At 44.9% G+C, this 69226-nt stretch overlaps 2 protein-coding genes across 2 annotated transcripts; one reads left to right on the forward strand and one right to left on the reverse strand.

The window, feature by feature from the left end:
• Positions 1–46712: 46712 nt before the first annotated feature.
• LOC103179728 (melanocortin receptor 4-like) lies at positions 46713–47606 on the forward strand. Its single transcript, XM_007895124.2, has one exon. The coding sequence runs from the start codon at positions 46713–46715 to the stop codon at positions 47604–47606; it is 894 nt and encodes a 297-aa protein (XP_007893315.1).
• A 6523-nt stretch (positions 47607–54129) lies between these two features.
• LOC103179727 (melanocortin receptor 5-like) lies at positions 54130–55114 on the reverse strand. The gene has a single exon (XM_007895123.2). It carries the CDS (start codon positions 55112–55114, stop codon positions 54134–54136), a length of 981 nt encoding a protein of 326 aa, XP_007893314.1. The 3' UTR covers positions 54130–54133.
• Between the last annotated feature and the right edge of the window lie 14112 nt (positions 55115–69226).

Genomic DNA, 69226 nt, shown 5'->3' on the forward strand with positions numbered 1-69226 from the left:
TCATTGTTCAATCCAATTGCAGATACCGAAATTCTCATTTAATTTTCCCTCGTTCAAAATGAAAGATAACAGATTGTTTTATTTTCACTCTCTCTTGTTCTAATTTACCGTACCTGCAAATTTGATCATTTGTTTTCTGACGGGCGGTGGGGGCGGGCGGAGAGAGAGAGAGAGAGAGAGAGAGAGAGAGCGAGAGAGCGTTGATGCTGTGATGGGGATTGATCGGGTGGGTGTTCTGACAGGATGTGTCTTCATCCAGACCAATCTTGTGATCTTGTCAGCCCTCTGCAGCAGTTGGAGTCCAAGGTTAACTGTGCGCACATTGAGTCAGACCGCAATTCACTTTGTACTGTAAATCGGAGCAGTTTTTAAGGCTTCAAGCGTGAATCAGAGTCCCGAAGCACAATGGTTAGAGCGCTCGCCTCGCAAGCAAGAGGATTTGGTTCGATTCCCGGGCAGGAAGAAATTTAGGCGAGTGATTATAATCCTTCCCCTGCAAAAAAATAATCATCCCTCCAAAACAAATTGGGTCACTCAATCCGCAATTGTTTGTGGGACGCCGCCGTGCGCAATTTCACCAACACCAGGACAAAATATACAGTCAATCCACTTTACAATATATTCTCTGAAGCGCTTTGAGACGTCTCAACGATGTCAGGCGTGAGGATTATTTTTATTATTTGGTGGTCTTTCAGCACAAGCATTTGTCTCCTCATTGAAATCAAAAGGCAAGGGTTCAGCCTGGCTCAGTTTGTAACCCTTTTAAGTCGCCTCTAAGCCAGAAAGTTGTGGGTTCAAGCCCCACGTGTCACGTCCGGACTTTGAGCTCATAATATAGACTAACAGGACAATGCAGTGCTATTCTGATGACGCCTCTGAGATCAATCTGTATTCTCTCAGTTCACAGGACCAAACAATTGCCCTAACTATGTCTTGCTTGTACACAGGCTGTAAATGGCACCCGATAGTATCTGTTACACAAACCGCAACCCATGGGAGTAGATTATCTCCGGTCTCTCACCTGCACAAGCATCTCATCTTAATTAAACCCCAATACTTCACAAGATAATAACAATAATAATCCTTGCATTTGGTGTAACGCCTTATCACTTAGGAAGGACGTCTCAAATCACTTCGCAGGATTTACTGTGACAGCAATAACAACTTGGATTTATATAGCGCCCTCCACGCCGGACACGTCTCAGAGCGCTTCACAGTAACAGATCCCGGGGCCGAGCCAGGGGGAGGGGGAGGAAGGTGACCAAAGGCGCGGTCGAAAGAAAGGTCTTCAGCCGAGACCTGAAAATAGGAAGAGAAGGGGCGAGGTGAAGGGAGTGAGGAAGGCAGTTCCAGAGCCTCGGGGCATAGTGGCTGAAGGCACGGCCACCGAGGGTGGAGCGGAAGATTCGGGGGACAAGGAGGAGGCCAGACCCGGAGGAATGAAGGCAACGGGCACTGTTGTGAGGGGGGAAGAGATCAGAGAGGTCGGGGGGTCCAGAGGAGTGGAGGGATTTGAAGACAAGGGTGAGGATCTTGAAATCAATCCTCTCTGGGACAGGCAGCCGGTGCAGTCTGGCCAGGACTGGGGGGATTGGGGAGCGGAGTTTCATGTGGGTGAGAATGTGAGCGGCAGAGTTTTGAATGATTTGGATTTTATGGATGGTAGTGGATGGGAGACTGGCGAGGAGGGCGCTATAATCCAGCTGAGAGGTGACAAAGGCATGGACCAGGGTTTCAGCGGCTTTTGGGGAGAGTTATTGGCGGAGACAACAACAACAACAAGATTCCATTTATAGAGCGCCTTTCACGTCAGGAGGACGTCCCAAGGCGCTGTACGGTTGGGTCAGGACCCGAGCATTGGGGGGAAATGGTCAGGGTGAGGGGAGGGAAGGGAGGGAGCGAGGAGGGGGTAGAGAGTCGAGAGGGCAGCCGAAGAGAGTCGAGATGGGTGATGCGTTGGAGGTGGAAGAAAGCGGTGCTGGTGAGGGACCGGATGTGGGGAAGGAAGAATAATTGAGGGTCGAACCTGACGTCCACGTTGCATACGGGTTCGGAGAGTTTTAAGGGGGAGGTCAGGTAGGTGGAGGAGGTGAGAGCCGTGAGATTTTAGACGTTGACGAGGGCCATGGAGCGACTGTGTATTTGTAGGCGAACGCGGCAGCCCAATTGCGCACAGCAATCTCCCACAAACAGAGTGGCCAGAGTTGGCCAGGACTCCGGGAAAGAGAAAGTCTGTATGCCATGAGATCTTTAAAGGACGGCACCTCTGACAATGCAGCGTATCCCTAGCATTGCATTGCCTCCCCCACCCCTTCCTTGTAACCTGTTGCCCCTTGGTAGCATGTACCCATCTTGTAAAGTACGGGGTTTTGACCTTGAGCTCACAGTCTAAGCTGACACTGCAATGCAGAGCTGATGGGTGTGTTACATTGTCGGAGGTGCTGTCCTTCGGATGAGATGTTAAACTGAGGGCCAGTCTGCCCGTTCAGGTGGATGTTAAAGATCCATAACATTATTCGAAAGGAGTTTCTCTATCCCGGTGTCCTGGCCAACAATCCCTCAGATAAACTCACTCCACGGCTGTTTGGGCAAAATTAGCTGTAGTGTTCAGATAACTTGCGAACGAACATTGATTGTCAGAGCTCACGGATAAACAAAGACCACTTGGGTGAGACGGTGGGTATCAACGCTTGGAAAACTTTACGCTTTTAATATTTTGGGCACACACAACAATAATCAGCACTCACAGGAAATTTATGGCACACGGCAAAGTAAAGTGCCATCTATTTTAACCCAACAATCCCGCAGCAAAATATAAACTAAAGCCAGAAATTGCCCACCCTGAGAGGGTAAATATCAAATTCTTCCTTCAACTATTCTCTTTAGCTCAGTATTTTAATCCATTCTTTGCTTGCTGTGTGTCCACACATCTGTCATAAATAAATCGTAGGATTTGTGCGCTTGTGTGTGTGTGTATGTGTGTTAAATCCTTAAATTGGCTCCCACAATTCAGCAACAACAACTTGGATTTATATAGCGCCCTCCACGCCAGACAGCGTCCTAGAGCGCTTTACAGTAACGGATCCTGGGGCCAAGCCGGGGGGGGGGGGGGGCGGAGGTGACCAAAGGTGCGGTCGAAAAGAAAGGTCTTCAGCAGAGACCTGAAAGTAGGAAGAGAGAGGACGAGGCGAAGGGAGTGAGGAAGGGAGTTCCAGAGCCTCGGGGCGTAGTGGCTGAAGGCACGGCCGCCGAGGGTGGAGCGGAGGACTCGAGGGACGAGGAGGAGGCCAGACCCGGAGGAACGAAGGCAACGGGTCCTGTGCTGAGGAGAGAGGAGATCAGAGAGGTCGGGGGGTGCAGAGGAGTGCAGGGACTTGAATACAAGGGTGAGGGTCTTTAAATCGATCCTCTCTGGGACAGGCAGTCAGTGCAGTCTGGCCAGGACTGGGGGGATCGGGGAACGACACCCACAGAATGCACAGTATTCACTTTACAATTCACTTTACAATAATATTATGTGAAGCGTTTGAGACGTCTCAATGATGTGATCAGGCACTGTATCAAATGCAAAGGTTATTCTTATTATTATCCTGTGCCAATGCCTCAATACATTTTGTTTGGTATTTTCAGGCAATCTGACCTCTGCGTATTTTTTCCCACAGGCACTGTGTTCTGTATCATTTGACACATCCATCAACCTTTCTATTTGATTTATTTAAATCAAGCTTCATCCAGCTTCAGTTGAATATCCTCATTGCATACTGTGCTGACATTTCAGGTTCTGTTGTCTGAAATAAGATTATAAGGAGTCCTGCAGCAAACAACAACAACAACAACAACAACAACAAGATTCCATTTATAGAGCGCCTTTCACGTCGGGAGGACGTCCCAAGGCACTGGACAGTTGGGTCAGGACCCGAGCATTGGGGGGAAATGGTCAGGGTGAGGGGAGGGAAGGGAGGGAGCGAGGAGGGGGTAGAGAGTCGAGAGGGGAGCTGAAGGCTGAAGGTCAAAGGGAAAGGTCTTGAGACCGGCCTTGAAGGAGGAAAGGGAGGAGGCGGCGAAGGCACTGGGGATGGAGTTCCAGAGCCTCGGGGCTGAGGGCCCGGCCACCGATGGTAGGGCGGTTGGGGCGGGGGATGTGGAGCAGACCGGAGCCGGAGGAACGGAGGGTACGGGCAGGTAGGTAGTGGGATAGTAGGTCAGAGAGGTAGGAGGGAGCAAGGCCGTGAATGGCCTTGTAGGTGAGGATGAGGATCTTGAATTCGATCCTCTGGGGGATGGGGAGCCAGTGGAGGCGAGCGAGGGTGGGAGTGATGTGGTCGCGGTGTCTGGTGCGGGACAGTACATGAGCTGCAGAGTTCTGAATGACCTGCAGTGTGGAGGGAGGGCGGGAAGGCCGGCGAGGAGAGAGTTCCCATAGTCCAGCCTTGAGGTGATAAATAATAAATAATAATAAATAATCCTTGCATTTGATATAGCGCTTTTCACATCGGGCGGACGTCCCAAAGCTCTTCACAGAACACACTGTAAAGTGAATTGACTGCATATTTGTGGGCGAACGCGGCAGCCAATTGCGCACAGCAATGTCCCACAAACAGTTGTAGATTGAAAATGACCAATTTATTATTGTTTTTGGTGTTTGGAGGGATTATTATTAGGCTCTGTGTGGAGTAAGGAAACTTGCCCAAGGTTTCGCCTTCTGCCTGGAATTGAACTCAGGTCTCTCGCTTGCAAAGCGAGTGCTCTAACCACTGAGCTACAGGACTCCACGAGGTGTGGACCAGAGTTTCAGCCGCGTGAGGGGTGAGGTAGTGCCGTAGTCTGGCGATGTTCCGGAGGTGATGGAAGGCGGTGCCAGTTGTGGTGCGGATATGAGGGAGAAAGGACAGCTCAGGGTCGAACAGAACCCCGAGGTTCCTGACCGGCTTTGAGAGGTGGAGAGTGCGGCCTTGGATGCTGATGCTGTCAACGCCTGAGGTGCAAAGTGGTTAGGGTACTTACTTTGCACCTGAGAGGACCTGGGTTTGATTCCCAAACTGTGCGAAACCTTAGGCAAGTTTCCTTACTCCGTACACCTCTGTTTACCTGTCAGTAAGCAGGAACTGGTTTTAGTTGATTGTTGGATCGGTTTCCGGGTGTAATAATCCATCCCCCCCACCCCGAAATGTGGTCATTCAATCCACGACTGTTTGTGGGACGCTGCTGTGTGCAATTGACTGCCAAGTTTCGCCCACGAAACACACAGACATAGAACCATAGAATATTAATAATAATAACCCTTGCATTTGGTAAAGCTCCCTATCACGTCTTCGAGACGTCTCAAAGCGCTTCACAGCATATACTGTCAAGTGAATTGACTGTATATTTTGTGGGCGAAATCTGGCAGCCAATTGCTCACAGCGACGTCCCTCAAACAGTCGTGGCTTGAGTGACCACATTATTATCATTATTTTATTATGATTTTACTACAGCACACATTGAGGCCATTCGGCCCATCGTGTCTGTGCTGGCTCTTTGGAAGAGCTACCCAATCAGTCCCACTCTTCCACTCTTTACGCATATCCCTGCAAATTTTTCCTTTTCAAGTACCTATCCAATTCCCTTTTGAAAGTTGTTATTGAATCTGTTTCCACCTCCTTCTCGGGCAGCGCATTCCAGGCCATAACAACTCTCTGTGTCAATTCATTTCTCCTCATCTCCCCTCTGGTTCTTTCGTCAATTATCTTAAATGCCAATTGCGAGGCAATGCTGGACTGCTGGACCTAAAATGTAAAGTCGAGGGAATCCGCTCATCTGCCTCTGCCACTGCATCTTCTACTCTCTCCCCATCTCTTCCTCCCACCCCGGCCCCTACCCAATCCCTCCCTTCACACCTTTGAATCTGTCTCCCCCTCCTCTCTCATCATCACCATAACCCATATGAAACCTACCACCTGCTCCCTCGACCCCATCCCTACCCCCCCTCCTTATCTCCCAGCTCCACCTCCTTGCCCCTCTATTCACTGACATTGTAAACCTCTCTCTGTCCTCTGGTACTGTTCCCACCCCATTAAAAACCACTGTCAGCACTCCTATCCTTAAAAAACCCTCCCCGGACCCTTCTCTCCTCCCTAACTACCGTCCCATCTCCAACCTCCCCTTCCTCTCCAAGGTCCTGGAACGAGTTGTTGTTTCTCAGCTTCCTCTCCCGCCATTCCTTTCTCGAACCCCTCCAATCGGGTTTCCGTGCCGCCCTCATCACAGAAACAGATCTGGTCAAAGTGACAAATGACATTCTGTCCATCTGCGACCAGGGCTCCTCTGCCTCCTCGTCCTGCTTGACCTCTCTGCTGCTTTCGATACCATCAACAACTCTATCCTGATCCACTATCTCTCCTCTCACCTCAATCTCCATGGTGTTGTCCTTGACTGGTTCAGATCGTACCTTTCACACCGCCTACACTTGATCTCCATAAATGGCTTCTCCACTAGCACCCAGACCATCTCGTGTGGCGTTCCTCAGGGCTCTGTCCTTAGTCCCCTCCTCTTCAATATCTATATACTCCCTTTTGGTGACAGCATCCACAGATATGGAGTCAACTTCCATGTGTATGCGGATGACACACAACTCTCCCTCTCTCCCTCCACCCTTGACTCCAGGACCCACTGCTGTCCTGACAGAATGTGTCAGACATCAAGTCCTGGATGAGAGCGAACTTTCTTCAGTTGAACGTCAACAAGACCGAGGCTCTCCTGATTGGTTCCCGTCAGCGCCTCCTCATCTCAGGCGCTGACAACATCACCATCCATGGCTGCTCATTCCACCTCGCTAAGCCAGTCCCGAACCTTGAGGTCTTGTTTGACCCTCAACTATCCTTTCTACCCCACATGCATCATGACCCGCTCTGCCTTCCCCCACCTCCGCAACATCACCCGGCTCCACCACTGTCTCACACCGCAGGCCCCGAGACCCTCAGATATGCCTTCATTACATTGAGGCTTGACTATGCAAACTCACTGCTTGTCGGCCCCCCAACTTCTCTACAGGTTGCAGTTCATCCAGAACTCTGCAGCCCATGTCCTCTCCCACATCAGGCTCCAAGACCCTATCACCCCCATCCTCACCCAACTCCACTGGCTTCCCATCATATAGAGGATGCAGTTCAAGATCCTGGTCCTCACCTTCAAAGCCCTCCATGGTCTTTCTCCCCCCTACCTCTGCGACCTCCTAACCCCTTACCATCCTGTTCGCTCCCTCCACTCAGCGGGCTCCAGCCTTCTTCATGTCCCCCACCTCGCTCGCCCCACTATTGGCGGGAGGGCCTTCTGCCACTCTGCCCCCATCCTCTGAAACTTCATCCCGCAGTCGCTGTGCCTCGCCCCCTCCCTTGCTACCTCCAAGATCCATCACAAGACCCTCATCTTCGACCATGCTTTCAATCTCCCTGCTTCCTCCCTGCCCTCCATCCTCCCCGACCCTGACCCCCAGCTCGGGTCCGTAACTCTATCTATCTAGCATCTTAGGACGTCATCCCGACATGAAAGGCGCTATACAAATGTAATTTTGTTGTTGTTAAATCTACGTTCCCTGATTACCGACCCATCTGTCAGTGGAAAAAGTTTCTGCCTATTTACTCTATCAAAACCCCTCAATTCACTTTACAGTATAATCTGTGAAGCGCTTTGATATAGCGCTTTTCACGTCTTCGAGAGGTCTCAAAGCGCTTTGCAAATTATACTGTAAAGTGAATTGACTGTATATTTTGTGGGCTTCACGCTAAAATACATTAACTAAACAACAACAACAAATTGTATAACGCCTTTCACATCGGGAGGGCATCCCAAGGCTCTGGACAGTCAAGGATTTGGACCCGAACTTGGGGTTGGGATAAGGAGGGGTGGACGACAGAGGACGTGGGTAAGAGGGTGACCAAAGGCATGTTCGAAGAGGACGGTCTTGAGACTTAAAAAAACAAACGGGCTGAAAAACATGCAGTTTCCCAGAGCATCTCTCATGCAGAGCAAAATGTCCCAAAGCACTTAACAAAATAGAACTGATGAGAAACCACAGAGAATATTGTGTAGGGGAAATGTGGCAGCAAAGGCACACGTCCCAAAAACAAACGAGTTGGGGGGAGGGGGAGGGGGGTTCCAATTAGGTTTAAGATTGGACATGAATTTAAGTTGTGCGATCTGTCATGGGAAAAAAACAGTAACAACAAGCTGCTTTTATATAGCGCCCCTCAAGCAGGGTAGGGTCCCAGAGTGCTTGACGGTAGCAGAGCATGAGCCAGGGAGAGAGGGGAGGTGACCATAGGCACAGTCAAAGAGGAAGGTCTTCAGGTGTGATCTGAAGACAGTGAAGGAACAACGCAGAGGGATGGAGGAAGAGTGCTCCAGAGTTTCGGGGCACAGTGGCTGAAAGCACGACCTCCGACGGTGAAACAGAGGCCACGAGGGAGGAGCAGGGAGCCGGAGCCAGTCAAGTGGAGGCAGCGGTTAGTGGGTTGAGGAGTAAGCAGGTCGGAGAGGTAGGGAGGTGCCAGGGCACAAAGGGATTCTTAGACGAGTGTGAGGATCTTGAAATCGATCCATTCAGTGTTAGGGAGCCAATGTACTGGTTACAACTGGGGTGATGGGGGTATGGAGTTCAGTGCAGCAGGGCAGAACTGGGTCTGGGTGAGAGAAATGGAAAGAGTTAAATGAAAAAAAGGAATTGTAGGTTGTAAATTGACAACCCGGAGTTTAATTCAGGTTCTAGGATAAGAAAAAGACAATAATGGATTTACATGTTTCCCCCCAAGCCCACGGGACGTAATTATAGCCTCAACATTCCTGAGCACTCCAATAATATCAAGGAAAAGAGAAATGTGAGGAGGTGAAGCTTCAGTCGGGAGATCTCTCATCAAGGGAAAAAGAATTACATTGAGGCAAAGAATGCTTAGAACAAGCATTTATCTTACCAAATCCTCTGTGTCATAAGGGCGGTGAGAGCCATCAGCCTGGGGAGAATTCATCTCTCCGCACATTGGAATTTGCAGTATGCCATTCCAGGTCCTGCCGATGAGCCAGGCTGGGATGTGCTGTCTTCAGCGGTGCCCTGGAATACCGCAGACCCCACTGCCTCAGGAACCGGATTACTGAGATTGCCACAGAGAGCGGGCTCGATTCTGACACTCCATTGCCAAACATTTCATTAAGGGTAAGGAATCCTCCAACTCAGCTCCTGTTAACCCTGCAAGCCAAGGCCCTAACAGGTAGGGTGATCCTAGCTGGACAAGCAGCGGGAAAGCTTGCCAAACCGGACTCTCAATGGCAAGCTGTGTGGTTTTAGCTGGTTAGACTCCAGCAGTTACCCCAACACTCTGGGGTCCCCAAGCCTTGGCTCTCACCTGTGCCTAATACTTTCTGGAGAGAGCGAGAGAGAGCGCATTCCATTCCAACCATCTATCTCTGGGATTTCCGTGTGTAGGTGGGAGGCGTGGAATTCTCAGTGTGGTTTGGATACTCTTAAGCACGGAGATGGGTTTCCGCACGTGTCAGACACCCGGCTTACCCGCAAAAAATTGTCAGAGGATAAGAATTGGTTCATTTGGCTCTTGAGACTCAAGATTGATTGAATGCCCCACTGTGACCCTCAAGACACAGCTATTTAAGATTGAGCAAAGACCTCCCTCTAGTGGATACGTACACACACACACACACACAGAGGCCATGGAGACATCTTTCAATTTCCTTTGGCGTTCAAGATTTTTAATTTGTTTCCAAGGTTTGTTAATCACTCATTTCGCTTCTGTTCTGAACTCATAATGTTGTCAGTGATTATACTGTTATGCTATTAGTTATGCTGCTTTGCCAATTCTCTGACATTGACCGTGACATTTATCGCGTGAGTATAAAATCGACCAGGCAGCCTAATATACCACAGGATAGGAAATCGGTCTTTGTGAAATGAGATGAAACCAAATTGCAGTACACAAATCTGCCTTTGTTAGCCATCTGACAAATGAAGTGCATAGCATCTACATATCTCGAGTCCTGCAAAAGGGCCCTCTCTTAAGATGTTATGTAAAATCACCAATTAACATCGCTTCTGGATCACAAATGGGTTCTGTTTCATTACTTGTAATAATAATAATAATAATATTAAGAATAAGAAGAATCCTTGCATTTGATATAACACCTTGTCACGTCGAAAGGACGTCTTATTACTGTGAAACGAAATGGCTGTGTACGGAACGGAACAATTGTGCACAGCAGTGTCCCAGCCATCAAGTGAGTGACCAATTTTACGTGAGCAACCAAAGGGATCTTTAACATCCACCCGAACAGGCTAATGGGAACTTAGTTTAATGTCTCATCTGAAGGACGGCACCTCCGATAATTCAACTACCACTGAGCGAGACTAACACACAAAACTTCACAGTAGACTACAGCACGCTACACTTTACAGTATATTCTGTGAAGCGCTTTGAGGTGTCTCCAGGATGTATCAAATGCAAGGATTATTATTATTGTCTTTCCTTGTCTCACTGATGGGTTTCTTCTGCCTGTGCCCTGTACCAGACCACTCGTCAGCTCTCAGGTGGAACAATAGAGGGCGACACTCCTAATGATGTCTCCATTAATTCTTGCTGCTGAAAGCTTCTCCAGATAATAATAATAAGCCTTGTATTTGATACAGCGCCTTTCAGATTAGGAGGACGTTTTAAAGTATTTCACAGGATTTACTGTAAAGTATAATGACTATGTATTTGTAGGTCACATGGCAGGGAATTTGCACATGGCAATGTTTAACAAACAGCCGTGAAGTGAGTGATCAATTTTATTTGGGGGATTGTCTGACACGTGCGGAAACCCATCACCATATTTAAGAGTATCCGAGCCAAACTGAGAATTCCATGCCTCCCACCTACACATGATGAGTGTAAAACTTCCTGCAGCTGAATATGGACAAGATGAAAGCCATACTCCTTGGCTCCCGTCAACGTCTTCACTCCTGCAGATCCGAACTCCTCAACCTCCCTGGGCTCTGCCTCACACTCACCGAATCAGTGCTCAACTTAGGCGTCCGGTTCGACCCCCAGCTGTCCTTCCTCCCCCACATCCGGTCCCTTTTCCAGGAACGCCTTCTTCCACCTCCGCCACATTGCCCGCCTCCGACCGTACCTTACCCCAAACGCAGCCAAAACTCCTCTGCATGTGTTTGTCACCTCCCGCCTGAATTACTCCAACACACTCCTCGCCGGTCTCCCCAGCTTACTGTTCAAATGATCCAGCTCATTCAAAACCCTGCCGCCCACTCACAGGCGAGATTGCTACTCAGACATCATGCTGAGACCCTGATTACCTTTCATTAGGAGGGCAGTAAGGAATTATATTCATATCAAATAAGGATTTTTCAGTGATGTTATATTTGAGGATCCACTTAATAATAATAATCCTCGCAATTGATATAGGGCCTTCTCATGTTGTCTCAAAGCGCTTCACAGAATCGAACCCAGGTGCTCTCACTTGCGAGGCGAGTGCGCTAACCGCACTCCACTTTGGAGCATTTTCCAGCAATGCCAGTTGATGGATTCCGAGCCTCGGGGTTGATCTTGAAAATCCATCTGTTCGGCAGCAGTAAACGTGGAAATCTGATCAAACCAGAGCCACTTGGCTGAGCAACTGAGTGATCCGTAAGCAGCTGAGAGCCTGAGGGAGGCCATGGGGGGGATGGGAGGGGGGTGGGCAGGAGGGAGACCCAGAAACTGTTGAGAGACATAATAAAAATAATAATAATAATGATAATAATAATAGCACCTTATCATGTCATTGAGAAGTCTCAAAGCACTTCACAGAATATACTGAATTGAGTGACCAGATTATTGATATTATTAGTATTATCTTGTAAGCAATTATTACCCCTGGAAGATCGATCCGCCAATGGACTAATAACCGGGTTCCTTATTTACCGCTAGGTAAACAGAGGCGTGTGGGGTAAACCCATGGCCCTATTTGAAAAGCGATGGGAGTTTCTTTCTCCTAATTTCCTGGCTGACAATCCCCCAAATAAAATTGGTCACTCACTTCATGGCTGTTTGTGGGACACTGCTGTGTGCAACTGGCAACCACGTTTCGCTCACAAAATTCACAGTGAACCCACTTCACTGTATATCTTGTGAAGTCCTTTGAGACGTCTCAACAACTGGATAAGGCACTGTACTAAATAATTAATGCAAAAAAACCTTAATAATAATCTTTGCATTTGATACAGTGCCTTATCACGTCCTCGAGAGTCTCAAAGCGCTTCGCAGAATATGCTGTAAAGTGAATTGACTGTATGTTTTGTGGATAAATGCAAGGATTATTATTATTATTATTGCATGTATCATTGGAAAGATGGTAAGGCCTTGCAGGGGGTGAAGGGGAGGTTTGCGAGAATGATTCCGGGGCTGAAGAACTACAGTTATAATAATAATAATCTTTGCATTTGGTACAGCGCCTTATCACGTCGCTGAGACGTCTCAAAGCGCTTCACAGGATTTACAGGATTGAAATGGAGTGACTGCGTATTTGAACGCAAATACAGCAGCACAAATGCACACAGCAGTGTCCCACAAACAGTTCTCTTTGACCGAGCCTTCAGCTCCCCTCTCGACTCTCTTCCCCCTTCTCGCTCCCTCCCATCCCTCCCCTCACCCTGACCATTTCCCCCCTCCTCGCTCCCTCCCCTCCCCTCACCCTGACCATTTCCCCCCTGTTCGGGTCATGACCCAACTGTGCAGCGCCTTGGGACGTCCTCCTGACGTGAAAGGCGCTTTATAAATGGAATCTTGTTGTTGTTGTTGTTGTTGTGATACCAATGATCAATTTTATTTGGAGGATTTATTGGCCAGGACAGCGGGAGAAAGAAACTCCCTTCTCTTTTTCAGTAGCGCCACGGGATCTTTAACGTCCACCTGAACAGGCAGAAAGGACCTCAGTTTAACGTCTCATCTGAAGGGCGGCACCTCCGACAATGCAACACCCCCCCAGCGCTGCTATGTGACTTCAGGTCCCAACGTGGGGATTTGAACCCACAACCAGAGGCAAGTGTGCTACCACTGAGCCAAGGTGACACATGAGGAGAGGCTGGAGAGGTTTTCACATCGCATCTGATCTAATAAAATAAGAATATAAGAACATAAGGAATGCTAGATAAAAAATAGCCCAAGGGTAAGGGGTGGTCCTTCCTGTTGGTCGTGTGCACATATGTCCCGAACTCCCTATGTACTGTATCCTATAATATTATTTCCTAAAAGAAAATGATCTAATCTGTGTTTGAATAATAATAATAATAATAATCCTTGCATTTGATATAGCGCTTTTCACGTCGGGAGGACGTCCCAAAGCGCTTCACAGAACACACTGTAAAGTGAATTGACTGTATATTTATGGGCGAACGCGGCAGCCAATTGCGCACAGCAATGTCCCACAAACAGTCGTAGATTGAAAATGACCAATTTATTATTGTTTTTGGTTTTTGGAGGGATTATTATTAGGCTCTGTGTGGAGTAAGGAAACTTGCCCAAGGTTTCGCCCTGACCTGCCTGGAAATGAACTCAGGTCTCTCGCTTGCAAAGCGAGTGCTTTGAAGGAATCAAGAGGAGCCTGTTCCACATTCGCTCACTGGAATGGTGTTTGCGTAGACACATTCTGAATTTACCCCCACTTCAATCGCAGGGGCTGAATGGCGGAGCAGGCTTGAGAGGCTGAATGGCCTACTCCTGTTCCTATGTCTCAAAACACTTCCCAGGTTACACTGTAAAGTGGAGCAACTTGTGCGTTTTCACGGGAGCAAATTTGAGCACAGCAATGTCCTCCAAACAGTCACGATGAATTTTATTTGGACCCATTTTGCTTCTTCCGAAGCCATAAAGTTCAGTGTCTTACTTAGCCCTCCTTCGTCCCTCAGACGGGATTCTGAGGCAGTGAGTGTAACTCATTGTGTCTTGCCTCCCACTATTAGCTGGTGGGATTTCATATAGCGCCTTATCACATCTTTGAGACGTCTCAAAGCGTTTCACAGATTATACTGTAAAGTGCATTCCTTGCGGGTGAAACGTGGCAGCCAGTGTCGCATAGCAGTGTCCCATAAGCAGTCGTGGATTGGTTTCTTTTGGTGTAGGTAGGGTGGAGGGATTATTATACCTGGAAAGCGATCCATCAATCAACTAACAACCGGGTTCCTACTCACCGCTAAGTAAACCGAGGCGTGTAGAGTAAGGAAACTCGTCGAAGGTTTCGCCCTGCCTGGGAATCAAACCTGGATCCTCTCTTGCTTGCGAGGCGAGTGCTCTAAACAATACACTACCGGACTCCACATTCTGAGGCAAGCGAGTGTAATTGATTGCGTCTTGTCTCCCACTATTAGCCGGGAGCAATATCCACCTCTTCACACGTGGACACACAATCCCTCTCACTCGTTACCCTGTTTGGATTGCTTAAGTGAAAAAAAATGCAACCTGTTTAGTTATCGCTGACAAGACATTGCTCGCGGACCGTGAAGGTTATTGGACCAAACCTGTCAAACATTCAAAACCTTATGAGTAAACTAAATCCCACATAACCTAACATAGACAGAGACCCCGAGATACTTACCCGCCGCTGATAGATTTTCTGTTAGCTGAGGAAATTGCTTTCACTTGTGAAATCTGCCGAGTTGTCACTATGTGATTGATATCAGTGGCTTCCTCAACCATCAGCAGCTGACTGCTACAACATGCCTTGTTGTCGACAGACGTGTCAAAAGCAGCCGGTAGTTTGCATGTTGTGTATTTTGCTGTTGTATAATTGTACCCCTTTCAAAATGATCTCCGTTCTCCTTGTCACAACCTTTGCTCACCTTCTGCTATTTCATTGATGATGTACAATTGCACCTTAAGAAGGATGTCAGGGCCTTAGAGAGGCTCTATGCAAAGGAGATTTGCCGGAATGGTACCAGGGATGAGGGACTTCAGTAATGTGGAGAGACGAGAAAAGCTGGGATTGTTCTCCTTAGAGCAGAGAAGGTTAAGGGGAGATTTAATTGAGGTATTCAAAATTATGAGGGGTTTTGATAGAGTAGACGGGGAGAAACTGTTTCCACTGGCGGGTGGGTCAGTAACCAGAGGACACAGATTTAGGATAATTGGCAAAAGAACCAGAGGGGGAGATGAGGAGACATTTTATTTACCAACCAGAGGGTTGTTATTATTATTATTATTATTGTTAGGATCTGGAATGCACTGCCTGAAAGGGTGGTGGAAGCAGATTCGATTGTAGTTTTCCAAAGGGAATTGAATAGGTACTTGGAAAGGAAACATTTGCAGGGCTTTGGGGTAAGAACGGGGGAGTGGGACTAGTTGGGAGCTCTTTCAATGAGCTCTTTCACATGCACGATGGGCCGAATGGCTTCCTTCTATGCTATACGATTCTATGATAATGGGGCTCCGATGTATTTAGATGTCTCATGAGCTCTGATGCACCAAAACATGTTGTTATCAAAATAATAGGCCACAGAAGCTTTGGCTACAAGTACCTACATCACTCAAGGTCAGGTTTGATGTGGTTAAACTGAGCTGTTGCTGTCTGTCTTCTCTCAGACCTACATTGGGAGAGGATCAGACCGCACTGACATTTAATGATCTCACACGTTCCGTTGTTTCTCACAACAGGAGGACCATCTGTTGGAACTGGTTTAGACTGAGGAATTAATAATAATAATAATCCTTGCATTTGATTTAGCGCCTTCTCACATCGTTGAGACGTCTCAAAGCGTTTCACAGGATAGACTGTAAAGTGACTGTCCCACAAACAGTCATGGATTGAGCGACCCGATTATTATTTACATTTTTAAATTTATTTTTTGAAGGGATTATTACCCCCGGAAAAGCGATCTGCCAATCAACTGACAACCGGGTTCCTACTTACTGCTCGGTAACCAGAGGACTGTGCAGGACGGAAACTTGCTTAAGATTTCGCCCTATCCGGGAATCGAACCCGGGTCCTCTCGCTTGCGAGGCGAGGACCTTGAACGCAGCATTGTGTAAAATATTTCAATATTGATGTATTAGTTACTTTGGATGTGATATATGACAGGATGTCATTGTAAGCACCGATGCCTTAGAGGAACTGCATTCTGCATCTGTCCCAAATCACCACACAGCGTGTTTCAAGCCTGGATCATTGACTCTGAATGCATATTGGAGGGGATCCAAAATTATTCCTCCAAATAATTCATTATGTAAAACGACAGGAGAGTTAAATAGCCAGACATAAAGAGACAGGGAGTATTCAGCTTCTGTGCGAAGGCTGCTGCATCATCGTTACCGGCTGCCATTTAGTTGGAACACTCCTGGTTTGAAGACTTATTTTCTGGGTCCCGTTCAATTTGTTCCGGCCTTTTCCTTTTATTTCTCCTGATCTGCTTGGCGACGTGGAGTCCTGTAGGGTAGTGGTTAGATTGCTCGCCTCACAGGGGTCCCGGGTCGATTCCCAGGCAGGGCAAAACCTTAGGCAAGTTTCCTTACTCCACACGCCTCTGTTTACCTAACAGGATGTAGGAACCCGGTGGTTAGTCATTCGGAGGATCACTTTCCGGGGATAATAATCCCTCCAAAAATAATAATCATTTGGTCACTCAATCCACAGCTGTTTGTGGGACACTGCTGTGCGCAATTGGCCGCTGAGTTTTGCCCACATAATACACCGTCGATCACCCTCTAGCAATACCAACACAAGGGCTTGTGAACCTTCCCCAGTGAAGGCAAGCATGAAAGTAGCTGAGATAATGATAATAATTAATAATAATAATAATAATATATGCGACAGTATAAAACAAACAGTTCCTATAATCATTGGTGCAACCGAGACTGTTAATAAGACTATTCAGAAAAGGCTTGATAAAGTACCTGGTGAACAACATATCAATCTCCGACAAAATGTTCCTATTTCAGGAACCTCAAACATCAATAAGAAAACATACATTCCTATGTAACGTGGCAGTATATTTGTCTGACTGACTCATCATTGAAACCCACTTAGAAATTACCTCTATGGAGTGATTTAAACTGTAATAACATTATCATCATTATATAATAATAATAATAATATCAATAATCATTACATTTGGTATAGTGCCTTTCACGTCAATAGGACGTCCCAAAGCGCTTCACAGGATATATTGCAACAGTGGAGTCCTGTAGCTCAGTGGTTAGATCACTCGCTTTGCAAGCGAGAGACCTGGGTTCGATTCCAGGAAGGGCGAAACCTTGGGCAAGTTTCCGTACTCCACACAGAGCCTAATAATAATCCCTCAAGAAAAAAAAAAAAAAAATTGGTCACTTCATTCCACGACTGTTTGTGGGACGCTGCTGTGTGCAATTGGCTGCCGCGTTTCGCCCACAAATATGCAGTCAATTCACTTTACAGTCTGGAAGACGTGAAAAGTGCTATATCGAATGCGAGGATTATTATTATTATTATTATACTGTGAAATGGATTGACTGTGTATTTGTGGGCGAAACGCAGCAGCCAATCTGTACATAGCAGTGCCCCACAAACAGCCCTGGAGTGAGAGACCAATTTTATTTGGGGGATTGTCGGCCAAGACACCGGGAGAGAGAAACTAGTGCTGTGGTATCTTCAACGTCCACCTGAATGGGACCTCGATTTTATGTCTCATCCAAAGGACAGCACCACTGACAATGCCGTACCCCCCAGCACTGCATTGCGGTATCAGCTTAGACTGTGTAATTTCAAGTCCTGATGCGGGGGATTGAATCCACAACCTTCTGACTCAGAGGCGAGAGCGCTGTCATTGAGCCAGGCTGACGCAAGCACGAGAGTAACTGAGATGACAGCAGGTTCTCTGGGAATGGTACTCTGTTGCCGAAACCATTGCTGTTGTCTGCATTTCTTGTAGGAGTCCTGCAGCTCAGTGGTTAGAGCACTCGCCTCGCAAGCGAGAAGATCCGGGTTCGATTCCCGGGCAGGCGAAACCTTTGGCAAGTTTTCTTCCTCCACACGCCTCTGTTTATCCAGCAGTAAGTATTCCGGAACCCGGTTGTTAGTCGATTGGCAGATTGCTTTCCGGTGGTAATAATCTCTTCAAAATATAATACAAAAAGGAAATAATAATTTGTTCCCTCAATCCACGACTGTTTATGGGACACTGTTGTGCGCAATTGGCTGCCGCCAAAATATACAGTCACTATACTTTCCAGTATATTCCGTGAAGCACTTTGAGACGTCTCGAAGACGTGATAAGGTGCTGTATCAAATGCAAGCATTATTATTAATATTCTTATTAATGCTCTGCTGTTGGGACTAATGCTGCTGTCAGCATTTCTCGTACATCGCAGTCTTATAAAGTTTTTTTCTTGCTCTGTGCTAACAACTTCAGCAAATACCAGCCCCACCGAACGCACAAATCAAAGGGAAGGGATAGAAAGAAAGGTAATTGAATGAGGCAGCCTTTTGCTCCCTGCGGTTACAGTTGCCTTGTTGAGTGTCCCAGGCGGTTGGAATGAATGATTGTTAGTTCTTCCTTGTGAGGCATCATTCCTCAGCAAGACGAGGGGAAACAGTAACAGCATCACTGCTTGTTACCTTACTTCTACATTTTTTTTCGCTCAAGGCAACAAAATAATGAACAGCCCCTGTCTCTCGGCGCCTATTACCTTCCCAGCAACGGCCAGGAGGAGGCTTTGGAGGCAGAGCACGATATATTTCGCTGGAAATTCAGAACCTGCTCACCACCTAATTATTCTGCCGGCTCCACACCTTGCTGTTGGGATGTTTATCAGATTGATTTGGTTTGATTTGATGTAACGCCTGATCTCGTTATCGAGACGTCTCAAAGCGCTTCACAGAATATACCGTAAAGGGAATTGACTGTGTATTTTGTGGGTTGTCCCACAAACAGCCAAGGACTGAGTGACCAATTTTTATTTGGAGGATTTATTGGCCAGGACACCAGGAGAGAGAAATTCCCTTCTCTTTTCGAATAGCGCCACGGGATCTTTGGGTTTAACGTCTCATCCGAAGGACAGCACCTCCGACGATGCATTGAACCCCCCCCCCAGCACTGCATTGAAGTGTCAGCTTAGACCATGTGATTCCAAGTGCTGACGTGGGCCTTGAACCCACAACCTTCTGCCTCAGAGGCGAGAGACCTACCGCTGGGCCAGGCTGACAGCCTTAATGAGATTCCTTGCATTTAATACAGCACCTTTCACATCAGCAGGAGATATTATTATTATTATTATTATTATCTCAACACACTTCACAGAATTTTACTGTGAAGTGCAGAGACTGTGCACTTTGAAAGAAAAACAGCAGTCAATTTGCAAACAGCAATGTCCCTCCCACATGAAATGGATTTTCAAGCCCAGAAGAGAAACTTATTGATCGGGGTTTATTAAGTCGTTTAAGATAAGCAAGAAGTTTTGAATAAAGAACAAATCTAATCAATAAAAGTGCCTTGCAGCATTACTTATAAATGGCTGTTCAAAGCAAAGACCATTTGTTCATACCTGATTTTCATACCGTGGAGGCCTTTAGTGTGTCGGTTAGAGGGCTCGCCTCGCAAGCGAGAGGACCTAGGTTTGATTCCAGGCAGAGGGCGAAACCTTGGGCAAGTTTCCTTACTCCACACAGAGCCTAATAATAATCCCTCCAAAACCAAAAACAATAATAAATTGGTCATTTTCAATCTACGACTGTTTGTGGGACATTGCTGTGCGCAATTGGCTGCCGCGTTCGCCCACAAATATACAGTCAATTCACTTTGCAGTATGTTCTGTGAAGCGCTTTGGGACGTCCTCCCGATGTGAAAAGCGCTATATCAAATGCAAGGATTATTATTATTATTATTATTATTTTCATACCATGGAGGCCTTTGGTGTGTTGGTTAGAGGGCTCGCCTCGCAAGCGAGAGGACCTAGGTTTGATTCCCGAGCAGCGCAAAATCTTAAGCAAGTTTCCTCACTCCATACGCCTATGTTCACCCAGTAATAAGTAGGAACCCGGTTGTTAGTCGATTGGCGGATCGCTTTTCGGGGGCTATGATCCCTGTAAAAATAAATAAATGTTTGGGTCACTCAGTCCACCACTTGTTTGTGGGACGCCGCTGTGTGAAATTGGCTGCCGCGTTTCGCCCAAAAAATATACAGTCAATTCACTTGACAGTATATCCTGTGAAGCGCTTTGAGGCGTCTCGAAAACGTGAAAAGGCGCTGTATCAAATGCGAGGATTATTATCATCTTTAAGTACAGCCTTGTAGTGTAAGCTGCAGTCTCGTTCCCAGTTCTGCAATGTTTGTCCCAAATATGATTAAATAATACTCTGTACAACCACAAGGTGTCTCCAGGTTTCTTGTCTAAGTGTTTGCTGAAGCCCACGGGAAGGTATTGGAACTTTGTCCTTTCTCACACACAACGGAGTCCTGTGGCATAGTTGCAAGCCTTGCAAGCAAGAGGACCCGGATTCCATTCCTGGGTGGGGAGACACCTTTCCAGGGGTAATAATCCCTTCAAAAAATAATAATAATTTAGTCACTCAATCCGCAACTGTTTGTGGGACACTACTGTGCGCAATTGGCTGCCGCGTTCCGTCCTCAAAATATACAGTATATTCTGTGAAGCGCTTTGAGACGTCTCAACAACGTGACAAGGCGCTATGTCAAATGCAAGGATTATTATTGTTATAGATCAGAGCATAGAAACAATTGTGGTGTTTATTTTAGCAGTGAAAGGGTTAAACACTTCTCTCCCAGTGAGGGACGTCACTTGCAATGACAGATGTTCTCCTCATACAGATGGTGCTGCTGCACTCTTTTTGGTGGATTTACGTCTAACTCTTACGTAACTCCCTCAAACTCCTTTAGGATTTTAGTTTGGAACAGTCAGTACTTTGCATATCCTGTCAGCCGGGCTCAGTCAGTAGCACTCTCTCGCCTCTCAGTCAGAAGGTTGTGGGTTCAAGCCCCACGTGATGACTGTGAGCTCACATCTTCTAAACTGCCCCATGTCAAGGGCTTAAACTGTTTTTAAGATTTATTTTGTTGAAACTCTCTCCCTCAATCCCTCCGCCTTGCCCTCTCCTTCCCCACTTTTAGATCAGGACCGAAGACCTTCCCCTTTGACTGTGCTTACGATCACCTCCTCTCTCCCCCCGGCCCGCCCTCAGGCTCCACCACCGTGAAGCACTCTGAGAAGCGCTGTTGGAAACGCCGTCCTTCGGATGAGACGTTAAGCCAAGGTCTCGTCTGTCTGTTCTGGTGAACGTTAGAGATCCCATGGCGCTACTTAAAAAAGATAGGAGTTTCTCTCTCCCAGTGTCCTGGCCAACAATCCCCAAATAAAATGAGTCTTTTGTTTCATAGGGTTACGGCACTGTCTTGCTTATCTTGGCTGCCGTGATCACCTGCAAATAAACAGTCACTAACCCCTCACTGGAAAAACCATGTGGAAGCACTTGGAGACATTTTAATGTGATCAAATGCAAATCGTAAATAACATAACTATTATTACTATGAGTTGTAATGTCAGCTCACTATTTAAGATATCAGTAAACAAAATTTAAATACGTGTTGTAAGGTTTAACAGATTTAGTACAAATTATACCATTTAGTGGGGTAAAAACGCTACATTTTTATAACAGAATCAATGTGATAATCACGTCTCACAATCCCCTCCACCTCCCGTTATCTGGTCATGTTTGCATTGAATGCCTCAATGATTGACTACAATTCCGAAGGTTGGTCTGTTTGTTGATGAATCCCCAAAAAGACGTGTCAAACCCAAACCCCCTCTTCGTCCTTGACGTTCCTGCTTCGGGAATGTTCTGTCACCCGAACCCCTAACCCTAACGCCTTTTTCCACAACCTACTGTCACAGGGCAAAAATGTCAACTCCATGGCCTTGACGAGACATCTAATGTTTTCACAGAGGTGGGACTTCTGCTAAACCTCCTTGACTTGTGCAATACACAGTATTTGTGTTTGCGCTTTACTTGGTCTAAAATCAGAAGCCCTGATAGCCTGTTCTTAAGATTGATTCTTTGGAACTTTGGAACTCTCTCCCTCTCTCCCTCTCCAGTCAACCCACTTTGAGATAATATATTCCATGAAGCGTTTTAAGACGTTCTGACGTCGTGATAAGGCACTATATCAAATGCGAGAATTATTATTATTATATTTGTATGAAAGAAAAAAGAGAAAAATTCCATCGTGGAAGGGACTGTACATTCTTTTTGTAGCGAGCTTTGTTGATTTAAATTGATTTAAGGAGCAGGACATAAAAATGTCAAGGGCTGAACAGCTCAGAGTCGAGAAGTGTTGCCATATCCTTATTATCACTTCAATCTCTTGAAGCGCATTGTATTACACAGAAGGATTCATGCCTCTCCTTGTCTGTCCTGTAAACACAGCAGTGTTTAAAGCCCACCCACACTCTGCTCCCATTGATTGCCCTAATAAGTCCACCTCTTCTGCCTTTGCAAACTTCCTGGGTTTTCACTTCCTTCGGGTTCCAACTCAGTACCGTTAAATTTGCCATCAACCGTCACCGAAAGTCCAGCAGCGTTGCAGTCGTCAACGCAGTTCGAGGTACTGAGAATAATTCATTCCTTTCTTTAAAATGTTTACTGTAAGGAACGGGGGATGTGGTGGGGTTCGTTAGGGTGACCACCAGACAAATGTTTTATGTCATTGTTGCACATTGCATATTATGGAGTCCCGTAGTGCAGTGGTTGGAGAACTCAACTCGCTCGCGAGAGGACCCGGGTTCGATTGCGTGGCAGGGGGAGACTTCAAGCAAGTTTCCTTGCTCCACACTCCTCTGTTTATCTAGCAGTAAGAAGGAACTCGGTTGTTAGTCAATTGGTGCATCACTTCCCAGGGTAATAATCCCCCAAAGGAAAAATAATGTAGTCACTCAATTCACGACTGTTTGTGAGAACGCTGCTGTGCGCAATTGTCTGCTGCGTCTCATCCACAAAATACACAGTCAATTCAACTTACAGTATATTCTGTGAAGCACTTTGAGACGTCTCAACATCGTGATAAGGAGCTATATCAAATGCAAGGATTATTATTATTATTATATTGTTTTCCTGGTTCCTTCTCTGACAGAAGGGTATATAGGTACAATGATGATCGCTGGTTGGATTATATATATTATTGCTATTACAAAAGTGAGTTTCACCTAAGGTCCTTACCTACCAGCTCCCAAATTTATAGATGGCACCTTGACACAAGTGTTCCTGGGCAGATAACATTTCTGCTTAACAGAATAATTTTACCCGGCACGTTGATAGAACATGGCATATTTTTTTCAATAATCCTTGTATTTGATGTAGAGCCTTTCACGTCAGCAGGGTACGTGATGTGTCAAACTATTCTTGGGGTGGGGGGGAAGCAGGGGGGTGGGCCTGAGAAGACAGGCAAGCCAAAATGGATATTCACAACCCTGAACTGCTTGGGTTTTTTTGGTCAGCCGAGTGTCTGATACGTGAGAAAACTCATCACCCATCACTTAAGAGTATCCAAACCAAGCTGAGGATTCCACGCATTCCATCTACGCGTGGAAATTTCCGAGATAGATTGTTGGAATGCAATGCACACTCTCTCCCTGGAGGGATGCATCGTGTTTACCTACTTCCGGAGAGCGTTAAGCGCAGGTTGCCAAGAGCCAAGGCTTGGGAACCCCAGAGTGTGCGTTGGGGTAACTGCTGGAGTCTATCCAGCTAAAAAAAACATAAGCTTGATGACCCAATTTGGGTGCCCACAACCTTCTGACTCTGAGGCTATTTCTTAGTTGAGCCTCAACCACCTGATAACCTGCTCCAGTCACTAATTACTCTCTGAATAAAGAATAACTTCCTGGTATCTGTCCTGAAATTGGCCTTTACAACTCTAAATCTGTGTCCTCTTGTTCTACCGTCTCGGTGCATCCAAAACTATTGTTCTGGATTTAATTTTTCATTGCCATTGAAAACCTTCCTTTTGTGATTGTATCGATAAAACAGTGCGACTCAAAAGAGTAATTCAAAATGTTCATCTTGCTTTGTGAACTTGTCGGAGCCTGGCTGGCTGCAATCTTTTCCTCACTCCAAAACCAACCATGTTTCAAAGGCATTATTTTTCTGACTAAGTGACCATCATCATCATCCTCTTCCTTGCATTTGATACAGCGCCTTATCACACCGTTGAGACGTCTCAAAGCGCTTCACAGAATATACTGTAAAGTGGATTGAATGTCTGTTTTGGGGGCGAAATGGGGCAGCCAATTGCACAGCAGTGTCCCACATAGAATGAGTGACCAATTTTTATTTGAAGGATTGTTGGCCAGGACACCGGGAGAGAGAAACTTCCTTTTCTTTTCGAATTGTGCCATCGGATCTTTAACATCCACCTGAACAGGCAGACGGGACCTTGATTTAACGTCTCATCTGAAGGACGGCACCTCTGACAATGCAACACCCCCCAGTACTGTATTGCAGTGTCAGCTTAGACTGTATGACTCCAAGTCCCGATGTTGGGCTTGAACCCACAACCTTCTGACTCAGAGGTGAGAGAGTGCTGCCACTGAGCCAGGTTGACACACGTGCACCGTCAAGGAAATTGCAAGCGCACTGGCCGAGACAAGACCAATAGAGCCAGAAGAATGTGTGTGGCTTTTCGGAGTAACTCTTTTCCTCTCATTCTGATTGATTAATAATAATAATAATAATAATAATCCTTGCATTTGACATAAGGCCTTACCATGTCATTAAGATGTCTCAAAGAGCATCACAGAATATACTCTAAAATGAATTGGTTGTGTCTATTTTGTAGGCGAAATGCGGTAGCCAGTTGTTCACAGCAGTGACCCACAAACAGTCGTGGAATGAGTCACCAAATTATTGTTATATTTATTTATTTTTGGAGGGATTATTATGCCCAGAAAAGCGAGGCTCCAACCGACTAACAACCGGGTTCCTACTTACTCCTGGAGGCGTGTGGAGTAAGGAAACTTGCCCAACATTTCGCCCTGACCGGGAATCAAACCCAGGTCCTCTCGCTTGTGAGACGAGTGCTCTAACCATACTTTACAGGTCTCCGACTATACCCTTTCACTAACTTGTTGCAGATTATTGGCGTAATTTCTGCCTTTCTCTCTGATTCCCTGTAAATCATCAGTTTTTAGTGTAAATTAAGCCACTTGTGGGTTTCATATTATTTTCATTTCTCCTGGCCATTGATATTCTGGACGATAATAATAGTAATAATTCTTATATTTGGTACAGCACCTATCACCTTAGTAGGACGTCTCGAAGAGCTTCACAGGATACACTCTAGAGTGTAATCGCTATATATTTTGTTGACAAATTAGCAGCTAATCTACACATAGCAATGTCCCACAAACAGCAATGAATGGATGACCCATTTAATTTGGAGATTGTTGGCCAGGACAGCGGGAGAAACTCTCTTTTCGAATAGCGCCATGGAATCTTTAACGTCCGCCTGAACAGTCAGATGGGACCTCGGATTCTTTTCAAGAGAAATTAGGTCACTCAATCCATGACTGTTTGTGGCACATTGTTCTGCTGCGTTTCGCCCACAAAATACACCGTCAATCCACTTAACAATATATTGTATGAAGCTCTTTGAGACCTCTTAACCTGATAAGGCAAGGATTATTATTATATTATTATTGCCTCTTCAATCTCATTGCTCCACTCTGCCTACAGGGATACTCCACACACCTCTGTTAGCGGTCCTGTGGTGTATTGGTTAGAGCACTCGCCTCGCAAGTAAGAGGACCTGGGTTTGATTCCTGGGCAGGGCAAAATGTTGGGTGAGTTTCCTTACTCCACAGTCGATTGGCAGATCGTTTCTACGGAGGTAATAATCTGTTCCAAAACAAAATAATATTAATAATTTGGTTACTCAATCCACAACTGTGTGTGGAACACTGCTGTGTGTAATCGGCTGCTGCATTTCACTCCCAAAATGCACAGTCACTGCACTTTACAATATATTCTAGGAAGTAATTAGAGACATCTCAATGACGTGATAAGAAGCTATTTCAAATGCAAGGATGATTATTATCAAATCCTGGGCTGCCCATTTCTGTAACCGCATCAAACCTATCGTTAAACATCAGATTATTTAACTGCAAGGCAGTTTCCGCGAAGCTTTACATACTGACCGTCTCAGAGCTGCGACCCTGTATGCCTGAAGAGAGTCTGAAAATATGTAAACAGCAGATGGTGAATTAACCATGTTAATCCGTTCTTTTTTTTGCTGACAAATAGGCTGTAACTTACACCAGGCAGCAATTTCAATGCAAAGGTCTTCAGCCATTTCAATAGGATATGCATTATGCTCAGTTAGCAGTACTCTCGCCTCTGAGTCAGAAGGTTGTGGGTTCAATTATTAACTTTCCCGGGCTAATAATCCCTTCAAATAAATAAATAAATAAATATTAAGTCACTAAATCCATGACTGATAGGACGACATTGCTGTGTGCAATTTGGCTGCCGCATTTTGCCCACAAAATACACAGTCACTCCACTTTAGGGTATGTCCTGTGAAGCGCTTTGAGATGTCTCAACGATGTGTTCACAGCAAAAACAACAAGAAGAAGATAACATTTGTATAAGGCGCCATATCAAATGCAAGGATTATTATTCTGATTCATTTGTAGACTTTGAATTGCGAGTCACAGTTAACACAGAAAGTCGGGGCTGCATTTGTATTTAACTCCAGATCTGTATTCAGGTGCTGTTCACTGCAATGTGCAGTGCCTCTCACACAGGCTATTTCCCTCAGATTTAGGCTTAAGGATTGAAGAGCAAGGCCACCATCTGCGCAGTAACATTGATGCGCTATTAGCAACTCAGTGTAAAATCTGACATTTCAGCCATTCAAATCAATGTTAGCTATTATTTCCACTAGCGTCAATTTAGCAAAAGGCTTAATCAAGGACATCAGTGTTCTGACGTGTAATCAGGAATGAAATCAATGATTTAGCAGCAGCAAGGAGAATAAAAATCAAGTGAAGGATAAAAATCAAGTGATTATTCTGCCGCTGATTTTCTGAGTGTGTTAGACTCGTGTGTACAACATCCCCTCTTTACGAGAAGGGCTCGGGTACCAACGCAGGAGAATTTTCAGCCCTCAGTGAATTAAAAATAATAATAATGATGAATCAATAATACAATAATAATCCTTGCATTTGTCATAGCGCCTTATCACGTCAGTTGTTGCTGTGGTCACTCAATCCATTTGGTCACTCAATCCCCGACTGTTTGTGGGACGCTGCTGTGCGCAATTGGTTGCCGCGTTTCGCCCACAAAATACACAGTCACTGCACTTTACGGTATGTTCTGTGAAGAGCTTTGAAACGTCTCGAAGACGTGATCAAGCTCAATACCAGATGCAAGAATTATTATTGTTGTTGTTGTCGTCGTACAACTTTTCGAGCTTAATGCAAAAAAAAGCACGAGTTGCAACCTGATTGCGGCAGATTGAAAACAAATTCTTTGGGGCCGTGGGAAACCAGTGGACAGTTGATAGACCGCAGTGGATTGAGAGAATCCCTTGAGTAACAGAATCTGCAGTCGGAGCTATATGTGCATCAGCCAGAGTGGGTGTGAGATTCAGACAGAGACTGAGAGAAGACTGAGAGACGCCCATCTCCGACCCACAGGCTTTAAGTGTCGTAAGTGGAGAAATAGACGTGGAGAAAGTGTCACATCTGTTTTTTTCTTAATTGCAATGTGTTATCTTTTTTAAAGGATGGTGTCCCGTAGCGTAGTGGTTAGAGCGCTCGCCCAGCAAGGGGGAGGACCTGGGTTTGATTCCCAGCCAGGGCGAAACCTTAGTCAAGTTTCCTCTCTCTAAACGTCTCTTTTTTGCCAAGCGGAAAGTAGTAACCCGGTTGCTAGTCGATTGGCGGGTCGCTTTTGAGACGTCTCAACGACACAATGAGGCGCTGTATGAAATGCAAGGATTATTATTTTTAAAGATGTTATGCAGATACTCCGACACGTTTCAAAAAAAGTCTTTTTTTTTTAAAAAAAAGCTGCGATCGGATGAGTGGTCAAGCAATCCAGGAAGCTCGCTGGCCTTAAAGGCGCTATGTAAATGCAAGTTGTTGTTGAAAGAAATTCAAGTAGTTGTTGTTGTTGTTGCTGTTGTTGGAGAATCCCACAAAAGTCCCGAATCGATGAGTAATCTCAGCCCCTTGGGACGTCCTCCTGACGTGAAAGGTGTTACACAAATGTAATTTTGTCGTTCTTCTTCCTTGCAAAATCTCTGTAAATACGATCTCTGAGTTTTGAGATGTTCACAAAGAGGGGTCTGTGGCGCTTCTGAAACAAATAGCCAAAAGGGTGAGAGGGGAAAAAGATTAGGAGCGAAATTGTCACACTTTGGGAAATCTCAGTTAACCGGCTGCTTTCAGGACCCCCGTTATAATGGCGTCCCGTAGCTCAGTGGTTAGAGCGCTCGCCTCGCAAGCGAGAGGACCCGGGTTCGATTCCCGGGCAGAGCGAAACCTTAGACAAGTTTCCTTACTCCACACTCTTCTGTTTACCCGGCAGTAAGTAGGAACCCGGTTGTCAGTCGATTGGTGGATCGCTTTCCTGGGAGTATTAATCCCTCCTCAAAAAAATGTGGTCAATTAATGCATGACTGTTTGTGGGACACTCCTGTAATTTTCCCGTCATGTTTTGCTCACAAATTATACAGTCAATCCACTTTACAACATGTCCTGTGAAGAGCTTTGAGACGTCTCAACGACTTGGTAAGGCGCTAGATCGAATGCAAGAATTATTATTACGCTTTTCCGCATGTGTCAGGCACACGGCTGAACCCCTCCTCCCCCCAAAAGAAAATTGGAGTTCCCATGGGTCGACAGGATTTCTAAATTGATTCATAACTGAGGAATCTGATAAAGAAATCCAACAAATTTTACTGCCGTTATGCCTCCCCCGTGGCCCCAACAGGTGGGCAGACAGGCTGTTGTGTTGTTTGAAGGTCAGATTCGACACTGATGGGTAATTCAGGTCATTCCCCCTGAGATGGTAGATTACACAAGTTGTCTCTCAGACATCCCCTGTCCATTGCTAAACCTTTCTGAAATGTTACTGCAAGAAGCATTACTCTGGATGTGAATGTGTGTGTGTGTGGGGAGGGGGGGAGGGGGGCAGATATGTGTGTATGTTTGTATATATGAGTGTAAATGTGTGTGCGTGTATGCGTGAGAGTGTGTGTAGTAATAATAATAAAAATAATAATCCTTGCATTTGATGTAGCGTCTTGTTACGCCTTCGAGACGTTTCAAAGCGCTTCACACGATATACCGTAAAGTGAATTGACTGTGTATTTTGTGGGCGACTGTGTAGGAGGATGTGTGTGTACATATGAGTGTGTGAGTGTGTATGCGTGTTTGTGTATATATGAGTATGTGAGTGTTCGTTTGTGCGTATATGAATATGTGAGTGTGTGTGTTTCTGTGCGTGTGAGCGCGTGTGTGTATATGAGAGTATGAGTGTGTAAATAGGAGTATGTGAGTATGTGTGTGGGGAGGAGGAAAAGTTATTGCTGCAAATCTTCAGTTCTTGAATGTGAACCAATTTTTGTTTGAAAAAATACCCGTGGAATCAAAGAGAAAGTTTATAAAACAGATTCAACATTTAGGTGAGAGCTGCTGATATTTCCAGATATTATTCCATTTCATCTGGATTCAATTGGACCTTTAATTTCCCCAGAAAAGCTTGTCACTCTCTCACCATCTGGGGCAAAACCGACTCTCTGTAGCTTTGCGCTTTGAAGTTGTGTTCGCTTACTTAAATGCAAGATTCTGAGATAAGTTTGGATGAAGAAGATTTTTTTTGCCCATCTGAACTGTGGAGTCTTGTAGTGTGGTTGTTAGAGTCCTAAGAGGACCCGGGTTCGATTCCTTGGGCGGGACGAAACCTTAGGCAAGTTTTCTTACTCCGCACTCCTGTTTACCGAGCAGTAAGTAGGAACACAGTTGTTCACACACCAAAAATGGTCACTCAATCCACAACTGTATGTCAATGTTTTTGTGCAATGTTAATTCACTTTACAGTATATTCTGTGAAGCGCTTTGAGACGTCTCAATAAGGTGATAAGGCGCTATATCAAATGCAAGGATTATTATTATTATTATTATTTCAAATTGCTTTTTAAACGAGTCTCAGTGTCCTGACCTCAATCGCCCTTCCTGGCTATCTGTTCTAGCCATTCATTTACCCTACAATTTATAGCAAGTCCTGTGAAGTGCTTTGAAGTGTCCTCTCGAGGCGATAGGCATTGTATTGATGTGAGCATTATTATATATTATTTACTGGAAGTACCGAAGCTGTTCTGTGCTGCGTGCAAGAGAGATTCACCTCAAGGATCAGTTATCACACGATAAATCTGAAGAGTTTCGAAAATGTCGCGTTTAAAAAATTGATTTCTTTATTCCCGATGTTTATAATAATAATAATAATAATCCTTGTATTTAATATAGCACCTTTTCACGTCTTCGAGACGTCTCAAAGCGCTTCACAGAATACACTGTAAAGTGAATTGACCGTGTATTTGTGAGCGAAACACCGCAGCCAATTGCGCACAGCAGCGTCCCACTAACAGCCGTGGATTGAGAGACCAAATCATTATTATTAATGTTTTTTAAAGTGGTTATTACCCCAGGAAAATGATCCGCCAATCGATAAGCAACCAGGTCCCTACTTACTGCTGGGTAAACAGAGGCGTGTGTTGTAGGGAAACTTACCTAAGGTTTTGTCCTGCCCGGGAATTAAAACCGGGTCCCTTCGCTCGCGAGGTGAGCGCTCTAATCACTGAGCTACAGGACTCCACGCTTATAAAGAATAAAACAAGCTGAAATTATTATCTGATGGTAAACACAGAAGCAATGGAGTGGAGGAGAGGGGAAATGTGGAATTCTTAAGCACACATCATTCGTTCTATCCGCAGGGATCATTGAGGAATGTTTTGTTGGCTGGACTGATAATGGAGTTAAAGGCATCTCTTTAATACGTCTTAAAATATACCCTTTAATGACAGATTGGGGAATGGCTTCCCAAACCAAGTTCCGAACAATGCTTTCTACTAGAATGAAATGTGCATTCTCTCTCTCTCTCCCTGGAGGGACACATCCTGCTTACCTAATTCCAGAAAGTATGAGGCACAGGTTGGCAAGAGCCAAGGCCCCATAAAGTGTGTGTTGGGGTAACTGCTGGTGTCCCAACAAATAACCAGTTAAAACCACATAGCTTGTCATTAATATCGCTGTCTGGCAAGGTTTCCCACTGCTTGTCCAGCGAGGACCACCCTCCCCGTTAGTTAGGGCTTTGGCTCTAAGGTTACCAGGAGCTGAGGGGGAGGATTCCCGGCCCCCAGTGACTGGTCGGCCCTTCCAGGTCCTGCTGATGAGCCGGGCCGGGCTGTGCTGCCATCAGCAGTGAGTGCCCCGGGACACTGCGGCCCCTCCTGGCTCAGGAATCAGACTTGAGACCCTCACAGAGATTGCAATATTCCATCATATTTTATAAGACAAGATAAAAATGATTTATTCCGACTTAAAAACGTTCTGAGACGTTGCTGTTAATATTATTTTAATATTCAGCCGACGACAACAACTTATATGTAAGCGTCTCAGAGTTCTTAACAGTGGCGGAGCCTGACTCTGAGCCGAGGGGAGTGGGGAGGTGACTGTAGGCACGGTCGAAGAGGAAGGTCAGGGGAAGGCAGAGGGATTGAGAGGGAGCGTTCCAAAGCTTTGGGACGTACAGCTTTCAGCGCCTTGGGATGCCCTCCCGACGTGAAAGGCGCTTTACAAATGTAGTTTTTTTTATTGTTGCCGTATGGCCTCCGACGGTGGAGCGGAGGGGACGAGGGACAAGCAGAAGGCCAGAGCCAGCCGAGTTGAGGCAGCGGGTGCTGGAGTAGGGTGTGAGCAGATACAAAAGAATTGTAGAGTGTAGGCCTTACGTGACTCTGAAATAAGTGAAGTCCTGTAGCGTAATGGTTAGAGCACTCGCCTCGCAAGTGAGAAGACTCGGGTTCGATTCCCGGACAGGGCGAATACTTAGGCAAGTTTCCTTACTCCACACACCTTTGTTTACCCAGTAAGTAGGAACCCAGTCGTTAGTCGATTGGCGGAACGCTTTTCAGAGTTAATAATCCCTCAACAAAAAACGTGGTCACTGTTTGTGGGACACTGCTGTGCGCAATTGGCTGCTGAGTTTCGCCCACAAAATACACGGTCAATTCACTGTGCAGTATAACATGTGAAACGCTATGAGACGTCTCAACGATGGCTATATCAAATGCGAGGATTATTATGACGGCTAACTCTGTCGAGCGCTTGGCACGGTGCTCTCAGTTCCGCAAGGTCCTTGGGCCTTGGAAAGATTAGCGAGGCGTAAATCATTATTAAATATTTGCTCTATGCTGCCGCCCACTCCTGCACACATCATCCTTAGTGGGTCTTTGACATCAGGATTACCAGATGGCTGGCATTACAGTGCGCAGACAGGATAATAAAAAATCAATTAACCACTAGCACATGAATATGCATTTTTTCTGTGATCAAACTCTGCACTGAACGCTCAAGCTCACCGAGAGATTATATGATTAGAAGGAGGTGCTGCACAGATTCGAGATACTTGCAACCAGTATTTGGCCGTTGTCTGCACATTCGCACCTGCTGGTAAATATAATCGTTTCATTAAATATAGCGCCTTATGGTAGCAACGTCTCAAAGCGCTTCACACGATTTTACTGTCACAATGAAGTGACTGTGTCTTTGCAGGCAAATGGGGCACCGGTTTGTCCCACAAACAGCCAAGTAAATAACTTGCAAAGCAATGGCTCCATCTCTCACCCCCAGTTCGGGTCTCAAACCAGGACTGTTAAGGGCCTTGGAATGCCATCCCGACGTGAAATATAATAATAGTATAATAATAATAATCCTTGAATTTGATATAGCACCTTATCACGTCGTGGATTGAGCGGCCACACTTTTTTTTTGAGGGATTAATACGCCCAGAAAGCAATCCACCAATCCACTAACAACCAGGTTCCTACTCACCGCTGGGTGAACAGAGGCGTGTGGAGCACGGAAACTTGCCTAAGGTTTTGCCCTATCCGGGAATCGAACCCAGATCTGCTCGCTTGCGAGGCAAGTGCTTTAACCACTGAGCTACGGGACTCCACAAAGGCTCTGTAAACAATTTTATTTGTATTTGTGTTTAATGTAGTGCGCCAGCCACAACATGTTATGAACTAGAATAAAAGTAGATGGAGATAACTAGGAGAGGCATCCTTTAACCTGAATGCAATGTGATTTTCTTCACACAGGTACTTAACCTGAAAGTACTTAACTTGAAGTACCTTCCAACTGTACCTTAACTAGCTCCACTATAAAATTCTGAACAGGAAGCTAACAATGCCCACAATAAAATAATAACCTATTGCTCTCAAAATGTTAACTTACTCATAATTGACAGTAGAAATGCCCTTTCTTACCAGCACCAAAGAAACAATAATTACTAATAGAGTAACTGGAAAATACTAAGGCAAAATTCCACCTGGGTCTACTTAAGTAACACTTCAGGGTGTTCAGAATTCGGCAATAGTTGAATTTAGTCTTAAATGTTTCAGCCCGTTTTCCGCAGTTCTTAAAAGAAATTTCAGAATGAAGGCGGTATTTAAGAATTAATCTGTTATTAAATTGCATTCGTACCAATCAAGACAGAATTTTTAATCTAAATATTATGATATAATAATCCTTGCATTGGATGTAACATCTTATCGCTTGGTCAAGATGTTTCAAAGGGCTACAGGATTTTTACCGTGAAGTCCACTGGCTCCCTATCCTTCAGAGGATCCAGTTCAAGATCCTGGTCCGAACCTACAAAGCCCTCCATGGCCTCGCCCCACCCTACCTCTGTGACCTCCTAACCCCCTACCAACCCGCCCGCTCCCTCCGCTCAGTCGGCTCTGGCTGCTCCACGTCCCCCGACCCACCATTGGCGGGAGAGTCTTCAGCCACTCTGCCCCCAACCTCTGGGATTCCATCCCCCAGTCACTCCGCCTCGCCCCCTCCTTAGCCTCCTTCAAGTCCTGCCTCAAGTCCCTCCTCTTCGACCATGCCATCGGCCACCCCCCTTCCCCTTCCCCTCCCCTCCCTTTCCCCCCCAACACCAGCTCGGGTCTGAAATGCTGTCACTGTCCAGCGCCTTAGGACGTCCTCCTGACGTGAAAGGCGCCATTCAAATGTAATCTTGTTGTTGTTGTAGCCTGTGTATTTTGTAGGTAAACGTGGCAGCCAGTGTGCATACAGCAATGTCCCACAAGCATCCCTGGAGCGAGTGACCAAATTTATTTGGGGGGTTGTTGGCCAGGGCACCAGGAGAGAGAAATTCCCTTCTCCTTTCAAGTAGTGCCATGGGATCTTTAACATCCATTGAACAGGCAGATGGGATCTCGGTCTCATCTGAAGGACGGCATGTCCACCAATGCAACTGCCCCCACCCCCCCAGCACTGCATTGGAGCATCAGCTTAGACCATGGGCTTGAATGCCCAACTTTCTGACTCAGGGGTGAGGCTGACACATACGTACCATTCCACTTCCCTCTTGAAACCCACAATGGACTCTGCTTCTACCGCGTTGTCTGTCAGGACACTCCCACGTCCCAGCAAATTCTCTGTGTATGTGACACTGAGATGTTTAACGTCCACCTGACTGGACCTCAGTTTAACATCTCAGCCAAACGAAAATGTCCAGCATCGATACAATCCAAGCAGTTTGTTCTTTTGTTAAATAAGGAGTAATCCTTAAAAAATAAGCGCACTTCAATAATAATATATAATAATCCTTGCATTTGAAATAGCGCATTTACACGTCTTTGGCACATCTCAAAGCGCTTCACAGAAGGTGCTGTAAAGGAAATTGAGTGTATATTTTGTCAGAGAACCACGACAGACAATTGTGCACAGCAGTGTCCCACAAACAATCATGGATTGAGTGACCACATTTTTTAAATATTTTTATTTATCATTGAAGGGACTAATATCCCCGGAAAAGCAATCCACCAATCGACTAACAACTGGGTTCCTACTACTGGGTGAACAGAGGCGTGTGGAGTAAGGAAACTTGCCCAACATTTCGCCCTGCCCGGGAATCGAACCCAGGTTCTCTCACTTGCGAGGCGAGTGCTCTAACCACTCAGCTCCTGTAGCTCAGTGGTGAGAGCGCTCGCCTCGCAAGCGAGAGGCCTAGATTCGATTCCCGGACAGGACGAAACCTTGGGCAAGTTTCCTTACTCCACACGACTGATCATAATCCCTCAAGAAAAGAAAACAATAATAAAATTGGTCACTTCTATCCACGATTGTTTGTGAGACGCTGCTGTGCGCAATTGGCTGCCGCGTTTCGCCCACAAATATACAGTAATTCGCTGTACATTATATTCTGTGAAGCGCTTTGAGACGTCTCGAAAACGTGAAAAGCGCTATATCAAATGCAAGGATTATTATTATTTATATTATTTATATATAAACTACAGGACTCTACTCCATTAAACTCTATTTAGTACAGAAGGTCGACAAGAATCCTTCAAAAGAAGCAAAGCACTGACTAGACCCCAGACACCCGGGTGTGCATGATTACATTTCCATTTGAGTTTCCAATTCATTTGCTTGAATTAGATTAATTACTTGATTACAAGGTTCTGAGAATGGAAATGGAACAGTGAAGTGCTGGAGATGTATTAGCAATTCTCTGAATCGCTTACGATTAATTAAATTGTGAAAGAGTTGCAAATGAAAATGGGAACGAATAACTAATATTCCAGTTCAGAAATACACGTGTGACTCATACAAATATATCACTGATAAACAAAAACACAAACTGAGATTTGCAACTCCCTCTGTTCTAGGACATTGCTGTGCGCAATTGGCTGCCTCGTTCGCCCACAAATATACAGTCAATTCACTTTACAGTGTGTTCTGTGAAGTGCTTTGGGACGTCCTCCCGACGTGAAAAGCGCTATATCAAATGAAAGGATTATTATTATTATTATTATTATTATTGAACAAAAACGGCCGTCATCACTCCTATCCTTATCTCCAACCTCCCCTTTCTCTCCAAGGTCCTGGAGCAAGTTGTGGCTTCCCAGCTTCGCTCCTTCCTCTCCTGCCACTCCCTTCACGCACCCCTCCAATCGGGTTTCTGTGCCGCCTATAGCAGAGAAACAGCCCTGGTCTAAGTGACAAATGACATTCGGTCCATCTGGGACCAGGGCTCCCTCTGCCTCCTCGTCCTCCTTGACCTTTCTGCAGCCTTCGACACTGTCAACCACTCTATCCTCATCCACCACCTCTCCTCTCACCTCAACCTTCATGGCTCTGTCCTTGATTGGTTCAGATCGTACCTCTCACACCGCCTGCACTTCATCGCCACAAGCAGTTTCTCCTCTGGCCCTCGCGCTGTCTCGTGTGGCGTCCTTCAGGGCTCTATCCTTGGTCTCCTCCTGTTCAATATCTATTTGCTCTCTCTTGGTGACATCATCCGCAGACATGGGGTCAATTTCCACATGTATGCGGATGACACCCAACTGTGTCTCTATGGTTGCACACTCCACCTCACTAAGCCAGTCCGGAACCTTGGGGTCTTGTTTGACCCTCAACTATCCTTTCTACCCCACATCCGTGCCATGACCTGCTCTGCGTTCCCCCACCTCCACAACGTCGCCCGGCTCTGCCATTGTCTCACACCATAGGCCGCTGAAACCTTCATACACACATTCATAACATCCAGGCTCGACTATGCAAACTCCCTGCTTGTCGGCCTCCCCAACTCCTCCCTCCATAGGCTGCAGATCATCCAGAACTCCTCTCCTGCACCAGATTCCGTGACCCAATTGCTCCCATCCTCGCCCGACTCCACTGGCTTCCCATCACACAGAGGATACAGTTCAAGATCATAGAATCATACAGCACAGAAAGAGGCCATTCTCCCCTGGAATTCCCTTCCTCACTCCCTTCACCTCGCCCCCTCTCTTCCTACTTTCAGGTCCCTTCAGAAGACCTTTCTTTTCGACCCCGCCTTTGGTTACCTTCCTCCCCGTCCCCTTGGCTCGGCCCCGGGATCCGTTACTGTGAAGTGTTCTGAGACGCCGTCCAGCGTGAAGGGCGCTATATAAATCCAAGTTGTTGTTGTTGCCCGCTCACTCCGCTCAGCGGGCTCCGGCCTGCTTCACACCCCGCACCTCGCCTGCCGCACCATTAGCGGGCGGTCTTTCTGCCACTCTGCCCCATGCTATTATTATTATCCTGTGAAGCACTTAGGAACATAGGATCAAGAGGAGGCCATTCAGCCCCTCCAGCCCGTTCCTCATTCTATTAGATCATGGCTGATCTGTACCTCAACTCCAATTACCCGCTTTTGCCCCATATTCCTTGATATCCTGACCTAACAAAAATCTATCCACCTAGGTCTTGGAAATTTGAATTGATCCCATATCCAGTTTTTGGGGGGAGAGAGTTCCAGATTTCCACTGCAACAACAACAACTTGCATTTATATAGTCCCTTCGCCTCGCTCCCTCTCCTGCCTCCTGCAAGGCACGTTTCAAGATCCTCCTCTTTAACTGCGCCTTCGGTCACCCTCCTATCCCCACCCTCTATTAATTAGTGAGGATCATCCTTCACAGGCGTTCACATGAAACCTCTCAAAATCAGCAGCAAGTCACACGCGTGATAACATTTGAGGGAGGAGCGTGAAGGCAACTGGGTTCAAAGTAAACTTACTCCAACAGAAACTTGAAAAAGAGCGATCTGTTCCACGCACAATTGATTTTCCACAATTTGCGAATGTTTGACCAGTAATGGGCCCCCATGTGGAGTAGATTAAAAAGTGTCCTATGGATCAAAAACAATCGGAATTTATTAGAAAACCCACTTATTATATGAAGTTATAATAATAATAATCCGTGCATTTGATATAGCGCCTGTCACATATTACGTTTGCATTATTACAGTTCCTTCTGCTGGTAGTGGAATACTTGTGTAGTCCTGTAGCTCAGTGGTTAGAGCACTCGTCTCGCAAGCGAGAAGATCTGGGTTCGATCCCCAGGCAGGGCGAAACATTAGCCAACTTTCCTTATTCCACACACCTCTGTTTACCTTGCAACTAAGTAGTTGTTTCCGCTGGTAATAATCTTTTAAAAATAATAATTTGGTCACTTCAATCCACGACTGTTTGCGGGACGCTGCTGTGCGCAATTGGCTGCTGTGTTTCGCCCACAAAGTGTACAGCCAATTCACTTTACAGTATATTCTGTGAAGCGCTTTGAGATATTTCAAAGACGTGATAAGGCACTATATCAAATGCAAGGGCTATTATTAGTATATTATTATACAAGGATTATCAAACAACAGTCAGGTAATAAATGCAACTAAGCATCATTTCCAAAGTTGTCTCCATTACATTGGGCGTTAAATACTACGGGGCTATTCATTGTTGTATCTCACAATGCTTTGCGACAAAGCCTGGAGAAAATCACTGTTATTTCTTGTCCTTTCGGCTGACTGCATTATTATGTTGAGGCTTTAATGGGTTGGTACTATAGACCATTTGGCAATTGCGCAATCTAGCTTCCAGCTTTCACTGAGCGGGCAAATTGCTGCTGTGCTTTGATACGGTTCTCAGGTTTACAGTTCATTCGCCACAGCGTGGGAGTCTGTATGTATGTTTCGTTTCCATTTGCTGCTGCTGAAAATAAAACACTGGGCCAGTTGAGCACAATCCCATGGTGTCTCTGATAATGAAACTCAGAATTCTATCAAGCCGACGCAATTACCTGCTGTTTTATAGAATCATAGAATCGTACAGCACAAAAAGAGGCCATTCGGCCCATCGAGTCTGTGCCGGCTCTTTGAATAGAGCAATTAATGCCAATCCCACTCCCCAGCCCTTTCCCCATAACCCTGCAAACCCGTCCTCCTCAAATACCCGTCCACCGCGTTTTTAAAAGTAGCTATCGAATCGGCCTCCACCGCCCTTTCAGGCAATGCCTTCCAGATTCCAACAACTCGCTGCGTGAAAAAATATCTTCTCACGTCCCCTCGGCTTCTTTTAGAGACTATTTTGAATCTGTGACCTCGAGTCACCGACACACCCACCAGTGGAAACAGTTTTTCCCTTTCCAACCTATCAAATCCCCTCATGATTTTGAAGACCTCTATTAGGTCTCCTCGTAACCTTCTCTGCTCCAATGAGAATAATCCCGGCCTCTCCAGCCTTTCCTCATCATCAAGGTCCCTCATTCCCGGTACCATCCTCATAAATCTCCTCTGCACCCTTTCCAATGCCTTAATGTTCTTCCTATAGTGTGGTGCCCAGAACTGGGCGCAGTATTCTAACTGAGGCCAAACCAGTGTTTATATGGGTTAATCAGAACCTCCTGACTCTTGTACTCTATGCCCCTATTTATAAAGCCTAGTATCCCAGATGCCATTTTTACAGCTTAATCTGCCTGTGCTGCCACCTTCAAGGATTCATTTAGAATTCAGGATTCACTGCACCCCCAGGTCTCTCTGTTCTTTTACCCCTCTTAAGGTAGACAGGGCTTTAAACTACTAAGGGGTGGGGGGAAATTCAATCAGATGTAATCCGTTACAATTAAAATTAGGACCGATGAAAGTGGGAAAGCAGATTAACCAGGGAGATGAGCAAAGGGTGTCAAATGGGGAAAGGAAGCCCAGGGATAGGGTACTGGTGAATAGGACTAATAGCCCGAAGTCAGAATTAAAAGTGCTATATCTGAATGCGCGAAGCATTCGAAACAAGATAGATGAGTTAAATGCACAAATAGAAACAAACGGGTATGATCTGGTAGCCATCACCGAGACACGGTTACAGGGAGATCAAGGGTGGGAGCTAAATATTCCAGGGTACGTGGTGTATAGGAAAGATAGGCAATGTGGTAAACGAGGAGGGGGTGGCCCTGCTAATAAAGGATGGGATAAAAACAGTAGAGAGGAAAGATTTAAATCAGAAAAGCAGGAAGTAGTCAGTATGGGTAGAGGTACGTAACAACAAGGGGCAGAAAACTCTAGTGGGAGTAGTTTATAGACCCCCGAACAGCAGTCACAGTATCTCTCAAGGTATAAATCAGGAAATTAGCAGAGCATGTAGTAAAGGAAAAACATTAATTGTGGGTGATTTTAATCTGCACATAGATTGGGACAACCAAATTGGGAAAAGTATGATAGAGGAAGAGTTTATAGAATGTATTAGGGATAATTATCTAGATCAGTATGCCGAGGAGCCAACCAGGGAACAGGCCATATTAGACCTTGTTTTGTGCAATGAAGCAGGCTGATCAGCAAACTGGAAATTAAGGCTCCTCTAGGGCAAAGTGATCATAATACGATGGAATTTAGCATTAAGTTAGAGAGAGAAATAGTTAAGTCCGAAGCAAAGGTTTTAAATTTAAGTAGAGCCAATTTTGCTGGTATGAGAGAGGATTTAGCCAAAATAAACTGGGAAATTAGACTTAAGGATTTGACAGTAGACCAGCAATGGCAGACGTTTAAGGAGATAGTGCAAAATTCCCAGCGAGCACGTATTCCTTTGAGGAATAAGAATGCCACGGAAAGGTGGCCCAACCGTGGCTAACTAGAGCAGTCAGGGACAGTATAAAGTTAAAGGAAGAAGCCTATAAAACAGCTAAGATGAGTAGTAAACCCGAGGATTGGGAGAACTTTAGGGATCAACAAAGGAGAACCAAAAAAGTGATTAAGAGGGAGAAAATGGAATATGAGGGCAAACTAGCGAAGAACATAAAGACAGACTGCAAGAGTTTTTATAAATATATAAAGAGGAAGAGGCTGTCAAAGGTAAATGTGGGTCCGCTACAGGCAGAGACGGGGGAATTATAGTAGGGGACAAAGACATGGCAGAGTCATTAAACAAGTACTTTGCTACTGTCTTCACCTTAGAAGACACTGAAAACCTACCAAGAATAGAGGGGAACCAAGAAGACAATGTTAGCGAGCAACTTGGGGAATTAATATTAGTAAAGAAATGGTTTTAGGTAAATCAGGTCTTAAAACTGATAAATCTCCTGGACCTGATGGCCTACATCCCAGGGGTTTTAAAAGAGGTGGCTACTGAGATACTGGATGGCTTGTCTTTGATCTTCCAAAATTCTCTGGATTCTGGAACGGTTCCCATTGATTGGAAGATTGCAAACGTGACACCACTATTTAAGAAGGGTGGGAGAGAAAAGGTGGAGAACTATAGACCAGTTAGTCTGACATCAGTGGTAGGGAAAATTCTTGAGTCCTTAATTAAGGATGTCGTTATGGGATTCCTGGAAGACCATAACAAGATTAGGCAGAGTCAACACGGCTTTACAAAAGGGAAGTCATGCTTAACTAACCTTTTAGAGTTTTTTGAAGACGTATCTGCAGGTTAGATAGGGGGGAGCCAGTGGATGTAGTATATTTAGATTTTAAAAAAGTATTTGACAAAGTGCCACACAAAAGGCTATTGCACAAGGTTAAGGCCCACGGGATTAATGGGAACATATTAGCATGGATTGACGAGTGGCTAACGGGTAGAAAACAGAGAGTAGGGATAAACGGGTCATTCTCGAATTGGCAGGATGTGACGAGTGGAGTGCCACAAGGATCAGTGCTTGGGCCTCAGATCTTATTGAAACATATAAGATTCTTAAAGGGCTGATAAAGTAGACACTGAGGGTCTGTTTCCCCCGGTAGGAGAATCTATAACCAGGGGTTACAGTCTTAAAATTAAGGGTCAGCCTTTTAGAACAGAGTTAAGGAAACATTTCTTCACTCAGAGGGTAGTGACTTTATGGAATTCACTGCCCCAGAAGGCTATAGATGCTCAGTCCTTGAACATCTTCAAGGCTGAGACTGATAGATTTTTTAAAAATAGAGGGATTAGGGGATATGGGGATAGGGTACGTAATTAGAGTTAGGTCTGAAGATCAGCCATGATCTTATCGAATGGCGGGGCACGGGCTCGAGGGGCCGAATGGCCTACTCCTGCTCCTAATTCTTATGTTCTTATGTTCTTAAGATTGTATTACCAGCCTATATTGCCTCCCCTCACTCTTTCTACCAAAATGCATTACCTCACATTTCTCTACATTGAAACTCATCTGCCATGTGTCTGCCCATTTTACCATTCTGTCTATGTCTTCCTGCAGTTGGCTCCTATCCTTCTCACTGTTTACTACCCTACCTAACTTTGTGTCATCCGCAAACTCGGAAATGGTACTTGCTATACCCAAGTCCAGATCATTTATGTTTGTGATCGAGATGGTGAGTGAGAAGAGAGGGAGGGGTGGAGTGGCATTGGTGCAAGAATAATAATAAAAAATAATCGCCAAAAAACAATAATCCCTACATTTGAGATAGCGCCTTATCAAGTCGTTCATTGCTTATCACGTCGTGAAGCGCTCCGAGATGCAGCCCGCCATGAACGGCGCTGTATAAATGTAAGTTGTTGTTGTCGTTGAGACGTCTCGAAGAGCTTCACAGAATAAATTGTAAAGTGGATTGACTGTGTATTTTTGGGGTGAAACACGACAGCCAATTACACACAGCAGTGTCCCATAAACCAACGTGGATTGAGTAACCAAATGATTTTGGGGGGGAGGGTGGGGAGGCGGAGGGGAAATATTACTCCCGGAAAGCGATCCTCCAGTCGACTAACCATCGGGTTCCTACGTACTGCTCGGGAAACAGAGGCGTGTGGAGTAAGGAAACTTGTCTAAGGTTTTATGACAAGGCGCTATATCAAATGCAGGGAAATTCCACTCTCCATTACCACCACCCCACTCCTACCCTTCTCTTTCCGAATAGTGCCATGGGATCTTTAACGCTCACCTGTACAGGCAGATGGGACAAGTTGTTGTTGTGTACAGTATGCGCTTATTTGCTAATCCCCAAAGACACACTCGATTATGTCTTTACAGCTGCCCTCATCATTCGAGGACCACTTGCTCATATAATGCCCCTATACCTGTCAGGTGTTTTTTTTCTGTATTTGTCCAGCTCCACTGAAACTCAATTTGCCGTTGTGTGCTTTCTATCACTAAGGAGTAAATTGAAAAGGCAATGCTCCTTTCCAGCTGACTGAACCTTGAGATTGCACACAGAGGAAAGATGCACACACAAAAGAAGCTAATTTCTGGTTGCCGGTGAATCTATCTACTCTCTGTGATGGGCAGCATATTATTTTCGGCTTGCCAGTAAATTACTGTGACGTGCACTCAGAATGGGATTATCCAATTATATGTTCACGATGTGAACGAAGGTAAGTGGACCACACGATGGAAAATAGCCCCCAAAGACACTCGGCCCAAAATACAACAATCATTGCATTAAAGATGCACCACTTTCATGAATCAGGGAATCCTCCCATTCGGCTCCTGTTAACCCTGCAAGCCAAAGCCCTAACAGGTTGGGTGGTCCCAGCTGGACAAGCAATAGAAAAGCTTGCTAGACAGTGCAATCAATGGCAAACTAGACGGTTTTAGCTGGTTTGACTCCAGCAGTTACCGCAAACGCACACTCTGAGGTCCCCCAAGCCTTGGCTCCTGCCAACCTGCGCCTAATACTTTCTGGAATTCAGTAAGCAGGATGCATCCCTCCATTCAAACAATCTATCTACGGAATTTTCATGTGTAGGTGGGATGCTTGGTTTGATTGGTTTCTGTCTGTAGCAGACACCCAGCTGACCAAAAATAAATTCAGGTGGACATTAAAGATACCATGGAGCTATTCGAAAAGAGAAGGGAGTTTCTCCTGGTGTTTTGCCTACCTGCACACCCTGAGCAGGGCGAAATGTTAGGCAAGTTTCCTTACTCCACACACCTCTGTTTACCTAGCAGTAAGTAGGAACGCATTATCAGTCGATTAGCGGATCGCTTTCCAGGGGTAATAATCCCGTCAATAAAAAATAAAAATAATTTGGTCACTCAATCCACCACTGTTTGTGGGACACTGCAGTGCACAATTGCTTGCTGCGTTTCAGCCACAAAATATACAGTATATTCTGTGAAGCGCTTTGAAATGAAATTCAACAATTATTATTATTAATATAGAGCCATAGAAGAATAGAACCATTTTCTCCCCCAACCTCAGTTAACTCCAAATAGTTTTACTAACTGAGTCAAATCTTGATGTATCAGTTCAGTCTTTTAACATTTACATTGTAAAATAACTGAAGCAATTGGCTCAGTCAAATAGCAGCAAAAAAGCTGCAACAATTGTTTGGCTGTGACAATTAATGAGGACAATGTTTGACAAAGCTTTATTCCAATCTTATGGCAATGTTAACCGAAAAGTGAGGGAAGAAACAGAGAGGCAAAGCTAAGACTCCGGCGGGAGTGGGGGGTGGGGAGGAGGGGGAGAAGAAACATTAAAGATCCCACGGCTCTATTTGAGAAGAAGAGGGAGCTTCTCTCTCCCAGTGTTATGGCCAACAATCCCCAACATAAAATTGGTCGTCTACATTTTCACGGCTGTTTGTGGGATTTTGCTGTACGCACATTGACTGCAGCATTTGCCCACACAGTCAACAACAGATAACGACAACAAGAACTTGCATTCACACAGCGCACTGGACACGGGTAGCGTTTTGGGGTGAAATCATATTTTAGCACTTTGGCACATCTCGATGATGTCTCATAGCCTCGCCTGCACTTACAAGATTTGTGTTCAGGTGAGAATTATTGTGTGCAAAACTGGCTGCCACATTTCTCAGTCAATCCACTTTACAGTATGTCCTGTGAAGTGATTTGAGATGTTTCAACAACGCAATAAGGCACTACATCAAATGCAAGAATAATTATTATTATAAATGCAAGTTGTCTCTCGAGCCCCCAAAAATCGGTTTGATGTTCGCAAACATCTCTCTCGAAAGCGTAAATGTTCCTTTGGAGATCTGTGCTGTTCAATAATAATAATAATAGTAATATTCCTTGCATTTGATATAGCGCCTTATCACATCGTTGAGACGTCTTAAAGCGCTTCACAGAACATAATGCAAAGTGGATTGAATGAGTATTTTGTGGGTGAAACGCGGCAGCCAATTGTGCACAGCAGAGTCCCGCAAACATTCATGGATTGAGTGACCAATTTTTTTTTGAGGGATTATTATCCCTGGAAATCGATCCGCCAATCGACTAACAACCGTGTTCCTACTTACTGCTAATTAAACTCCAGAGTGGAGTAAGGAAACTTGCCTAAGGTTTCATCCTGCCCGGGAATCGAACCCGAGGTCCTCTCGCTTGTGAATCGCAAAGGGGAGAAATAAATCAGCTCGAAGGAAGTTCTGACTGGATAACTGAAAACGTTAAACCATCTCTTTTAAATATATCAAAATTACCTTTCTAAAATGATATTGATTCACGGCGAGTGATAACAGTCATCTCCCGGGCAGACATATGTTTAGAGACATCAGCAAACAGTTGCCAGTTGCCATAGTTATCAACAGTAACTGTGGTAACCGGCAACTGTTTGCGGTAACTATGTTTTAACGGACAGAAATAACAGGGAGATAGCAGAAAGTTGGGTGCATTTGGCGATATGATGTGTAGATTATGTGATGGTGGAGATGAGTCTGGTAAGTTCTAGTTGTCTCTCAGTCTTGGTTCCTCTTTGATCATATTAAGTGTTTAGCGTAAGGAATGGAAGGATGTGCCGGTGGCAACCGAGCTGTAAACCGGCCTCTATTGATGGAAATTTCCTTGTGCACATGAAACTCTAAGACACTCTTAAGCATGTTGATGGGTTTCCCACTTGCGCAGTCAACAAATTGAATCATAATAAAATATGAAGGGGAAAAAAATCGACCTATGTCTAGGTTTGTTCTGTTTGTGCATCGTTTTAAGGGCATCCAGAATTTGGCAGTATTTCGACATTAACTTTCAAATTAAAATACTAATAATAATAATAATCCTTGCATTTGATATAGTGCCTTATCCCGTCATTGAGACGCCTCAAAGCTCTTCATAGAATATACTGTAAAGCCAATTAACTATGTTTTGTGGGTGAAACGTGGCAGCCAGTTGTGTCCCACAAACAGCCTTGAACGTGACATCTGGGGATCTGAGCTCAATTCATTGAGCAGTAAACTCCGATATCCCATTAGTCGAGAGACAACGTAATCCAGTGTATCCGCACATAATAATAATAACCTTTGAATTTGATACAGAGACTTATCACGTCTTCGAGACGCCTCAAAGCGCTTCACAGAATACACTGCAAAGGGAATTGACTGTATATTTTGTGGGCGAATCGTTTCTGAACGTGTCAGACACCCGGCCGACCAAAAAATGACAATCAGTGGAGAAAAAAATGCTTGATATTGCTTCTGTTCCTTGTTCTGCTTCACCGTGCCTCTGTTTTTCAGATGGGCCGTCCAGTTGAACGAGCGTTGAAAAACCTACGATGATAGCAAAGGCCACAGCCCTCGAACGTCAAAAAACTGGCCTTCGGTATTCGTTTCTTCACAAAAAAAATCAACCCATTCGTCGATCACTCTCCTGAAGATTCACATCAGGCGACGTGAGTCACCCCAGACCATAAATGTCAGGAGCGGATACCAGCGCCTCCCCTTGGTTGGCGAATGTAACCAAGGCCGTAATGAACACCAGCGGTTTCATGAATGGCAGCGGGGGGATCTGCAGGCAGTTGGAGATCCCGCTGGAGGTGTATCTGATATTAGGGGGGGTGGGTATGCTGGAGAACCTTCTGGTGATCATTGCCGTGGTCAACAACAGAAACTTGCACTCCCCCATGTACCTCTTCATCTGCAGTTTGGCCATGGCTGATATGCTGGTGAGTGTGGGCAAAGCCTCGGAAGCGGTCATTATCTTCTTGGACCAGAACAGTCACCTGCTGACTGAGACCTTGATCGATCACCTGGACTACCTCTTTGACTCCTTGATCTGCATCTCGCTGATAGCCTCCATCTTAAGCTTGGGAGCCATCGCCACTGACCGCTACCTCACCATTTTCCACGCCCTGCGTTACCACCAGATCATGACAGTCAAGCGAGCTGCCTTGATCATCTCAGCCTTGTGGACCTTCTGCACCTTCAGCGGAAGTTTTATCATCAAGTTCAACCGCAAGAATGCGTTTCCTGGCTCGCTGATTACCATGTACTTCACCACGTTGTTTGTCATCGTGTCACTTTACGTCTACATGTTCCTGCTCGCTCGCAGACACGCCCAGTGCATCCGATCACTCCCGGGGCAGAGAGTCCACCAGGGAACCAGCTTGAAAGGAGCCATCACTTTGACCATCCTCCTCGGGATCTTCATCATCTGCTGGGCACCGTTCTTTCTGCACCTCATCCTCGTGTTGGCCTGTCCGTCAAACCCTTACTGCACCTGCTATATGTCTCTCTTTCAAGTGGACTTGATCCTTATCATGTGCAACTCCATCATTGACCCTCTTATCTTCGCCTTTCGCAGCCCGGAGTTGAGGAACACGTTCAAGAAAATGTGTATTTGTTTCAATAAGCAGCTGTACTGATATTCATACCAACGAGTGTCTTAGATAATCGACTGTGTCCATCTGATTGACTTGCGTTTTATCGACCATATTGCTTATCGACTAACAACCAGAACCCACACGTGGCTGGCATTTTGATACGACGGCTTAAGGTTAGTGTGGAGTCCTGTAGTATAGCGGTTAGAGCGCTCGCCTCACAAGCGAGAGTTCCCGGGTTCAAGTCCAGGACAGGGCGAAAATTTGGGCAAGTTTGCTTACTCCACACGCCTCTGTTCACCTAGCAGTAAGTTGGAACCCGATTGTTGATCGATTGGCGGATCACATTCCGGGGGTAATCTAAAAATAATAATAATAATTTGGTCATTCAATCCACGGCAGTTTGTGGGATACTGCTGTGCGCAGTTAGTTGCCGCGTTTCATCCTCAAAAATATGCGGTCAATTCACTTTACAATACATTTGTGAAGCGCTTTGAGACACCTCAACAATGTGAGAAGGTCCTACATCAAACGCAAGCAGGTCTGGTCAGAAATGCTTGATGATAAGAAAGGAGGATATCTCAAAGCGCCTCACAGAATTCACCATGAACTGTAGTGACTGCGTATTTTGTAAGCAAATGTAGAAATTTTGCACACAGCAATGACCAACAGCCATGGGGTGAGAGACCAATTTTTATTTGGGGGGACTGTTGGCCAAACCACTAAATCCACATAGCTTGAGAGCACTGTCTGGCAAGCTTTCCCACTGCTTGTCCAGCCAGAACCACCCTACCCATTAGGGCTTAGGGTTAACAGGAGCTGAATTGAATGATTCCCTAACCCCAGTGACTGGTCTGTCCTTCCAGGTCCTGCCGATGAGCCAGGCTGGGCTGTGCTGTCATTGGTGACTCCAAATACAGCTTATAATTATAGTAATAACAATAATCCTTGCATTTGATGTAGCACCTTATTGTTGAGACGTCTCAAAGCGCTTCACTGAATATACTGTAAAGTGGAGTGACTGTGTATTTTGTGGGTAAAACGAGTCACAAAATTAATCTGCCAGAATAGTTTACATGAGTGATTACAACGGCAGAGGCACAAAGATCACGAGGCATCAAAAGGGATTATGGATTCCAGCAACAGAACAACATGCCCCCAATCGCTGGCTGAGACACGTCACAAAGTGTTTGATCGTCAGACAGAATGAGCTATGAACAATGACCTTTTTCTGACGTTTTAATAGTCAGCGACGACGCACTTTATTCAACTTCAGTAGACCCCCAAGCAAAGAAAAATCCACAACCTCTTTATAAGGTGATGGATTTTTTTATATGTGGAGTCATGGTGAACCTTTATAAAACACTGGTTAGGCCTCAGCGAGAGACTGTGTTCAGTTCTGGGCCCCACACTTTAAGAAGGATGTCAAGGCAATGGGGAGATTGCAAAGGAGATTGACCAGGATGGTACCAGGAATGAGGGACTTCAGTTATCAGGAGAGGCGAGAGACGCTGGGATTATTCTCCTTGGAGCTGAGAAGGTTAAGAGGAGACTTAATAGAAGTTTTCAAAATTATGAGGGGATTCGATAGGGTGAACAAGGAGAAACTATTTCCACTTGCGGGTGGGTCGGTAACCCGAGGACACCGATTTAAAATAGTTGTTAAAATAAACAGAGGGGAGATGAGGAGAAATTGTTTCACACGGTGAGTTGTTGGGATCTGGAATGCATTGCCTGAAAGGGGGGGGTGGAAGCTGATTCGATAACAACTTTTAAGAGAGACGTAGATAATTATTTGGGGAGGACACGTTTGCAGGACTATGGGGAGAGCGCAGGGGAGTGGGATTGATTTGAATAGCTCTTTTCACAGACACAATGGACCAAATGGCCTCCTTCTGTGCTGTATAATTCTATGATTCCATGATTCAATGAGTCCTGTAGCTTAGTGGATAGACCGCTCGTCTCACAAGTGAGAGGACCCGGGTTCAATTCCCAGGCGGGGTGAAACGTTAGTCAAGTTTCCTTAATCCACACGTCTCTGTTTACCCAGCAGTAAGTGGGAACCTGGTTGTTAGTCGATTGGCAGATGGCGCTAATCAGTACGCTATGGGACTTCAGTTTAAGGGGTATGGTGAAAGGCCGGATTATTTGGATTAAAAGATCCAACAAGATATAATAAAAGCTTTGATGCCTTTGATGACGTGATAAGGTGCTGTATCAAATGCAAGCATTATGATCATTATTATTAATTTTTGGATTGTTCTTGTAAGTGTCCTAAACTACATAATTGCATTCAAGAACAGGATAAATCTATAAATATCTAAAACAAGACAAAATGGCTGTTACTCTGCAATATGCATATATCCAGCATTAGATTTCACCGGAATCAATATTATTAACACTTGCTCAAAAGTGGGGATCTCCAGTTTGAGTGCATGTCTTATCGGGTAACAAAGTTAATTTCCCTTGAGCAACGTATTAATCTTTGCTCTAAAATATAATAAAATAATAATCCCTGCATTTGATAGATATATTGCCTTATCATGTCATTGAGATGTCTCAAAGCACTTCACAGAATATACTGTAAAGTGAATTGACTGTATATTATGAAGGGAAAATGTGGCAGTCAATTGCGCACAGCAGTGTCCCACAAGTAACCAAACTATTGTTTTATTATTGAAGGGGTTATTACCCCAGAAAAGCGATCCGCCAATCGACTAACAACCAGAAATGAACAGAAAATAAACAGCGCCTAACCTTCAAATGCAATCCATAAACACGTCATGAAACATTTACTGTATGTATTTGATGAGACAGCAAAGTGAGCCGCAGACATTTGCAACAGCAGGAAAGTGGTATAAATCAATTTCCAATTCTATATTGCTCTAAACTTTTAGCTGTTGTGATCATTGGAAGCTACTTAGTTACGTAGTTGCTTCTGACATTTTCTAACATTGGAAAATGCAGATTTATTATGTATCTCGTCAAATGTTACAGCTTCAGAATTGTACCCCAACTCGGTCTGTAATGTTCATCTCAACCTGCGTTGACAACACCCAGTTTTACATGTGGAATCATAGAATCTTATAGCCAGAAGTCTGCTGAGCGCAGGGAACGAACAGGTTGTGAATGGATGGGCTTCACCCAGTGACAGGCAGCTCCGGCTGTCAATCAATTAATCATAATTTGACTCCTTCCATTCCCTCCTTTGGTTCTTATTATTGCTCCACCACCTCATTGACTGACAATCCACAGACGCTTGTGAATGGCTGGAGTCCACTGTCTATTCAATCACAATTTGACTCCTTCCATCTCTATGTCAAATGCAAGGATTATTATTACTACTAGTCATATGAACTTGAGGTCGCTATTAACCCATGAGACATCCCTTCCTCTGTGACCTCCTCACTCCCTCCCAACCTGTCCGTTTGCACCCTTTGCTCAGCGAGCATTGGTCTGATATCCTGCCCTATTCTGCCCCACCATTAGAGGATGGGCTTTCAGCTGTTCTGCTCCGCTCCCCGGAACTCCATCCTGGAGTCCTTCCAACTCGCTCCCTGCCTTCCCTCATTCAAGGCCCGTCTCAAAACACACAGCTTTGACCAAGTTTCTGGTCACATTTCCCCTCCTTACCCCCTTCAGCTCCTTCCCTCCCTCAGCTTGGGTACCCAGCCAACGATGTCAAGCACTTTGAAACATCCTCCTGACGTGAAAGGCACAGTGTAAATGTGAATTAATAATAATAATAATAATCCTTGCATTTGATATAGCGCTTTTCACGTCGGGAGGACATCCCAAAGCGCTTCACAGAACACACTGTAAAGTGAATTGACTGTATATTTGTGGGCAAACGAATTGGATTGTATTGTGTACTATCTTCAAAGCCGTTTTGGTATATTTCCCGAGTGGGACGAATCATTGAACAAGTTTCCTTATTCCTTACTCCACCCACCTCTGTTCACCGACCAGTAAGTAGGAACCCAGTTGTTAGTCGATTGGGGATCACTTTCCGGGGTAATAACCCCTCCAAAAAAAAATCTGGTCACTCAATCCACGACTGTTTGTGGGACACTGCTGTTCGCAATTGGCTCCCGCATTTCACCCACAAAATGTACTTTACAATATGTTCTGTATATTTATATAAATGACTCGAAACCAATAAAGCTTGTTAGTTAAACACACTGCAAACAAACTTTAATTTGTCTCCGCACATGCCATTTTGCAACCGGTTGGTCAATTGAAACAAAGTACATCACATTTTACAATACAGCTCAGAAATCTGAAAATGACACCAATGCAGTCACATGTTTACTGATGTATCACAGGTTTTACCATGTTCCGGTAGCTCGATGACAAGAACAAATCCGTTATAAATTGCATTATATAATTGTGGTGTAGGCAAATGTGTTGCATCAATTTAATACCGAACATAAGTGATAAATAACAATCCTTGCTATAGGGGCAGCGCCTTTCACATCAAGAGGACGTCTCAAAGCGCTTTGCAGGTTCGTTCTTCGGATCAGATGTTAAACCGAGGTCCCATCTGCCTGTTCATGTAGATGTTAAAGATCCGATGGCGCTATTCGAAAAGAGAAGGGAGTTTCTCTCTCTCGGTGTCCTGGCCGACAATCCCCCAAATAAAATTGGTCACTCGCTTCATGACTGTTTGTGGGACGCTGCTGTGCACAACCGGCTGTCGCATTTCACCCACAAAATACACAGTCAATCCACTTTACAGTATATCCGATGAAGCAGTTTGAGACATCAAGATAAATTAAAGGATTATTATTTAAAGTGAAACTCCCAAATTAAAGTTTGACATGTTTAAATCCACATTGCTTTGCCTCACAGATCTTAACCTCTCAGCTTTTGCATAGAGTCTAGTTTCACATCTACCCCAATGGTTCTCTGATATCTCGAAACCACATTTTTTTTCCTTATAACTTTACAACAACAACAACAAGATTACATTGGTATAGCGCCTTTCATGTCCTGAGGATGTCCCAAGGCGCTGGATTTAGTGTGTCAAATTAACTTATTTTACTTTATGTTTCTCCTTAAGGGCATATATCTCTCTGCTTCTGGTCTGTAAACTGCAGGTCTATGCACTACACTAACACTATGGCGCTGATGTGAGTCTTTTAGTTTTAAAGTTGAGTGAGTCATCTTATGGAGTCCTGTAGGTAGTGGTTCAAGCGCTCGCCTCGCAAGCGAGAGGCCCCGGGTTTGGTTCCCGGGCAGGGCAAAACCTTAGGCAAGTTTCCTTACTGCACAGGCCTCTGTTTGCCTTGCAGTCAGTGGGAACCCAGTCGTTAGTTGATTGGCGGGTAAGAACCCCTTCAAGAAATAAATAAAATAATAATTTGGTCATTCAATCCACGATTGTTTGTGGGATATTGCTGTGCGTAATTCACAGCCGTGTTTCGTTCCCAAAATATACAGTCAACTCACCCTGACAATATATTCTGTGAAGCACTTTGGGACGTCTTGAAGACGTGATAAAGAGCTATATGAAATGCAAGGTTTATTATTATTATTATTATTATTTTTCCGTCATCGTTGACTTCTGGATATTGATAAAATGTGTCAATTGACAAAGGTCCAGTCACTCTTTGCTCAATGATGCCAGCCTCCTGTACCTCTGATTCATTCACATTTAATTCCAGTGATCGACAGCAACCTTTGCTATAAATTGAGATGATTGGTATCCGGTGACAGCTTTTGGTTTCGATTGTCTATCTCCAGACGTACACGATGATTCAATTGTGGAGCGCTTTAGTCTTGAAGTCAGGCAGTCTAACAAATGTATTTGCCTGTCAATTCCTAATCGTTCACTGTTACAACATGACGATTGAGGGAACCACTGCAGGATTGTCGAGAGAACGCACTTCATCCGTTGCCCTATCATGATGTGTCAGCCTGACTCAGTTGGTAGCACTCTCTTGCCCCTAAATTAGAAGGTTGTGGGTTCAAATCCCACATCGGCACTTAGAATGACATAGTCTAGACTGACACTCCAGTGCAGCGCTGGGGGTGTGTTGCATTTTCTGAGGTGAGTCATTAAACCACGGTGCCGTCTACCTGTTCAGGTGGGTGTTAAAGATCCCGTGGACTTTATTCTGCAATTAATCACCAATGAAAAGGATTGGAGGCAGTTTTATAATCTTTTTCATTGACTAATTTCACAATCATGGATACGTGTATTAGACCAGCAAGCATTTTAGACCCAGATTATTATCCTTTAATATCAATATTCTTTACATTTCCTTTGGATGAGGCGTTAAATGGAGATCCCTTCTGCCTGTTCAGGTCGATGTTAAAGATCCCATGAAACTACTCAAAAAGAGAAGGGAGTTTCTCTCTCTCTCCCTGTGTCCAGGCCAACAATCCCCCAAATAAAGTTGGTCACTCACTCCATGGCTGTTTGTGGGAAATTATTGTGTGCAAATTGACTGCCGCGTTTCACCTACAAAATACACAGTCATTCCACTTTACAGCACTGTATGTCCTGCGAAGCGCTTTGAGATGTCTCAATAACATGATAGGGCCTATATAAAATGCAGGGAGTATTATTATTTGCCAGAAAGTCTGCAAGCTGACCTGAAGGTAAGGCAGCAGATGATTTCCTTGAAGGTGGTCCTCATTTCCTGGCTGCGGAAGGCGTAGATTAGGGGGTCGATGATGGAGTTGCACATGATGAGGATCAGGTACAGGTTGAAGTGTGACATGAAGCAGACACAGTACATGTTGACTGGACAGGAGATCATGAGGATGAGGTGGAGGAAGAAGGGAGCCCAACACACCACGAAGATACCCAGCAAGATGGTCAAAGTGACGGCGCCTTTCATGCTGGCTTTCTGGTGGATGGAGTTGTAGCCGGGCAGAGCGGCAATGCGCTTGACGTGAGAGCGAGCCAGTAAGAACATGTGGATGTACAGGGAAGCCATGAGAAGCAGCATGATGAAGAACATGGCAACCAGGCAGACCACCACGGCCATGGTCTCCGAGTAGAGGATGAAGACGATGCCGCAGCTGGTACAGAAGGTCCAGATGCCTGCGATGGCGATGGCCGCCCGCTTCACCGTCATGATGTGGTGGTAACGCAGGGCGTAGAAAATGGTCACATACCGGTCCACAGCGATGGCAGACAGACTGCACATGGATGCCACCACCGAGATGCAGATCATGGCGTCAAGCACATTGTCCACTTGCTTGACCATGCTTTCCTCCACCACCAGATGCCGACCGTTCAGCAAAGCGATCACCACCGTCTCCCAGGCATTGGACGCGCTGACCAACAGGTCGGCCACGGCCAGACTGCAGATGAAGAGGTACATGGGCGAGTGTAGGTTCTTGTTCTTGACGATGGCGGTGATGACTAGGGTGTTCTCCAGTAAACTCACGGTGCCCAGCGTCAGAAAGATCTCGACCGCCACCGTGACCTGCTCACATGGACCAGAGACGCCTTTCGTCTCGTTCAGGGACTCGTCCACAACGCTTAGGTTTCTCAGCCACCACTTGTGTCGGCGGAGATGGGCATCTGTTGAATTCATCTTCAATTGGATGTTTGGTTTGTGGTGGATGAGGACGAGGAGGAGGAGGAGGAGGAGAACAAGGACTGAGGACGAGGATGAGGTGGAGGATGAGAAGAAGACACCAGACTTGTTCCTGTGCTTTTCAATAGATGAAGGGCTCGGTGAACAAGTTGCATGTTGCAGTTACAAGGGTTATTTTTGTGTTCCTGAGTGAGAGCAGAAGTAATAATATAATAATAATAATCCTTGCATTTGATACAGCTCCTTATTGTGTGGTTGAGACGGCACAAAGTGCTTCACACAATATACTGAAAAGTGGATTGTTCGTGTGTTTGAGGGGCAAAACACGAAAGCCAAGTGTCCCACAAACAGCCATGGAGTGAGTGACCAATTTTATTTGGGGGTTTGTTGACCAGGGCACTGGGAGAGAGAAACTTCCTTCTCTTTTCCAATAGCGCCACAGGTTTTTAACGTCCACCTGAACAGACAGACGGGACCTCGGTTCAACATTTCATCAGAAGAACTATTGAAAAACATTGGAAAGCTACAACAGAGAATGATAATTAAAAGCTTATACAACACGTGCACTGGTCAGCTTGTCTCGACTGCACCAAACAAGCTTAGAAAATATTAAATAATAATAGCAATAATAATAATTGCATTTGATACACTGCCTTATCACATCATTAAGATGTGAATTGAGTGTGTATTTTGTGGGTGAAACGCGGCAACCAATTGCACACAGCAGTGTCCCACAAGCAGTCGTGGATTGAGTGACCAAATTTTTATTTTTTTATTGTATAATTTTTTGGACCTTCTGGAAAGTGATCCATCAATCGACTAACAACCGAGTTCCTACTTACTGCTTGTTAAACAGAGGTGCGTGGAGTAAGAAAACTGGTAAGGTTTCGCCCTGCCCGCGAATCAAACCCGGGTCCTCTCGCTTGCGAGGCGAGCGCTCTTAACGATTGAGCTACAGGACTCCCCGATCAGTAAAAAATCAGCGCAGAAACAGCTCTGAAAGTCACGTACCGATTGATGACATGTTAGCAGTTAAATCTCCTTTCTCGCTGCAGAATTCTGAACGTCTGCCAGCAGCATGACTCCCTCTTCTCTCGTTTTACACTTCGCAGATATGAGACCGGCAGGAGGTGAACTGAGACGAGTTCTCCCCGAGTTGTGAGGCAGCAGTAACAATCGACCAGTTTCAACGCTGCTTTTATGCCTGATGCCACCACTCTGGGGATGTAGCACCTCCCCTCACTCTCAGTATGAGCCACTAACTGAACGACAACCCACTTTGTTCAGCAATTAGGAGTTACCGTGTGACAATACAGTACCCATCTGTTAGTTAACGACAGGGCCATCTTCTGGTGCTATGCTACTCCAGTGTATATGTTAGTGATGTTAATCATGATAAATTTGGTCACTCAACCCACGACTGTTTGTGGGACGCTGCTGTGCGCAACTGGCTGCCACGTTTCATCCACAAAATACACAGTTAATTCACTTTCCAGTATATTCTGTGAAGCGCTTTGAGACGACTCGACGACATGATAAGGTCCTGTATCAAATGCAAGGATTATTATTATTATTACAATACGACAACTGTTGGGGAAGCACTGTGATTGTCGGAGATGCCGTTGTTTGGACGTTAAGTCAAGGTCCCCATCCTCCTGTGAAGGTGGACGTTAGAGAGAAGGAAGATTCTCTTGGTGTCCTAGCCAACAATCACCCCAAAATAACTTGTCACTCACTCACTTTATGGCTGTTGAGCAACATTGCCGTGACTCGTCACTGGGGCAGGGACTCTTCCTGGTTCATCATCATAAAAACTTATCAAGAGAAACATTTTTTCTGACCCCCATTGCTCTTGACACACCTGTACTCGGCTTGCCACCACTTTCTGGCATCCAAAGGTAAGCAAACCCGATGCCATGTAATGTGCTATCAGTGGGATACAATGGGATTCCTGTGCATCAACCCACTCAAACTGTGGGTGATGATTGGACCAGTGCCCGAATCAATTACCACTTATATAATTACAGATTTTTTTTTAACGACTGAGTATGAACAGAATACGTTGACTGTTTCACAGCCGTGCTCCATATAATAATAATTATAATAATCCTTGCATGAGTAGATTATTTTATTAATATCTTTAAATTTTTTCAGCGTTCAGAAGCAATTGTCTGAAAATCCCTACCCATTGTGACAGAACTTGTTGGTCTGAGATGCCCATCTGAGCCCTGATACACACGGAAACATCCATGTCTGTCTCCAAAGCTGGAGCAATCATGTTGAGAACAGTACTGTTCGCCTACAACAACAATAATAATAATATTAATCCTTGCATTTGATATAGCGCCTTATCACATCATTGAGACGTCGCAGAGCGCTTCACAAGATATACTGTAAAATGTGCACTTTGTGGGGACCTTGATTTAACGTCTCATCCCGAGGACAACATCTCCGAAAATCACAGAGCTTCCCCAACACTATACTGGAGAGTCAGCCTAAACTGCGAGCTTACAGTCCCAGCGTGAGACATGGGACTTGAACCCACAACCTTATGGCCCAAAGGTGGGAGCGCTACAACTGAGCCTGGCTGACACTTCTTTTCTTTTTTATTCTTACAAATGGCTTTGTGTGAAAGCTCTGAACGCGGCAGCCAATTGCGCACAGCAGCGTCCCGCAAACAGTCGTGGAGTGAGGACCTGCACTGCTGATGACAGCACAGCACAGCCCAGCCCGGCCCGGCTCATCAGCAGGACCTGGAAGGGCCGACCAGTCACTGGGGATAGGGAATCCTCCCCCTCAGCTCCTGTTAAATCTACAGCCAAAACCCTAATGGGTAGGGTGGTCCGAGCTGGACAAGCATTGAGAAACCTTGCCAGACAGCGATATCAATGGAAAGCTGGTTAGGACCTGACCTTTTTTCCCCCTCCGCTACATTGCCTGGCTCTGTCCATCCCTCATAACCGATGCAGCTTGAAGCAATCGTCCACGCCTTTGTTACTTCTCGGCTGGACTATTCCAATGCCCTCCTCGCTGGTCTCCCAGCTCCACCATACACAAAATCCAATTAATTCAAAACTCCGCCGCCCAGATACTCACTCACACGAAACTCCGCACGTCCATCACCCCAATCCTTGCCAGGCTTCACTGGCTCCCAATTGTTGAACTGCTCGACTTCAAGATCCTCTCACTTATTTTCAAATCCCTTTATGCCCTCACATCTCCCTACTTATCAGACTTGCTTAATCCCCACTCCACCACCCACTGCCTCCGCTCGGCTGGCTCCGGCCTCCTGATTGTGCTTTATGCCTTTCATTCCATCAGTGGCTGTGCCTTTAGCCACGACACCCTGAACCTCTGAAACTCTCTCCCACAATTCCAGCACCTTGCCCCCTCCCTCCCCACCTCCGAATCCTACCTAAAGACCTTCCTTTTTAATTGTGCTTATGGTACTTCCCCCCTTTCCTCTCCCCCTGGTTTGTTGTCAGATTCCACCACTGTCAAGCGTGAAGGGCCCCATATAAATGCAGGTTGTTGTTGATGTTGTTGGTCAGACTCCAGCAGTTGCTCCAACGCACACTCTGGCGTCCCCAAGCCTTGACTCTTGCCAACCTGCGCCTAATACTTTCCGGAATTAGGTAAACAGGATGCATCCGTCCATGAAGAGAGAGCGCATTACATTCCAACAATCCTCCAACAGTCTGGGATTTCCATGTGTAGGTGGGAGGCATGGAATTCTCAATTTGGTTTGAGTTTCCTCATGTGTCAAACTCCCGGTTGACCCTAAATAAAGGATTGATGGATCACGACACTGGGAGAGAAAAACTCCCTGCTCATTTTGAAATAGTGCCAAGGGATCTTTAACACCCACCTGGACACCAGGCAGATGGGCCCTTGGTTGGGACGTCCTCCCGACGTGAAAAGCGCTATATCAAATGCAAGGATTATTATTATTATTATTATAACGTTTCATCTGAAGGACAGCACCTCTGACAATGCAGCACATCCCCAGCACTGCATTGGCGTGTCAGCTTAGCCTATATGTTCCAAGTCCCACTGAAGAGCATGAACCCACAACTTTCTGGCTCAGAGACGAGAGCACTACCACAGTGACACAATGCAATGTGTTTTCAAGAGCCTATCTTGGGTAGATTTATAAGCGCTGCCTGTGTGGGTGGTCAGTCACACTTTTATCAAGTCCCTAGTTTATCATTAGGTGCACTGTGGAAGGATGCCAAGGTTTTCTGTTGTCTCTCATACTGGAGAAAGAATAAACTAATTATAAAAAAGGTACAGTTGCAATTCAACAGTAATTAAAAGAATTAAAAATGATTTGTAGGACATGTCGAAAACCAGCCTTAGAAATGAAGCTAATTTGAGCTACAGAACATCATCCAAGTGCCCGTGCCAACTGTATATTAGAAGATGCTGCAGTTTGCCAAATCCCTATCATAACACAAGGTAAACGCAACAGTCTGATTATTTAATAATCTTTGCATTTTGCATTTTTGATATAGCGTCTTATCAGGTCTTCGAGTGGTCTCAAAGCGCTTCACAGAATATACTGTAAAGTGTATTGACCGCGTATTTTGTGGGCGAAACGCTGCAGCCAATTGCACACAGCAGCGTCTCCACAAACAGTGGTGGGATTGAGTGACCAAATTATTATTTTTTATAATTTTCATTTTTTGAAGGAATTATTTCCGCCGGAAATGTGATCCGCCAATCGACTAACAACTGTGTTCCTACTTACTGCTCGTAAACAGAGGCGTGTGGAGTAAGGAAACTTGCCCAATGTTTCATCCTGTCCGGGAGTCCAATCCAGGTCCTCTCGCTTTAACCACTGAGCTACAGGACTCCACAATTTGCGTGTGTTATGAAAGCAACAGGAAAGCTGACAAACATTAACCCACAATTCCGTACTGAGTGACATGCTCGCAATTAATTCCATGAAACATATTCTGCGGGATTGTTGCCAGGGTTCATTCTGAGTATCCCTTCCTCGATCAGACTTTGATTCAGTAAGATTTAGAATCATACAATCTGCTATGGCACAGGACAGGAGGCCATGCAGCCAAATTCTCTCATCTCCCCTCTGGTTCTTTTGCCAATTATCTTAAATCTTTTTCCTCTGGTTACTAACCCACCGCCAGAGGAAACAATTTCTCCTGATTTACTCGATCAAAACACCTCATAATTTTGAACACGTCTATTAATAATCCCTCAAGAAAAAAAAATAGCAATAATTCGGTCACTCAATCCACGACTTGAGGCATGACTTGAGCGCAGAGAGCCCAGCAGCCTGAGGAGGGAACTGAGTGAGTTGGAGCAGAGTGAGAATTCTGTTAAGGAATTTGGTGAGAGTGGGAAAGAGGTGTATAATTATAAAATATATGTTATATTAAAATTATATAAAACATGTCTGGGAATATGACAGGGCAGCTGAGATCGGTTGCATACACAATGTGTGCCATGTGGGAACTCCAGAATACTTTGTGTGACCTGGACAGACACGTGTTTAGGAAGTCCCACTGGCTGCTCGAGCTTGAGATCAGAGTTTCTGAGCTCGAGGAGAGGCTTGTGTCACTCCATAGCATACGGGAGGCTGAAGAGTTCACGGATTGAAAGTTTCAGGAGGTGGTCACCCCACAGCCACAGAGGGTTCAGAAGGAGAGTGAGTGGGGGACCACCCAACACGGTAAGAAAAGCGGACGGGCCGTGCAGAAATCCCCGTAGAGTTTCTCTGTCCTAGCCAAGAATCCCCCAAACAAAGCCGGTCACTTACTTCACAACTGTTTGTGGGACATTGCTGTGTGCAAATTAGCTGCTGTGTTTCGCCCACAGTCAATCCATTTTACAGTATATCCTATGAAGCGTTTCTGATGTGATAAGACCCTATTTCAAATGCAAGGATTATTATTTATTAGAATCGGGCGTATTGTAGGGTTCGTCCAACAAATAAACTCGTGCAATTGCCTACATTACAACTTAATATTTCGAATTTATTAATTATTTTATCCTCTTTGATTGTTGCTGCGTCCGTCTCATGATTCAGGAGATAACAGTAAATTGAGCAGCCCACCCCACCCCTTCCTCCAGTTTTGTCCCATTCCCCTTCCCGCTACCCACCCCCCTCCCCCCACACTGGTACCCCGTAGCTATTCCAAAGAAACATGATTGTTTCCTCCCACCAATCCTGGTTTACATTCCCTCCTTATCCAAATGTAATAATCTTAATATAAATAATAATCCTTGCATTGATATAATGTCTTATCGTGTTGAGATGTCTCAAGTGGATTGACTGTATAATTTGTGGGCAAAACACGGCAGTCAATTGTGCACAGCAATGTCCCACAAACACTCGTGGAGTGAGTGACTAAATTATTATTTTTGGGGGGAGGAATTATTACCCCTAGAAAGTGATCTACCAATGACTAATAACCAGATTCCTATTTATTATTAGATATAATAATCCTCGTATTTATTGTTGCGTCTTATCACATCGTCAAATGCATTAAAGCACTCATTAGATTTTGTCAAACCTTTTCATAGATTCATAGGTTCATAGAATGTTACGGCACAGAAGGAGGCCATTCGGCCCATCGAGTCTGTGCGGCTCTTTGACAGAGCGTCACTTTCACTGACCCCAATCACCAGCTTTCTCCCCATAACCGTGCAAACCCGTCTTCCCCGATACCTGTCCAGTTCTCTCTTAAAAGCTGTTATCGAATCGGACTTCACTGCCCTTTCGGGCAGATCATTCCAAATTCGAACAACTCGCTGAGTGAAAACATTTCTTCTAACCTCCCCTCTGCTTCTTTTGGTAGATATCTTAAGACTGTGACCGCGGGTCACAGACACACCTACCAGCGGAAACAGCTTTTCCCTATCTCGCCTGTCGAAACCTTTCATGATCTTGAAGACCTCTATCAGGTCCCCGCGTAACCTTCTCTGCTCTAATGGGAAAAGTCCTAACTTCTCCAGCCTGTCCTCATAGCTAAGATTCCCCATTCCTGGTATCATTCTCGTGAATCTCCTCTGTACCCTTTCCAGTGCCTTAATGTCCTTCCTGAGGTAAGGTGCCCAGAACTGGATGCAGTACTCCAGCTGAGGCCTAACCAGTGTTTTGTACTCTTATAATCTATGCCCCTACTAATAAAGCTCAGTACACCAAATGCCTTTTTTACTGCCTTATCTACCTGCCCCGCTACCTTTAATGATTCGCTTACTTGAACACCCAGATCTCTCTGTACGTTCACCCCCTTTAAGATTGAGCTCCAAGTCTATATTGCCTCCTATCATTTTTCCTACCTAAGTGTATCACCTCACACTTATCCACATTGAAATCCATCTGCCACATGTCAGCCCATTCCACCATTCTGTGTATGTCTGCCTGCAGTTGGTTACAGTCCTCCTCACTATTTACTACCCGACCCAACTTGGTATCATCTGCAAACTTGGAAATAGTGCTCTCTGTGCCCAAGTCCAGATCATTAATATATATTAGAAAGAGCAGTGGTCCCAATACCGATCCCTGGGGGACACTGCTGCACACCTCCTTCCATTTCGAGAAACACCCATTAACCACCACCCTCTGCTTTCTGTCACTCAGACAGTTCCTAATCCAAACGGCTACTGTCCCCTTAATACCGTGGGCCTCTAATTTTTGTATTAATCTCTTATGCGGTACTGTGTCAAAAGCCTTTTTGAAATCCATGTAAATAACATCCACCGCATTTCCCTCATCAACCCTCGCAGTCACCTCTTCAAAAAATTCTATTAGATTTGTTCGGCAAGATTTGCCTTTAACAAATCCATGTTGGGGGTCTCTAATTACCTCACGTTCCTCTAAGTAGAGATTTATTCTGTCCCAGATTATGGTCTCCAGTAGTTTTCCTATTACCGAGGTTAGGCTGACTGGCCTGTAATTTCCGGGTTTGTCTTTCTGCCCCTTTTTGTAGAGGGGGGTAACATTTTAATCCCAATACTCCAGCCTTTCGCCATATCCCTTGATGTAGAGTCTGGTAGTGTGTTCCGGCAAGCGACTAACAACCAGGTTCCTACTTACTGCTGGGTAAACAGAGGTGTGTGCAGTAAGGAAACTTGCCTGAGGTTTCACCCTGCCCAGGAATCGAACCTAGGTCCTCTCCCTTGTGAGGCAAGTGCTGTAACCACTAAGCTACAGGGCGTGAGCAATTTATCGCTCAATTCACATTAATTGCCTCCTCGCCCTGTGTTATTTATTGTACTCTGCTCCCGCAGACTGGAGACCACATTTGCCTATTATAACACAATTCACTACATTTCTAATCAATTTGATCTTGTAAAACTACTTTGGGAATTTTATTGCACTACATGCTGAGCTTCTGTAAAAGAATTACTATTATTACTATTGGTACAAATTTAGTCTTCATGCATTTACCCTTTTGAACGCTGCCCTCCATAGGTGGCTATTATCTAATGTGTTGTGCTGTTATATAGCTCAAGTGGCACATCAGCTATTCATTATAGCAGCTATGTTGTGGAGTCCTGTAGTGTAATAGTTAGAGCACTCGCCTCGCAAGTGAGAGGACCCAGGTACGATTCCCAGGCAGAGCGAAACCTTAGGCAAGTTTCCTTACTCAACACGCCTCTGTTTACCTAGCATTAAGCAGTCAATTGGCAATTCGCTTTTCCGGGAGTAATAATCCCTTCAAAATAAATAAATAGATAATAATAATCTTAATATTCCTGCGAAGCGCTTTGAGACGTCTCAACAACGTGATAAGGCTCTGTATCAAATGCAGTGTACATGAACTACAAGCTGTTTATCCAAACTATATTTAAGTTCAACACAAAAACCTGCAGTCCCAAACAGGCTATCAAAGCAAGGGGCATGTGTCCTCTGGTCATTGCTTGTCTGCCTTTGACTGAATCCCATGTTGGGGGTTGTAATTAATTTGCATGAGAAATATCATGCTTTTCCATTTCGAATATTATCCAGATTCATTTTACATCTCCCACAGCTCGAGCAATAAAATCCTGGATAACCTAATGCATACAAAGCAGGTGAGATTCAAGGCAAAGCAAATCACATTTACTTTGGTGATGGTTATGTAGATTGAAGTTTTGTGGGAACACAATGTGGGTTTGTAACAAACAGCAGTCCTTAACAGGTTTCACGTCACAATAGCGTTACAATAATTTAAACGGGATCTCAGCCAGTCAATTCCCGTTTAAAATCCCAATGACAGGCGGCAATAACGAATTGTTCTTCAGTATTAAAACAATTAGCCATACATATTGGTCAGCCGGGTGTCTGATACCTGACCCCCAAGGGTCGGTATTGGGACCACTGCTGTTTTTGATCTATATAAATGACCTGGACTTGGGTATAGGGAGTACAATTTCCAATTTGCAGATGATACAAAGCTAGGAAAAGCAGTCAACATTGAGGAAGATAGTAGCAGACCGCAAGAGGACATAGACAGACTGGTAAAATGGGCAGACATGTGGCAGAAGAAATTTAATGCAGTGAAATGCAAAGTGATGCAGTTTGGGAGGAAGAATGAGGAGAGGCAATATAAGCTGATGGTAGAATCTTAAAGGGGTTATGGAACAGAGAGACCTGGGGGTTCATATAAATAAATCTTTGAAGGTGGCAGGACAGGCAGATAAAGCTGTTAAAAAAGCATACGGGATACTCGGCTTTATAAATAGGGGCATAGAGTACAAAAGTCAGGAAGTTATGATGAACCTTTATAAAACACTGGTTAGGGCTCAGCGAGAGACTGTGTTCAGTTCTGGGCACTACACTTTAGGAAGGATGTCAAGGCATTGGAGAGGGTGCAAAGGAGATTTACCAGGATGGTACCAGGAATGAGGGACTTCAGTTATCAGGAGAGGCGAGAGAAGCCGGGATTATTCTCCTTGGGGCAGAGAAGGTTAAGAGGAGACTTAAAGGAAGTTTACAAAATTATGAGGGGATTCGATAGGGTGAACAAGGAAAAACTTTTCCACAGGTGGGTGGGTCGGTAACCCGAGGACCCCGATTTAAAATAGTTGCCAAAAGAACCAGAGGGGAGATGAGGAGAAATATTTTCACACAGTGAGCTGTTCGGATCTGGAATGCATTGCCTGAAAGGGGGACAGGGGGTGGTGGAAGCTGATTTGATAACAACTTTCAAGAGAGAAGTAGATAGATATTTTGGGAGGACAAATTTGCAATGCTATTTGGAGAGAGCAGGGAAGTTGGGACTGAATTGGATAGCTCTTTCAAAGAGCCAGGACAGACACGATGGGCCGAATGGCCTCCTTTTGTGCTGTATAATTCTATGATTCTATGTGGAAACCCATCACAGTGCTTAAGGGTATCAATAACAACAACAAATTACACTTGTATAGCGCCTTTCACGTCAGGAGGACATCCCAATCCAAACTTGAGAATTCCCTGCCTCCCACCTACACATGGAAATCCCAGAGATAAATTGTTGGAATGGAATGGACTCTCTCTCCCTGGAGGGACACATCCTGTTTACCTAATTCCGGAAAGTATTAGGCGCAGGTTGACAAGAGCCAAGGCTTGAGGACCCCAGAGTGTGAGTTGGTGTAACTTCTGGAGTCTAACCGACCAAAGCGGCATAGCTTATCTTTGATATAAGTGCCTGGCAAGTTTCCCATTGCTTGTCCAGCTAAGACTACCCTACCCACTAACAGGAGCTGAGTGGGTGGATTCCTGCCCATATCCTGGTGAAGTACTTTCAGACATGACTGAAGACTGAAGAGGAACCAAACCTAAAGAGTCCATTGAAGAGGCAGAGCTCTATGAAGACAACTGTCCATCCAATCCTCTTCGGTGAAGAATGCACTTATAATGCATGAGACAACCCAAAATAAAATAAGGCAGAAGGAAATGGAATTGTCATGTGGTGAGAACCATTGCTGAAGTCCAGCTCTGCCTCATTGCTTTTTTGTTGATGAAGATACTTAGTACAGGGAGATTATAGGAGATAGAATAAAGGAGAACATACATACAATACACCTTCAGTAGAAGGTCCTGTCTTCCTGTTCAGGTGGATGTTAAAGATCCTGTGGCTCTATTCAAAAGAGAAGGGAATCTCTGTCTCCCGGTGTCCTGGCCAACAATCCCGCAAATAAAATTGGTCACTCACTCCACGGCTGTTTGTGGGACATTGCTGTGTGTAAGCGGCAGATGCTGTATTGTTGGAGAGGTTATTTGTGCATCTATTAGGTCATAGCGAGTGCTGGCTTGCACATTACAAAACCATGTTTCATCTCCCAAGCTCAGCTAACGCTGTGGGGTTTGAGCGAACATTAATGTTTGTTCTCTCAGCCAGTCAAATTGTTTGATTACGTGCTAATGAATCACACAAAATGTCACAGCGTAGGACCGTTTAACTGTTCTGCCATTTGTTCTGCAAGAGAAACTGCTGATGAAATGAGCTCTGTTTCCCGAATGGTCTTTTCATGATCCACATTTTAACTTCGTCTGTGAAAGTATTCTCGTCCCATAACAAAGGAATAAACAACAGGAAAAATGGTGCAGTTTCATATCCATTAGCGACATGCAGCAATTATTTCTGCATGTTAATTTACGTTACTGCAATTACGCTACACGCTCTTGAATCCTTCAGTTCTGGAACACAACAGCAGCCGATTGAGGCTTGTCAATGATTTACAAAGCTGACAGAATAAATCAGAACCATCAAAAAAAAAACACAAGCGTTGCATTAATCTTTGAGCACCGCTCAATAAAAAAATTATTTCGCAAAACACCCACCTGCTTTTTGAAGTTAATTCATAATTAATATCACTTGTTGAGCCATCGAATCTGAATCTTTGACTCTTTCCTTTGAAGCTGGGGAAAGGATTTTGGACATCTTTCTTCCCGGCGTTGTCACATGTCACTTTAATAGGCCTTTTCACTTCCCATTGGATGAGGAAGCTTTTTAATAATAATAATAATAATAATCCTTGCATTTGATGTATCATATCTTCACAGAATATACTTTTGTGAGTGAAACAAGGCAGCCAATTGAGCGCAGGAGGGTCCCACAAGTGGTTGTGGATTGAGCGACCAAATTATTATTATTATTTGGGGGGGAAGGGATCATTACCCTCGGAAAAGCGATCTGCCGATCAACCAACAACCGGGTTCCTATTTACTGCTAAGTAAACAGAGACGTGTAGAGCAGGGAAACTTGCTAAGGTTTCACCCTGCCCGGGAATCGAACCCTGGTCCTTTCGCTCGCAAGGCATTTGACTCTATGGATAATTAGGACAAATTAACTTCGATAGCACATGTACATCTTCCGTTGAGGTAAAAAGATCCCATTTCATTCAACCATTGTCGTGTTTGTGCGAATGGCCAAATGACAGTCATTTTCTACGAGTTACCTCGAATGTGAAATGACAGCGGTATTATGTTATTTGTGTCCTTGTGAAAGTTTCAAGCGTAAGATAAAACACAATTGTGAAGCATCGTCTTGTTAGGAAATAAAAGGCCTCAAAGCGAAGAAAATAAAATCATAATCCCAGTCATTTCTGGAACTATGCACTTTAGCTGCCTTTTTTCTAATAGGATTTATCTCAAACTGCTAGATTCTCAACTTTGAAGGAAAAATGCTCTGAGAGACTTGGAGAATCATGGAATTGACGCCTTTTAATTTTATTGCTGATGCCAGCACAGCCTGGCCCGGCTCGTCAGCAGGACCTGGAAGGGCCGACCAGTCACTGGGGGCAGGGAATCCTCCCCCCTCAGCTCCTGGTAACCTGCAGCCAAAGTCTAATGGGTAGGGTGGTCCTAGTTGGACAAGCAGCGGGAAAGCCGGCCAGACATTGCAATGTAGTTCCCTCTCTTTCCTAGCCAGTGGAATTCAAGCTGCAAGAATGGATAACATGAAGTACAAAAATGATTAATAATAGTAATTATCCTTGTTGTTGTTGTTGTGTTTGATACAGCGCCTTATCACATCATTGAGACGTCTCACAGCGCTTCACAGAATATAATGTAAAGTGGAGTGACTGTATATTTTGTGGCCGATTATGGATCTTTGGGAGCACGTTCTCAATCATAGAATGTTACAGCACAGAAGAAAGCCACTGAACCCATAATAGAGGAAAACATGGTGGGATAATTACAATAGTGTTCAAACTACCACTCTTTCATTTTTTAACTTCCACAAGTTAAACAGAAATGCACAGTATAAATAAATTTGTCCACAAAATAGACAATCAATTCAGTTTACAGTGTACTCTGTGAAGCGCTTTGAGATGTCTCGCAGAGGTGATAAGACGCTATATCAAATGCAAGGATTATTATTGTACTATTGTATAATAATAATCCTTGAATTTGGCTTAGCGCCTTTCAATGTCGGGAGGACGTCCCAAAGCGCTTCACAGGATTTAGTGTGTATTTGTGGGTGAATGCAGCCCCTAATTTGCGCACAGCAAGATCCCACAATCTGTCATGGAGTAAATTAACAATTTTATTTGGGGGATTGTTGGCCAGGACACCCGGAGAGAAAAACTCCCTTCTCTTTTTGAATACTATCATGGGATCTTTAACATTCACCTGAACAGCCAGATGAGACCTCGGTTTAACGTCTCCTCTGAAGGACGGCACCTCCAACATCGCAATGTGTATATATATATATATTGTTAAAAATAATGGAGCTCTGAAAATGTCACTAATGCAAACACTCACACTGCAAATTATCCATTGACATTTCAGTGAATCACTTGTTTTGCCAAGAAGTGGGGGAGAAGATGCAAGAACATCTGTGCATCAGTTTAGTTGGTTATCACAAGCACCTCTGATACCATGACATGTTTTAGTACAATTGTACAGCATCACTTTGCTGACACACTCTCCCCCACCCCTTCAAACCACCTTTCAGGCTCTAAGGATGCTTATTCCAGTCAATTAGTAAAATCACTAAGACGTCTGAGACATTCGTTCGTATTTTATGATAAGCTTTTATTTCAATATTCCAATATAATGTCTTCATTCAACAATATTAATTGCTACAAACAATTAAATATTTATGCATCTTCAAACTTTGTTTGTACAAACAATTCTTATTACTTTATCAATTCATACTCATTCTTATC

This window comes from Callorhinchus milii, unplaced genomic scaffold (assembly GCF_018977255.1).
Source record: "Callorhinchus milii isolate IMCB2004 unplaced genomic scaffold, IMCB_Cmil_1.0 Scaffold2, whole genome shotgun sequence".
Classification (NCBI taxonomy): domain Eukaryota; kingdom Metazoa; phylum Chordata; class Chondrichthyes; order Chimaeriformes; family Callorhinchidae; genus Callorhinchus; species Callorhinchus milii.

What these genes read in the sequence shown, in the direction of transcription:
- LOC103179728 (XM_007895124.2), top strand. Translation starts at nt 46,713, where the DNA reads ATGAACACCAGCGGTTTCATGAATGGCAGCGGGGGGATCTGCAGGCAG.
- LOC103179727 (XM_007895123.2), bottom strand. Translation starts at nt 55,114, where the DNA reads ATGAATTCAACAGATGCCCATCTCCGCCGACACAAGTGGTGGCTGAGA.